The 72,089-nt window shown below is 39.2% G+C and overlaps 1 long non-coding RNA gene and 1 other non-coding gene across 2 annotated transcripts; both read right to left on the bottom strand.

Moving 5' to 3' along the window:
* Positions 1–8,587: 8,587 nt before the first annotated feature.
* On the bottom strand, positions 8,588–10,134 carry LOC145656060 (uncharacterized). Its single transcript, XR_014121845.1, has 3 exons — positions 9,971–10,134; positions 9,156–9,239; positions 8,588–8,776 (listed from the first exon to the last, which is right to left on the bottom strand). It is a non-coding gene; the product is annotated as an uncharacterized LOC145656060 (long non-coding RNA).
* Positions 10,135–37,742: 27,608 nt separating this feature from the next.
* On the bottom strand, positions 37,743–37,814 carry trnae-uuc (transfer RNA glutamic acid (anticodon UUC)). The gene has a single exon. It is a non-coding gene; the product is annotated as a tRNA-Glu (tRNA).
* Between the last annotated feature and the right edge of the window lie 34,275 nt (positions 37,815–72,089).

Raw genomic sequence — 72,089 nt, 5'->3', positions numbered from 1 at the left:
AGTCAGGCTTTTTGCTGTTTGTTTTCAAAAAAATGTCCTTGACAGAACACAAGATGTGACTGAATGAGCAAAGTTACATTTATATAGAGCCTTTCAAAGAACATGCAATGCTTTCCAATGAACACACACAGCTTCTACATTCAGTCACATGCTGGATATTGTGTTAAATTGTTAGTCAGTGGCTTACTGCAGGGTGACTGTGTGTAAAATGGGGAAGAGTAACTCCACTCCAGCCTCCTCTATCTCACAGTCATGCAGAGTGAGCTGTGTGTGTGTGTGTGTGTGTGTGTGTGTGTGTGTGTGTATGTAGGTATGTATGTGTGAGCTCTCTGGATGACCATGGAGACGACTGTGCAGTCCTCGGTGCTCAGAGTCAGAGTGTGTGTCTGTGTGTTTGCTGTCAGGTCCAGAGCAGAGCTGCAGGAGAAGTCCAGTGTGCTGCAGAGCAGAGAGCAGATCTGCTGCTGCTGCCCCCTGCTGGAGGTCAGAGACACTGTAGCAGTGGAGCAGCCTCAGCAGCAGCCTGTCAACACTGAGAAAACAAAACACACACACACACACACACACACACACACACAAACACACACACAGTGGCAGGGCAGTTAATTTCAGATTAATATAAATATTTCACCCGAATTTACCAATTACCATGGACTGTAATATGTTGATTACCTGACACAGGAGTCTCAATAAAACCTAAACAATGCTGGCACAAAATGACATCTTGGAAACTTTCCAAAACACACATAAATGAATATATAAGTGTATGTAAATGTATATAAGTTTTTATAACACGCCCAGTTTCCTGCTTATTTTCAGCCACTTTTTGGTAACTGCATTTATATTATGTCAAATGAGATTTTAATGCTTTAATTTTTGTGTATTAAGAAATGGTACTTGATCAATTTATGTTATTTATCCTCATATGGAAAGATTTGCTTCCATATTTTCCATATTTCAAATTTTGTGGGAAAAAGATGTCTGGAGATTTTACAGTCTCTTATAGCCTGCAAGTTATAGGACAGTGCCAGACCTGTGAAACAGTGCCACTTCATCCAGTGTTTAGATGACGTTTGATGCTTAGACCTCATTAGTCATATGCTAATAGTAACTTTGATACAATCTTCAATACAGTGTTGAATCAATGTGCTTTGCAATAGTGAGCTTTGATGCCTCAGTATCTAACATCCCATCACTACACTGGAGTTCTACCATATGTATTCTTTCTCTGCCTGTTCGTTTTCCATATTGTTCTCCGTTCCCGTGTTCTTAATATCTGTGTTATCTTACTTTTACCTCTATGTTTTCTTCTTCCTGGTTAGCCTCACTTTGTTTTTTGTTTATCATGTATTCTGGTAACCTGCTCTTGGATAATGTTTCTGCTCCTCCTAATAAACAAAGTTCGACAACACGCTTGTGTCTTGCCCTGCCTGTCTCAGCATTACAGCTAATCTAAAGGTCAAAGCATAAACTTCACTGGCAGATACACCTATATTTAAACATTACCACGTATGTACACAGTTTTCTAATTACATTAACATATTAACAAATAAGCAGACATCTAGTTTCTGGACATCTGAATATTTTCAAAAATTTGATTCTTTAAAAGGTGGGTTTAAATGATACAGCACTACAAAAAGCACGCCAACCATAGGCAACAAGCAATCCTTGAATTAGAATAAATTAATATTTCTGTATGTGGGCAAAATAATAATATGATTCTTAGTCCACGTAATATTTAGGCTCCATGCATGTAAATATATCTTTTATTTAAAAATGAACACATTGTCTATTTTCACCATTAGTTGCTTTGAAACCATTTAAGCCCACTACACTCCATTTAAGATGACCTTAGAGTGTTTTAATGAGGAGTTCCTTCAAGTACAAACTTGCATCAGTTTTCACTGTACTGGCTGCAAGTAAGAAATTATGACATGCAAAATAAATGCTGTTTGATGGAATAAATGAATGACAAATATGAAGTTACGATGTGATCATAAAATGGCTTAGGCTAATGTGTCCATGTGTTCTTACAATCCTGGCAGGTCATGTGTGACTGGGGTTGGAGCTTTACTGAAACAGATGTTTTACATCTTGTTCTGGATTATAATCTGGCTAGTGGAATTGAGAGCCCTTTCCCCAATGGGAGAAAATGATTTTATTGTTTTATGTGAGATCATCCTGAGCAGACCATTCACAAATCAGAACAGTTTCCTGTGGCTACAGTGAGGACCTCAGCTGATACTGGAATATTCACCCACTGCTTTGATATGCTTATCTCACAGATTTCACAACAAAACCCCAGAATATCTACAATGTAGATGAGACAGGATTTGTCACTGGTCCATGACAAATCCTGTAAGATTATGTAGCAGACTACAGGTGGAAGTGGGAGGGAACAGATAACCGTCCACATCACTGGGAATGTTGTTGGGCAGATTCATCATCTACAAAGGGAAACGGTTGTACAATTCTTGGTGTCAAGGAGGTCCAGACCGCAACCCCATTTTTGTGACAGAACATGGACGGTTGGACAAATCTCTTCCTTAAACTATTCACTCAGATCTCAGACTGATCATTTCTCAGGGTTTTAATATTTGATGGTTAAGCCTCGCATGTGACTCTGGGACTGGGGGACTAGGGGGCTTCTTAACATTTTTTCTACTCCTGAACCTCTTACTGAATAAATGTTGAGCTGTTAATCCTTTCAAAACTTTACATTTTTAATATTTTGTCAATAAATCATGACATGATCTTACTTGGAACTTAAATGGACTTAAATGATGCAACTGTACCTATTAAGATGATGCCAGACTTTGCACCTATTTAAGAAAATATCTTTATTTACATTATAAAACAGACATGAACTAATAAGCACATTTTGAAATGAGAAGTTAGACATTCATATTATAAATCAATTAAATATCTATGAAAAATGCCTGGAAAATTATTTTGGCAGGCTTATTGCATGCAGTAAAGGAGTAAAGTTATGTTAATATGGAAAGGACATGAAATTCTATACCATACAGCTATTTTTGAAAGAAAGACTTAATTCCTTTAAATCCTTTCCATACAATCCTAATTCGAAATCTCTTCTTCTCACATGTTCTTGCTTCCGAGGCTCCATTCGCTTCTTTCGATGTCTGCTCTATGTCTTTTTGATGACGTTTCAGTTTCTTCTTCTCATGTGTCTTTTTCTCCTTGAACTGTTTCTCCTGTGCATTTGGTGCTGGCCTCACATCTGAGTGAGGCAGTAGTGGACGGCAAGGCCTGTAGGGTCTGGATGATGGGGCTTCTTGGAACCAGTGGGGCTCACCAGGTGCAAATCTGGTAGGCTGTCTGAGGGAGAGTGAGGGAAACCTGTTGTCTCGTGGTTTGGGAGACTCCAGGGGGAAACTGGGCCTTGGGCTTTCCAACTGTGAAAAAGCATTTAATTTAGCATCACTATTAAATACATGCATGTGCACACACTTTGATATACTATCAAAAATATAATGTAAGTGATATTGTAGTGCCATAGGCAAACCATTTGTTGATATGCCCTAACACATTTATGCTCACTATTTACCTGGACTTTAATTATAGTTGCTTATTTCAATCTAAAACCATCTGCTGTGTATAGCAGAACATTGCTTCATTGGATGTGCACTGCAGTGTAACTAAGTGTTTCTCTTTTCCTACTTTCTCAAGCTGTGCTCTCAGCCTTCTCAGTTCAGCTTTGATCTCCACATTCTCCCTCTGCAGTTCTCGCACTGCTAGCTCGAGGTCTAGACCTCCAAGACACCGCCCCACACGTGCAGCCTTCCGTCGGTTGTCCTCCCATGTCTTTCTCCGACATTCACCCAGGGTCTCTTTGCTCAACTCCTCCTCCACCTTATGGATTCCCATTTGGAACATACAGAGACATATGACCCAGCAATGTGTATTCGGTCCCTAGAGATCTTCAGCCGACAAAGAGTCTATATATATATATATATAGTTATTCTGTTCTTCTCTGCGTTCTTTCTTTCTTTTTCAATCTGAGATGTTGCAGAGCCTCATTCTAATCCCTAAAAGGCAATCTCTATCTAAAAAGGGCTCATATCAAAATTTAAAGTGGTGTGTTAGTTGTAACAGTCGCCAGCTGTGTTGATAACTCACTCTACGATGCGCTGACACGGTGGAATCTTCCAGCTGCTTACCGTCCTCCTACAAAACAGAAACCTGCTTAACACACTGATATCCAGCTCAACAGGAGGATGTCTTACAATGTAGGTCGGCTCTAAAGTGGGAGAATTGCTGCAACTAACTTCAAAAGGATGAACGCTGTTCTGCCAAAAATGCATCTCACTTTTGTAATCGTATCTTTTTTAAATGTTTCTACTACTGTTTGTCTTGTTTATTCTGACTAGCAGTTGCTATCACACCACGCGACTAGAATGTTATACGTATGACGCCGCATGGTTACAGAATTCAAAAGATTACAGCTCGGACGATATTGAACGCGCGTTAAAATACGCTCATGAATGAGTTTAACAGACACCTGTTCATTTCAACACAATGGGAGAAATTACTGTGCTCACAGAGCTTAGTAACGCCTTAGAGGAAAATTCGCTGCTGCACTTTAAAACACTGAGCGTTTTTCTTAAAACACATAAAAGGTGCAAGATCACGCGTTGTCGTGTGAGCACCTCAGTCGTAAAAAGGGCTGAGTTGTCATGAATACGTTATGATCAGGAGTAGTCGGCCGTACTGCTGCGGCATCCGGTCAAATCAACCGTCCTCTAAGAATCAGCGCAGTACTAGTTTTGGTAATAGCAGCATCTATGGACATAAACGGCGGCGAAACGGATGGTTTCTTTCTCGTCAACTTTATAGTCCATCACACCTGCTCCTATAGATCGGGATAAAATCTCCATACCAAAACCTCTGTGCATTGGCATGATGAAAATTTAGAGCACGCAAATCCTTCACTTCTGAAACAGCAGAAATTATGTAATTTTACGCAGATTAAAAAAACCCTCAACGCTAAAGACTGCTGTTGACGGAGTTTTAATGTAAATATAGCAGGTTGGGGAAGTGTAACGATGAGCGGTAAGGAGGCGGACGCATTGTGTGGAAAAGAGTGAGATTTATTAGGGGCAAATCCAAAGTCCAGGGTCAAATTATTAACATGGAGAGTCCGAGAATTCACGATAAACTAAAGTAAAGAAAAGTGCACGAAGACAAACCAGGGATGCAGGCTATAACATTGGGGCGAGGATAAACATTCAGGCTTATATTCACATGCACGGAAGCCTCGATTAACAAACAGCAGCTGGACTTACAATAAATAGCAACAAGACTAAACTAAAACAGGGCTTAAAAACATGGTCACATGAGCATTAAACCAGACACAAATGCAAATTTGAAAACGAAACGAAGGAATGGAACCACAACAAGGGAGTAAATCAAAATAAAGACACTAGACAGGGAAACCGTGGAGTCATGAACGCTAGGAGGGTGGTCAGTGGTGACAGGAAGCTTGTTTCAGTCATGGATGTCTTTGGCAAAATGAATGCAACTAAAATGCTTTCCTCATGTGTCCTAATAACCAAATAATAACCAAGTTCTTCTTTATTTCTAAATAATATGCCTTTCGGAAATTGTATAACTGCTTGTGTTATATTACTTTCTTTTATTCAGAAACACAGGAGACTCAGGTGAAAAGTGTGATGGAAATTATACACTTATTATTATATCCTAAAACTTGTCTCACCTAATCGTAGTCATCAGTTTATTAGATAAATGCATACCTATTTTTCTGTTTGTGTTTCACATGTTCCATCCCTTTTCTTTTCTTTGAAAGAAAAATTCCTTAACTTAATCAAAGACTAGGATTAAAAAAATAAAATAAAATAAAATCATAGACAGGTCAGCTGAGCCCACTCCCTTGTCGTAATGTCCCCATATTGACAGTTAAATACCACATATTAAATACAATAGAGACTGGAGTGTCTTGTTTTTCTCTGAACATTCCACAGTGCATCTAGAATTTTAATAGTTGTTTATTTCTGCTCAGTTTTTCTGCTCTTATTTGAATTTGTTTTTGTCTTAAGGAGAAAAAAAAGGCGTCAAACGAGACCTGTGACCCCAGGGGGAAATCATGGATCAGATGCCTCACACCAAGTCACTGTGTAAACAACACCAGGTTCATGTTTTAGTGTGAGGAATGAGTGCAGGAGTGTTTTGAAAGAGCAAATACAAACACTAACAAGAAGAGAACAAAGAAAACAGGAAGGAGAAGCTCCTATCCTTTTTGAGTTACTTACTGAGTTCATTCTCATAGCAAGTTCATTACACCTTGTGTACTTGTTGTAGTGCAGTTAGCTGTTTCTATATTGGCTGAGAGAAGGAGCAGACCTGTTCAAGTCACAGAACCATTTACATTTAAACAACAGAATCTGGTCAGTGGAGGATGTACTTTCTCAAACCTTTTTAACTGGTATCTCACCTCTGTGTCTCTCTGTGTTCGCAGGACAGGGACCACTGCACACCTCGCACCAGGACACCTTTCCAGTGATGACTCCCCTCGTGTGGAATTAGTTCACAGCTGTTTAGTCTTATACTTATCCACAACTAGGATTAGTCCATTTACTATTTCTTAGAAGTGGGGATCAAGAACATTGGAAGACGTGAGTAGTTTTTTGGAGCAATAAAGATCAATACATAAAAACAGGCAAATGACCTGGTTATACCCAAATACATCAATAAACACATCAAACAAGGTAATGCTTAGGTATGAATTTTCTTGACTTCGTGACTTATTATGAAGCTTAACTTGTTATGAACTGACACATGTGATAATGTTCACACATTTAGCTGCAATTCTTTGTTTAACTTCAGAGGGTTAAATGGAGCTCACTCAGATGATGGTGTTGACTGCTTCAAGGATTTTCACTAGAAGTTATATAACTGCAAGTTATATTACCGATGTCTAAGTGTATGCAGCGCAGAATTCTTTCTTCGTAATGTAATACATGTCCTATTTAATTCTACAAGATAAACAGGTTGGAAAATATTTGTGTAAAATAGATTATGATTATTTTTGGAACATAAAGCCATGCAAACATTGTAAGTGGACATCAAGGAAAAATATAAAATAAAAGAATAGTATAGCATACAGTTACAGGGTATTCCTGTTTTCATTGATTACTAGGGAAGCTCTTTGTCTCCCTCTTGTGGCCATTGTTGTCTGAGCCAACAACCATATCAACATAAGTGACATGAAGTTACAGAAATTAATTAAAACTAAAACGTATTTTTATAAACACGATTTGACAGTGTGTTTTACATATTCTGGTTGAATATGACATTTATGTGTACAAGATTATAAAAAACACAATCATACATTTACCTGATACTTATATCCAAAGTGACTTACGAGTGAGTATATCTTGAGCAATTGAGGGTTAAGGGCCTTGCTCCGCAAACCAACAGTGGCAACTTGGCAGCAGTAGGGCTGGAACCGGTAAGCTTCTGACTACATGTCAAGTATATTAACCACTGAGCTACCACTGATCACTGCTGGGGGTAACCATAAATGTTAGAATTTAAAATGTTGGATACTAAACTATTTAAAAAACATTTTGGAACATTTATTTATTTCATTTCCCCTAACCTTTGACAGCACGGCTAGTCCAGACCTCTGTATATGCATCTTCTTACCCCTTCTCTCTGCACACAAAAAATAAAATGCATTGAGAAGAGACTAATTGCCCAAAGGATAAAAAATAAAATGACATATATAATGATAAAAGGAAAAGGTAAATAGATAACAGTAGATGTGTTAATATAAAATCAAAAGTCATCTAAACAGAACTCAATGCAATAAGTGTGTTTTGAGATGTTTTTGTTTTGCTGTTGGTTTGTTTTTTTTTTCTGTTTTTTTGCTTTCAAGTGCTAATGCCATTATGAGTTGCTAGACCATGAAGACATTTAAAGCATAATAAAATAATCTGATTTTGCTGTAAAAGACAGATGTCATGTTCACACTGCACAACTTCACTGCTTAATGTGATCTCCTGTTTACATCTGGCAGACACGCTTATCTATAGCAACTTACAGTTTCAACTATATTACAGAGCTAGGTCCATATAGCGGTAGGAGTTTGACTCAGTTCAGTTCAGCTCACTCAGGCTTTCATTTCTGTTTTCTTGTCTTCAGGTTTTGTTTCATTGTCCCTAATAAGTCCAACTTGTGCTTGTCTACTCATGTCTCACTGTCCTCCTTTGCTTGATGTCACAACTTCATTGATACCTAAAGTGAATGTTGGAAATATCACATGTTCTTTGAGTAGGAATCAAACATCATTGCTCTAATACACTGGACTGATAGTGGACTCTGCCGAGGTACACCTACCCCTGATGTCGTGATGTTACTGAGCCTCATCCTGTCTCAGATGCCTTGACTACTCCCATCATCCCCTGATGTCCCCTGTTGTAGCCCACACCACCTCCACCCCAACCAGCTACTCTCTTTTGCCCTTAATGGACGTTCTCTTGCGACTTGGGTCTCGGACACATGCACACAAGTCTAGAAGCTCCAGAAAGTTGGACTAAACATTAAATGCTTATTTCATTTTTTTATTTATGTCTCTCTTTAAACAGCCAGAGGAGGATGGGACCCCCTTTGAGTCTTGGTTCCTCTCGACGTTTCTTCCTCATGCTCTAGGGAGCTTTTCCTTGCCACTGTCACCCTTGGCTTGCTTACTGGGGGCTTGGACTTGGACATTTGAAAAGCTGCTTTGTAATAGCACCTGTTGTAAATAAAATAAAATAAAATACAATTTTAAAAAGTACTTTATAAATAAATTTTGAGTATTTGATTTTTATATGTAATCTTAAAATGTATAAGATAACTAAAATTTGTTTTTTAATCATTACATTTTTTCACTTAAAACAAAAATATAATTTGGATAGTCCCAATAATCTAGAAAAATCAAATCTCATCATTACAGTGCCAACAACACATCAGCATCACCAGACTTCAAAGCACTTGTCTGAGAGGAAGATTTGTATGCCTGTAATTCTGTTGTTGAAGAGCCTATAAAATCAAAATAGGCTTTTAAATTTGAAATTTTAAACTCAAATAAATACAGCCTTATTTTACATGCCTTAACACACACACACAGTTACCTCACAGTGTGAATATTGTTGTTGGTGGAGAAAGTATCATAGATCCTCTTTGCTGACACATCAGTGATGTCATTGTGACTGAGGCTGAAATAAGATGGATTATAATTACCACATTGTTCAGGATTCCCAAACACACCTCCCTCTACTAAATCACCGCATAGTAGTACAAACACCTGTAGATTTATATATCAATGAATTAAATTAATGAACGAATGAATGAATAAACGAATGACTGAATTAGCAAATGAATGAATAAGCAAAGAAATAAATAGTATATTTGTGTCAGTGGACCTGAGTCATTAATGGCCAGATAATTATGCATTCTGACATTTTAAACAAAATATCATTTATTTCAGTTCTTGTACACATGACTTGTTATCTATCAGGCATGAAACTGTAAATCATAAAGAGTCTGTTATGCCTTATTTCTCTTTTTAATGAGAACATGTGTTTCTACAAGCAGTCTGGATATTTTGTAGACCACAGAGGTCCATCTTGCCAAGTACAGGCAGTGATCAGTGAACCAGTCAGCCAGTGAGAGAGGTCGTCATTTCCAAATAAAATCACCAAGAAAATCAAGCTTTTTGTTGTTTGCTTTTGAAAAAAATAAGTCCTTGAAGGAACAAAGGATATGACTGAATGAGCAAAGTTACATTTATATAGAGCCTTTCAAGGAACATACAATGCTTTACAATGAACACACACAGCTTCTATATTCAGTCACATGCCGGATTTTGTGTTAAATTGTGAGAAAAAGAGTAAAATGTGTTATATCTATGTTAGTGTTCACTGTGCACTCAACAATCAAGACTCACTACACATTCCTCCTCCCGCTTGTCCACTCACTCCAGGATGTGGGCTTTGTGCTGGTGTGGGAACAGCAGCTGCAGGCAGTGGTCAGTGAGCTGACAGTGGCTAAGGTCCAGTTCTGACAGCCCTTCAGAATGTTCCAGAAACAGCGCCAGTGACCTACAGGCCATATCAGTCCCCACACAGAGAAGAGACAGGAACTGGAGCAGCCTGGCTTTATTGCAGCTGAACACACTCAACATTCACCAACATGTAGAGTCACAAAACACTAACACACTCACATAACTACTAACATTAATGCTATTTACACACATTTTGTTTCAAATGATAAAATTCTTTTCCCTTTTCCAGAATGTTTCCCTAGTTTGTGTGGTGTTGAGTCATTGGCTTACTGAAGGGTGACTGTGTGTAAAATGGGGAAGAGTTGCCCTCACAGCCGTGTAGAGTGAGCTGTGTGTGTGTGTGTGTGAGAGAGCTCACTCTCTGGATGACCATGGAGACAACTTTGCAGTCCTCAGTGCTCAGAGTCAGTGTGTGTGTGTGTCTGTGTGTCTCCTGTCAACACGGAGAAAATAAAACACACACAGACAGTGGCTGGGCAGTTAATTTCGGATTAATATAAATATTTCACTTAAATTTACCAATTTCCTCCAGAAAGTCATTTTATTCTAGGTAAATATCCATGGATATTGCTGATTACTTGACAGGAGTCTCAATAAAACCTAAATGATGCTGGCACAAAATGACTTTTGAGGAAACTCGTGAAAAACACATAAACGTACATAAACATTTATATAACACTCCCTAAACAGACCAGTTCTGTGTTAAAATTCTGATTGTGAGAAAAGTTCAAGCCTGAGATGGGAGACGTGTTAGAGCAGTGGCTCAATGCTCTCCAACTCCGCCTTTGGTATGGAGGTGAAAAGCAGGCTGAGAGAGACTGCTGTGCAGTGCTGGAGGGTGAAGCGCAGGGCAGCACAGTGGACAGAGTCCAGCTCTCTGCTGTTCAGGTTGATGCAGTTCTCTGCTGAACTCAACAAGCTGGACACACAGTGAGCAGAGCCAGTCTGATAGATCTCTCTGATGATGGACAGTACAAAGCTGGAGCTCAGCCTGGGGAGAAGACACACACACACACACATACACACATTTCCAGGTCTCATGCTGTACAGTATAATTAAAGTGTTTGGACTGTTACTAACTGTGTGAACAATCTGAGCCACACAACACATGACTGTATTCTCTCACCTTCTGATCTGAAGTCTGGCCAGTACAGGCAGAAGGTCTCTGGGATTTTGTTACTTAATGTTGGGGATGTGTAGTGGTCCCATGAGCTGGTGGAAGCTCGTCTACTTTGCCGTAACGTCACCCTTTCGCCTTGCTGTCTGGATGCGTACTGTCTGTCAGACTAGCAATTCATCTACACTTCTCACAGATAAAACTGCCACTAATGACGAAGAATAAACATGCTGCATTCAGTGCTCTGAAGCAGAACATAAGTCATGATGAAAAAGCAAAATGTTAACATTACTTATGTTTGTGGTAGTTCCTTAGATATAGTTTGTGATGATAAAATAGTTTTCCATGGAAGTTGCCAGTTTCCAGGTAGAAAGTAGTTAAATCCAACAAAACATTTGTTAAACAGATAGAGAGCAGTAAAAGCTAGTATGCTGAAACTACCTGTTTCAAAAACAGGAAGCTTCCTTATGAAGGAAAGAGGTTCTTATGAACCTCAGCATTTTGACAGCAAGTATTAACCATGGCTATAAAACCATGTGAATAATTCAGTTATGGGATTAATCCACAAAATAGAACATCAAATCTAATTATTTGGCCAGTACAGGGTTATGCAATATTCCTTCATCTCAGCAAAATGGAATAGCTTGACTTCCTTAACTGATTAATAATTTAAAAATATCTTTCTTGACTATAAGAATATAGCTTACCCATTAGAAAGATTAAACATCCAGTCAGTTTGTATCCTGGCATGTTAATGTAAAAGGCAGCTCCTACTGGATTTGGGGAAAGATTAGTAAAAGATTTCAAGTATCTGCAAAGCAGAAAACTGCCTATTCAACAGGCATGAATGATCTGCTACCGAAGTAGTTGTGTTATTTGCATAGCCTAATTAATATCATTAGATCATGTTCTATATTACCTATATAGTTATATTAAAATTTTGCTATTGCTTTTTTGCTTCACAATTGTTACACATAATTGCTGCACCTGATACAAGGATAGGAATTTCAATTTATTCATACTGGATATAAGAATCATTAATGGCTGCTGAGTGAAGCACTTTCATTGAAAATTCATCCACCAATTTTTTTTTTTTTTTTTTTTTTGGAACTAGAAACAGGGCACATCAACCAGGAATACATTCCAGGTCTGTTTTAGAACACTGGCTGTGATTCATTACATTTTGGCAATTGTGAAAAGAAACTGGATGATACTTCTAAAAGTAATTGTGTTTGCAGTTTATTTGCACAGTTACATGAACAACACTGGTAGCATAGTCAACAGGTTTGATGGTTTTCCAGTGCACGACACTGTGATACCAGGGCTGGCCCAAGCCTGTTTGGGGCCCTATGCAGAAATCTGAGCTGCCACTGACATAACATAGGTAAAAAACAAATAGAAATAAATACATGGTCTTTGGCACCCTCTTGGCGGCCTTAGCAGGCTCTCATTTTGCTTATACGGCGGGACAATTGTTCTGCTGTTATCCTAGCTATTGAGCAGTCCTACCTAGATTTAATGTACTTATGTACATTACCCTTAGTCCAGGTTTCTGGTGTTTATTTTAGATGGATTTTTGGTTGTATATATTATAATTAGGCTACTGTGGACAATTGTATATCGTATAGCTACAGCACCTGTACTTCACACACATGTAGTAATCGGAACTAGAAAGTTGCCAACCCTATTAAAATATTAGGTTTATAGTATAATATTTGAATTAAACAGACAAAGCATTAATCACAATCATTTGCATGATGATTAAATCTTGAACCAAAAATGTATCAGAGAGCTGTAGTGTTTTTTACAGTCACACACCCAATAAAACTGTGCTTGACCATTTCTTGCCCTCTATATCATTCTCTGCAGTTTACTGAGAAAGACCTGACACTGGGTAATGCCATTGTCTATTCGAAGGCCAAAACAACAACAATCTTGGTTATCAAAGACTCACTCCACCCTGACCACAGCCTCTTCTTTTAGAAGCCATGAGAAGACCACCATCGCAGCTTGAGAGCACAAATCTAGCCTCTTAAGAGGTGTTATGTTCCACAGGCAGATCGATATCTCAATGCGGTCCACATGAAAGCAATTTTCTTTCCATGAGTGCAAATTGCACTTTTAATGCCTGATATTTCAGCCACTCATTTCTCTCACTACATGACAAAACTCTCGAAACTTTTCTCCAAAAGCACTGAATGTTATTCTAACCATTTATGGCCTTTCTCCAATCATGTACACAAAGTCCAGTATGATTCCAAATGTCATCAAAAGATATATCTGTTTGTAGCTGAACAACTTATACAATACGATCTTTCTTCTTTGTGTCAAATGAAATTAACAATTGAAAGATCCAAAACTGGCTGTGTTTCTTGCCAACATACTGGTGTTTGGACATGTGGGATTACTTGCATGTCGCTTTCAATAACTCAGTTGGTAGAGTAGAAGTTAAAACTGTCATCCTTAGGCTGTCGGCTCAACTCCAACTCACACAAACTTTATGTTTTAATGCAGAATCTGTCATTTTATATGAGCATAAGAAAAGGCTTTTTCCTGACCGGGAATCGAACCCGGGCTGCAGCGGTGAAAGCTCCGAATCCTAACCAGACAACCAGGGACAAAGCTACTGAGTTTATATGACAAGACCATTTTTCAAAGTCTGCACTCCTACTATTCTGACAATGTTTGGATGCATACTGGACTTGGTATGCATGAGTGGAAAAAGGCCATAAAGCGAGTTATTTATCTTTCTCTTTGTTCTACAAAAAAATGAAGTTTGCAAGAGTCAGGGCTCTTTTTTACCATCTGGGAAAAGAGGGAACGCTGGTATCACTAACACATGGAAAGAGCTGTTATAGTATTCCCCATTTGTCTCCTTAATGTTTCTGACATTTTAGCCACTCATTTCTCTCTCTACATGAAAACACTCTAGAAAACTTTCTCCAAAAAATACGGAATGTTATTCTAACTACTCAGAAAATAGTATTTTCCTCCCCCTTCTGACGCGTGAACTTATAGACGCCCTTGATTGCACGGTGTCTCTGTAATTGACAGGGGAGAGAGCGTATGCCACTCCCTCTCTCCCTAAGAGTACAGCCAATTATGCTCTTCTAGACTCTTGGCCACAAATGGCTGTGACACCATCAGTTTCAAAGTTAAACACAACTCCTATAGTACTAATAAAAGCTTCACACTCAGCTCAGCTGGGGCATGGCAGACACTGAAGGAAACTCCTCACTTCACTCTCTTCATCTGACCAGTCATTAAGCTCCACTGGTTTCTTCACTGTTTGGAGTTTCAGCACTTCTAGCACTTGTAATATTAGAATAGAATCCCTTTATTTACTAAAGGTACACAGAAATGTACACCGGTACACAGAAACTTACTGTATGTAAGAGTGCAATAGTTCAAAGCTGTATTAGTGCAGATAAATACAACTACAGTGCCATTGCAGCTTTTAATGCTGTTTCAGTATCAGGGTCTTCAGGAAGGCTCCACCTGGCAACCCTGAAGTGCCTTGCTATGCTTAAAACTACACACACACACACACACACACACACACACACAAACACAAACACTTAACAAGGTGAGTTCTGCTTATTTGTTATTGGAGATTTGTTAAGAAGGCTGATCGCCATTTAAAATTAGATTTCACAAACTGTAATTGTTACACTGGTGAGTTTGAGGTAGAGATGCACTTTCATTAATACTGCTTGCACTGTGTTTCTTTACAACATGCATGGACGTGTTAAAGCATCTCATATGCATGGAACACTAATACTCAGAGCATTGGAAGGTTGAAAACAGAAGCTATCTGGCTCACACAATGTTTTAAATGTGCCAAGGGAAATTCCAAGTGTGGCCATCCTTGAGTGGAGTGGAAGATAAATATGTTTTTTTTGTATTTCAAAGCGGCTGTAAGAGTATAACAGGCAGTTTAGAACATGTCAGTCCCTCCATGTAATTTCAGAGAAAATATCCTATGAAGATTGGACCAAGATTCCTGCAGAGTATTTTCAGCACATAGTGGAAACTATGCCAGAAAGAATTGCTGCAGTTCTGGAGGCCAAAGAAGGTCCAACATGCTATTAAATGGGTGTACTTAAGCCCACTGTGTCCTATTATAGGATATTGCTGGAATGTATGTGGATGTTGTTGGAATGGCCGCAGAGTTGCGGCAGCAGTACAGGTAGTCTGTAATCCTTTCCCCCATCTGAGTGAGTTTGCCCTATTGCACGGGGTCGAGTTATGATGTGAATGTTTAATTACACAGGATGGATTGTGGGCGACAGAACCGAACAGCCTTCAGGATTCAAGTAGAGAAAGGGGAAACTTCTCCAGCCTTTGAGTTAATCACAGGACTATTGCATAGCAATTAGGGATAACAGAACAGCTTTCGGGGGGGTTTGGGTGGGTTGCCTTATCCGCTCCTTTAACAGAGTAGTCACAATTCAAATTTCCCTTGTTCCATTGTTTACAAGGCATTATACATGTGGTTTATTTATAGTGCACGGAGTAATATGCAGCAAGTCTGGTCTGTCTGCTTTGGAAGAGAAACATTTGGCCAAAAGAGCAAGACACAGCCAGGAGGATGATTGGTAAGAGCACATCATAATATGCACCTTAAAGCTGTGCTCTACAGCTAGGTCCTGTTCCATGACTGCATATATAAATTAACTATTGACATTGCTATTTATATCTGGCCATTTACAGTGCACTCTTGCTCAGTGCAGCACTTGAAGCTGATTTTCCATTGTGTAGTTATTATGTTCAAGAGATGTTTGACCCGGTCAGGGTGACACACTTTAGTGAGGGCAGCAGTATCCTAGAGGACACTACAGACAGTGACGGAGACATCTCAGAGCGCGAGGTGAGAGTTTGAGTTTTTTGTTACTCTCTCTACGACATACTTTTCATGCCAGGTACTATTGTCCAGTTCAGCCAAATTTAATTTACTGCCTTGTATTATCATATATAAATTGCTGAACATCTTTTCACTCAGTTTCAAACAACCCCTCAGCTGTATTAAGCCATTTCAGGTTATTCAGAAGTACTGCTAAATGGATGTGGTGGGAAAATGAGAGCACATCAAACACAGACAGCTTTATGCATTGAGTAGTAAAGAGTAAAAGTTTATTGAGTTCTGTCCCCTGTATAACAGAGTAAAAGGACTGACGCGCAGTACGGTCCCCCTCCCCTTATACAGAGAACAGAAGAAAGAGAAAAAAAAGAAAAACGACTCCTACAGAGTATCTGCTAATTCATGTTTTGGTTAGCCTGAGCGCTGAAGGCTTCTTCTATCTCTATGGTTAGAATGGTATGTGAGCAGCTGGTGTACCTGACTCACATGCTTATCTGCAGACTGTTATGCTGTGACTATAGAAACATAAAGCAAAGTAAAATAAAGCAAAGTAAATTTCCACAAAATGAAGTAAGGCAAATTTCCACAACATTTCCCCCCTATATCACACATTATCACACATTTATTCAGCAAATAGCACTACGATGTCTTCATGTGGATCACCAGCACCGCCCATCTTGGGGAGCAGAATGTCTTCACTGAGCTGCGGTTGGTCATTGGCATGGCCGCTGAGCGCTGGCATGGTGAACACACTAGAAAGACGTCTGACACGCAATGACAAAAAAGGAGGTAAACACAGAAGAAGAAGAAAAAGAAGAAGAATGAGTAGCAGAATGGGCAACGCTACAGCCGCTACTGGAACTGTAGGCTGCGGAGTGAAGGCAGATCACAAATGATTCATATAATCAGTAATATTAGCGCTGAGATCTGGAATGTAAAAACAGCAGGAAGTGTTAATCATTTTGCACACTCCTCCTTCCTTCATGGTTAGGAGATTTAATACCATTCTATGTTGAAGCACTGCTGCCCTTATCACTTGTTGTTCTATCTTTAAGGCACCTATTGCTGCTAAGGTGTCATTAACTACTTGCAGTAACTGATAAGCTAAGCCATTGATCTTTTGCAGGGCTGCTACTGTGCCACCGCCCAGGAAAAGGGACCAACCAATGGTTTCACCCGGAGTGGTCCATGGGTCCCTCAGAATTCTACCACAATAGTCTGTGCTGGTTATGTCTCTCCTCACCCTGTGCTGCTTGGCATGGGGAAGTGTATACACCTGCGTCCTTGGGCGCACTACAGCTGGATAACAACAACCAGTCCAGTTCTGTGGCAATTCACCATAGGCCACCGAACCACCGACCCACATTACATTCCAATACCCCTGCAGGGTTGTCATGGAGCAATTCCACAGGGAACTGCTATTGGAGTCACTGCAAGTGCCATTGCTGTGCACCTGCACATAATCGATGCATCTGGACCAGACTTCCGGCACCTGCTGCTTCATCTGCTATACAAATATCTCACCCTTACTAGCTGCCACATGCAGCATCATTTTCGGTGGTGCGGGGTTAGTGGGACTGGGACAGTTTGAGGTCTGGTTAATAACCTGGCACATAGAGATTGTCATATTCACTTCTCCTACGTCTGCGTTTTTCAGAGGGATTACAGTCCTTGGAACACTGGTGTGCTGGCACACCAGATACTCTTGCTCGATATGTTGGGCATGCACAATGGCTGACATACACGCTGTATTTTGTTGGCATTTAGCTGCTAATCATTCTGCTTCAGTCGCGTTGGGACCCTGAAATGGTAACAAGTCTTCTCATAAGTCATGGGATTCTTCATCCATATTAATATTCAGTCTATGTTCTGACTGTGTTAGCTGTGCCTGATTTTCTCTACCGTCTCTTGACGGTTCCGAGTGTCGAAAGGGTAGGCCTTGCCTTTAACACCCTACTCAACACAGTTCCGACCTAGTCTGTTTGGGTGCTGCTGCTTGGAGTTGGGGCTGGCGTCGGAGCCTTCTTACAGTGTGTGTGATGTACCCAGGTTCCTCGTCCTTCTATTTTGACAGCAGTGTGGGTTGTTAACAGGAGGTTCTAGTTGTCTCCACCTGGTGCCTTCAGTGGCGGTAGCCCCTGACTGAATTTCCCGTAATGTGGCCTGCGGGGTAGCAGCGGTTTCCTGTATTTCTTGCACAGCGGTTTTAGTTGCAGCTGCCTTTGCTACTCTATCTGCAAAAGTATTCCCCTTGCTGATTTGGTCTTCTGTAGTCCTGTGAGCTGCACACTTAACAACTGCAATTGTCTTTGGCAGCGAAATGGCTTCTAGCAAGATGGTGATGTCTAATATATTTACCCGAGCTTGTCAGGAATTGCCTATGTTTCCATATGGCTCCAAAATCATTAACAGTTTTGTCTGCAGCTAGTTTGCATGCTTCCGTCAGTGCTACTAGTTCAGCAGCCTGCGCTGAATAGGAGGATGGTAATACTTCTGTTTTAAGTATTTCATGATCTGTTACTACCACGTATGCTTCCCTATTGACCCCTGTGTCGTCCCTGCATGCTGACCCATCCACATAGAGGCATAGGTCTGGGTTACTTATGGCTTCTTCAAAGAGATCAACCCGCGGTATATATACTTCAGCTAAGACTGCTGTGCAGTCTTGTGGATCTCCATCCTCCTCCGTAGGAAGGAGTGTAGCTGGGTTCAGTGTTATACACCTTTTGACAGTTATATTAGGCATATCTAAGAGGGTGGTGTGGTATCTCAGCTACCACTGGGCTGATAAGTGTGACACTCTTTGGTCCTGCAGTATTCGGTGTAATGCGTGTGGGACTAAAACAGTAAGAGGGGAGTATGCCACTATGGTTTAGGTAGCGAAATTATGGCTTGTGGTCGGTTTTGAGACAGCTTGTGTGTATTTCCCCCTTTAATGATATGCCCCAAGAACGTCACTTCCTCCTTACAATTCTGTAATTTTGCTCTACTAGGTCAGTTACATGTATGTTACATCTGAAATATTTCCATGAGCTTTTATGCAACATACTAAACAAAGGTTAGGAACAGGCTAAGTCAAATCAGGCTAACTCTCAGCAGGTCAAAAGTACTTCAGACTGCAAACTATGATCTAGTATTTTATCAAATTTTATCATAATTGTAACACAGGGAGGCTTGGCAGGATACAAAAGAGGAGCAATGATGCATACAACGATGTTTATTTAGAGACATGGAAGACAACGTAGCACTAAGGCTATCGTGGGATCAAACACTGACAACGTTAACGTTGACACAAAGGACTTATATACGCAAACAATAACAACACAATGAAGGGCAGCCATGAAACACAAGGGAGCATGGCCACACGGATGAACACACACACACACACACAAGCAAACACACACGGGGAGACGTTTGGGGGGGGGGGGCGTACCGTGACAAGAATATGTTCACACATGCTCGCTCGCTCGCTCTCTCTCTCTCTCACTCTATCTCTCCCCATCCTTTCAGCCTTTGGGTTTCAATAATACCCCCAGGGCAGACAGAGCCACTATTCAAGCAATGTAATATTCTTTAATATTCTACTCTGGCTCCTCCTACCTCTGCAATGACATCCTCAGCTTTTATTTCAGTGGGTGGCGTGTGATGTCATAATGCAGCCGCATCAATTAAGCGATTATGATGTAGTCAAAGAACAGATTTTTCAAATGAACAATTTCTGTGACCCATTTTTAGACTACAGATCACAGATAACGGGTACACTAAATTTATTATGGGTCAGTGCGGTAGTTACAATTGCAATCCAAGACGCAAGGAACATGTTCCTTCTGAGAAGCACGGGATATTTGGTAAATATGGGAAAAAGAAAAACGAAAAAACACGAGCCCAGAACCCTTCCAGAATAGAGGATGACTTCTTGGATGAACTGTGTGTGTGTGTGTGTCTGTCTGAGAGAGAGAGATCTACGTAGCAGTGTTCTAAGTATCTATACAACGCTAATAAGACATTTTCTGTTACTTTTTAAACAGATACTAGACCAAAGCGTTTAATGAAGAAGGACTTCACTACTCAGAGAACTCAATCAGCCATAGTAAGTAAAGTAGAACCAAGACAAATGATTTAAAGCCATACTGTGGCAATGGACAAAAGCCACAAAAAATGGAAAAACAGCTATGGTGAACAGTGATGCTAATTGAATGCTTGTACTTAAGTACACTGAAATGTCTCTGAATATAAATTACAAATGCATTTCAACAAATGTTCGAGAAATTAATTAAAAACACTAATGTAAATTATTTAGAATATATTTAGGACACATACATTTAGCATATGCAATCTTTGTCAGTTACAGGAAAAAAAAATACTGTTGGTGGGTTTTTTGTTTGTTTGTTTTACATTCTCCTTACTATAGAATTAACAGTCGACTGTTCGGTGACTTTGCATGCTGAGTTGTAACACTGATTATTAGTATAATTGTGGCGAGAATCAAAATCAACACTAGCTAAAATGACTGAATGCATTGGAATTTATTATTCCAATAGCACAATTTGAATGGGTCTACGGTACCTTAGTGTGTCAGGTCCTGTTATTTCTGTTGAACATTTGATGTTTGAGGGCACATTTTTACATCATTAGGCCTGCAGGCTATGTGATTACGGCTATGCGATAAAAATTGTATTTGTTTCCTTTCCAGTCCAATTCAAATTATAAATTACAAATGTATCAAAATGTAATTAAAGTCATATTTCAATTAAATGTATTTAAATACTGTTCAACAATATTTCTACTCATATCTACAGGTGGAACCTAAAGATATGAATGTCAACGAGAGGGATAAGTGTATTGAGGACCTGGAAGCCGTGTTTGCTAAAGTGAGAAAGTCTGCAGTGGAGCAGAGCAATCCTAACGCTTGTTTTCCATAAATTCTCACAATGCTATGAACTATGCATTTCAAGTAGATGTAATTAAATATTGCTTAACACTGTTTCTCTTCATAGTTGGAGGTGAAACTGAATTCTTTTATAAAGATGGAATATGGTTCCTGTGAATATGATATGGGCCAACTGATTGAGGAGATGGAATCCACAGTTGCTAGAGTGAGAAAGTCTGCAATGGAGCAGAGCAATCCTAACACTTGTTTTCCATAAATACTAACAATGCAATTAAATATGCATTTCAAGTAGATGTAATTAAATATTGCTCAACACTTTATTTGTGTCTGCAGGCGGCCAAACTGTTAGGATTAGAAGCCGTACTTGCTCGGGAGGATATGGCTGCATAACCTCTGATGACAGCAATAAAGAACATTAAAAATACTCTGACATTTTTCAGTCTAATCCCTGCCTATGTTGTCTGCAACACAGTCAATTATACCATGGATAGTAATTATATCTTTTTTTTTTTTTTTGTCTCACAAACATTCTGAATGTAACATTTCCTACAGCTTTAAAAATACAATCACCATACTTGGCACCCACACTATTTTTTCCCTTCATGTCCACTTACATCTATGTGACTTAACAATCACAATTCATTTTTAGACAACCAATTTCCAACCTCTATATATATATCGCTCGGAATTCAACAGACACCTGACTCAAGTATTTTTATTTTAATTTCCTCCATGTTGTTTATAATAGGCCTACAGTAAGAAATCCTTTTAAAGGTGATCACCATTTCTACCACTGTATACTGTTGAAGCATACAAGTTTTTATTCAGTGAGAGATATGTCATTTATGGGGATTAGGTACAGCGTGTTTTGTTCAGGACATTCACGACGATATATGTTCTAAATGGGATTGTTAAATAACTAGCTAGCTAGCCATGTATTTAGACAGAACCTGAATTGTGTTACATGGGGATTTTTATCCTATGTTTTTAAGGCTGCATTATGTACAGCCTAGCATAAATAAATACGCAAGAATGCAGAGCACAAATAGTCCATAGTTTATTTTCCCTTCTATATAAGCCCGCAGGTTCATAGGTGACTAGCTTTTATAATGTCATGTGTAATTTGAGCATAATGGTGGAAACTTCAAAGAACAATATGGAAAAAAAGGAGGGTTGTTTACATAATTGCCCTTGAAAAAGTTTATAAGAATTAAACTCTTGTGTACCCCTCAGACATTCTCCAGAGGGTCCCTCAAAAGCATGTTTATATTTAAGTTGCAATAAAGGACAGGACCAGCTATTCTCTTCAACTAATTCTGATATCAAGTGGAAACAAGTTGTCAGGTTCTGGTCCGCACCGAACCAGGAACGCAGACACAGACACGTACACACATATCCGCACAAATCACCTACCACAACCACTGCTCGGTTCACAATCACACACTTATCAACCATCACGATCACCTGCTTCTAATTAACTCTCTCCCTATTTAAACCCCTCATGTACCATCCTCCAGTGTTTCCCATTTAGCATACTGTGGACTAAAGCTGAGCCTGTCTTCATGAGCTTCCCCACATCTGTGTTTTTAAAACTTTTTGGCAGTGACTAATATCCTGCCTTTTTATCCCTCACCCATGTCTTGCTCAGGTGTCAATATGTCACATAACTAAATTAGTGTTCTATTATTTTCTTAGTTTGTACAAGAAGTACAAATATGTAGCTATCTAACATTTATAATGTGTATTGTTTCTTATTTTGTTAACATTAAAATGTAAAACCAAGTGAAAACATTTAAATGTAAAAACAGGTTTGACACTGCTTTGGATCTAGTGAAAATACTAGAAGCTGTCAACACCATGACCTGAGCAGTCTGCATTTAACACATAGAGAGAGAGACAGAGACGATGTACGACAACAACCAAAGGTATTCAGATCTTAAGGGAATCCTTTCACTTAGTCTTCAATTATGCACTCCATAGATGTCATGAGGGACAGCCTCACAAGAAAGGAGGCCTGGTGCATGGCATGCAGTGGTGCCTATCATGCGAACACAGAGAGAGATAGAGACAAGGTAGCAGACAACAACCAAACGTGTTCAACTGCTGTCAGGTCTTTCTCAGTAAACTTCAGAGAATGAAGTACAGGGCAAGCACTTGAACATGCACATGTTCTTCCCTGGATACAGACACTTTGCCTCAAAGACAGTTGCCTCACAGGTTTGTTCCAAAATGACTTCTGTGGTGGAAATTCAGCAAACAAGGAGTCAGATGTGGATAAGAAGATTTTATTGAGTTATTAGTTTCAAAAAATGAGCGTGCCTATTTGCTTCGCTCCCCTTTGGGTGATTTCCCTCCCCTTATATACTAGCCGTAGCGTTCGAGAGAACGAGGGAGGGTTTGCTTCTGCTGAGACCAGATAACTCCTTGGAAGGAGTGTATTTCTTCAAGGACGTTCTCTAGGGAACGTCCTGTTCTTCTAATCTTATGCTAAGCTTTCTCACGCTTTACAATGATAGAGAAAGAAACACAACAATATTTCCTTCACACTTCCCCCCTTTGATTCTTTGTCAATCATCAACATCATCTAGACTTTAATTTTCAATGAATAGTGCCTGGAGGTCATTAAATTCCTCAGAATCCTCATCCACCCCCTCTGGCAGTTCTTGCAACAGTTGATACTGTACACGAGTAAGATTAGTCACCCAGGTGACACAACAATTCATAATACATGGCAGGAAACACATAACCATCAATACGACAATGAGCACAGGAAAAAGCACCGTCATTGCCCAGTGTCCCCACGGGCCCAGGGCCGAGGTGAACCATGAGAACCATGAATTGTCTGCTGGGGACGGCTCCTGGATGTCCTGTTTCATATGTGTAATCAGGTCTGTTATATTATCATAATAATCTGGGATGTGAAAACAACATGATACATTTATCTTCTTACACACCCCACCTTCCTCGGCTAGGAGCAAATCTAAGGCCATTCTATTCTGCAGGACTACTTGGCGAATCTGGTGCAATTCTTGGTTTAGGAGTGTAAAAATCGTCTCAGTCCTATTGGCCAGAGTTAGGACTTGCCACGCTAAACCATTAATCTTATTCAAGGCTGCAGTGGTTGCCGTCACCAATGCCATTGCACAAGCGATATTGCCTTTGCATCTGTCCTCTGGCAGGAGTTGTCGTCCCGCGATCGGGGCGAGAGTAGTGAGTAGGATAGTGACAAACAGAGAATTCATCATGAGTCCTCAGGTCGTTCTGGCGCCTTCTTGCAATGAGTGTGGTGTATCCACGTTGCTCGTCCGTCGGTTTTGACGGCGGTGTTAGTCGTCAGCAGCACTTGGAATGGTCCTCTCCACCTGGGCTGGTTCCACCGCTTCCTTCTGAAGTCCTTTATCAGCACCCAATCACCTGGTTGGTGGGTGTGGAGTGGAGTATCCGTCACCTCGGGAAGAACTGCCTTCACCTGCTTAGACACATGGGAGAGAGATTTGTGCAGAGACACACAATACTGCAAAAGTGATTCATTGATCAGGTTAGTATCCCAGTCGGGCGGTCCTAGCCCCGTGTTGGGAGGCCGTCCAAACACTCTCAAAAGTTGATAAGCCTGTTCGTGCCTGCGGTCTGGTTCGGCATTGCCACAGGACGAGGGGAAGGCATTTTACCCAATTCATGCCTGTTTCCTGCGTTAATTTAGCTAGACCTCCTTTAATGGTGCCGTTTGTCCGTTCTACTGCCCCTGCACTAGCAGGGTGATAGCTGCAGTGTTTTCTCATATCTACCCCTAGGTATTTAGTCAGAGCTTTTAGTCCTTCGTGTACGAAGGGTGTCCCATTGTCACTGGACACTCGTTGTGGTAACCCCCACCGGGGAATAATTTCTCTCAGTAGCGCTTTTGCTACTGCATCAGTATCTTGTTTTCCCATTGGGAAGGCCTCCACCCACTTACTAAACATGCACACACACACAAGCATGTACCTCTTTCCTTCAGCTGGTGTTAGTTCTACAAAATCTATTTGCCAATGTTGAAATGGCTCACTAGGCGGCGGGTGTCCGGCGGGTGCGTGTTTGGTATGATTGTCCCCGTGTGGTGTGTTTTGTGCACATACCAAGCATCGGGAACAAAATTTACTGGTGTGTGTGTTTATTCCTGGTGCATACCAATATTTTGTTATACTTTCCACTATCCCCCCTTTGCTCATGTGACTCCTCCCATGAGCAATCTCAATTAGTCCTTTCATGTAAGCCGTGGGGAGACAGGGTTTGTTTATCTCTGGGTGTACCCATATCCCGCCTATTTGTTTGCACCCCCCTTTTTTCCATTTCACATAATCTTGTGGAGTAGCTTGTTTTTGGATATCTTTGGTTGTTATCCTGGTTCCATTATCTATTTGTGCCATTTGTGTATGGACTGGTTGTGTGGCTGTGAGTTGAGCTACTTTGTCTGCATAAGCGTTTCCTCTCGACACAGGGTCCCCTGCTTTTGTGTGTGCTGCACATTTTATGATGGCCACTTTCTTTGGTAGTTGGATTGCTTCCAACAGTTCTGCTACTAGGCAATGGTTCTTTATCTTTGCTCCTGAGCTCGTAAGGAAGTTACGATGTCTCCAAATAGCCCCAAAGTCATGTGCCACTCCCCACGCGTACCGGGAATCGGTCCAGACGTTCACGGTCTTATCTTGTGCTAGTTTACACGCCTGTATGAGTGCAGCAAGTTCAGCTGCCTGCGCTGAGTAATTAGATGGGAGTGGTTCTGCTTTCACCACTTCTGTGTGTGACACAACAGCATATGCTGCTCGATTAGTGCCTTGAGAGTCACGTTTAGCTGAACCGTCCACAAACAATTCCAGGTCCGCATTAAGTATTGGTTCCTCCTTTAAATCTATTCTGGGAGATGTTGCAATTTCTAACACCTGTTGGCAGTCATGGGGCTCTCCTTCCTCCTCTGTAGGCAATAGAGTGGAGGGGTTTAGAGTTGTGCATCGTTTCACAGTAACATTTGGCATGTCTAATAAGGCAGTGTGGTACCTAAGCCATCGCTGAGTGGACAAATGTGCCACTTTTTGATCTTGCAGTATTCTTGACACTGCATGAGGCACATGTAGGGTAAGCTTGGCGTAGCCTACTATGTCTCTGGAAGCCACTAGTGCCTTCTCGGCGGCTGCCACAGCTCTTACACATAAAGGTAGGCCTGCTGCGACTGTATCTAATTTTCCTGAGAAGTAGGCCACCGGCCTTTGTTTGTCCCCATGTTTTTGTGTCAATACACTTGTCATATATTGCCCTTTAACATCCACTGTCTGTTCAAATGGTTTGTTTGGGTCGGGAATGCCTAACGCTGGCATGACTTGTAACAGCTGTTTCAGTGTTGTGAAGGCCGCCTCAGCTTCCGGTGTCCATTCCGGCTGTGAGGAATTTGACCCTTTGGTCGGTATTATATCTCTGAGTGGTCCCTCATGTTCTGCATAGGATGGTATGAATGTCCTACAATAGGAACACATTCCTAAAAAGGACAACAGTTGTTTTTTCGTCATGGGCTTTGGTATAGTCAAAATGGCATTCACTCGGTCTTTAGTCAGCATGCGCGTTTGTTCAGTGATGTCATGTCCTAAAAAATGCACTTGCTGCTTACAAAACTGTAATTTGGATTTGGATGCCTTGTGGCCTTCCCCTGCTAAATGATGTAGCAGTGCCACCGTGGCTTGTTTACACGCTTCTCGTGTTCTCCCACAAATCAAAAGATCATCAACATATTGCAGCAAGGCTATTCCCTTAGGGAGTTCTAAAGCCTCTAGGCTTCGGTGTAAGGCGGCATTGTAAATGGTTGGTGATTCACAATACCCTTGACACAATCTCGTGAATGTGTATGGCTTTCCTTCAAAAGTGAAAGCAAACCAAAATTGGCTATCCTTGTGCACAGGTACGCTAAAGAAAGCGTTGGCCAAATCAACTACACTGAACCACTTACTGTCTGGTGGGATCTGAGAGAGAATGGTGTGCGGGTTTGGAACTTCTGGGGCTCTAGGGTGTACTGCCGTGTTGACAGCCTGCAAATCCTGCACAAATCTCCATTCATCTCTCCCTGGCTTTTTAACTGGGAAAATTGGAGTACGTACTGGTGAGTCTGGGCATGGTACGATAACTCCTGCTTGTTTTAATGATTGGAACACAGGCCTGATACCCTCCACTGCCTCTGGTTTTAGAGGGTATTGGTGCTGGTGTGGTCTGTAATCAGATTTTGGGGTGATGTGGACAGGCTCACATCCTTTTATTAAGCCCACATCATTTTTTCCCTGTGCCCATAATCCTGCAGGAACTGTTTTCAATTCATCCTCCTCTTCCTCTGAGAGGGTAACAGAGGCTGCCATAATTACTATATTAGGACTTACAAGCTCAACCCCCCTTTTACAATTTAGCCTATACGGGGTTGGCATTTTCCACACATCTATGCTTGGGCTGTACATGACTTTACACTGGGGTCCTTTTATCCAATCAGTTGTGCTCAACATGCGTTTTGTCCACAACCCTACTCTCTGCCAGTCTGGGTCAACATGTGCGCTAGCCAGCGACACATGAGGTGCTGCATGTGAGATTGAATATAAAGATTTCTGTTTAGCTGAGAGCTGCACCACTCCCGCAGCCCACTCGCAGTCCCACGCTATAGCTGTGATAATCAGACTGTCACTGCCCCCTAAGTCAAATTTTTGTTCAAAATCAACATCAGATCCCTCATGGACCTTCATTGTACAGTGAATAGAATCACTTTGTTTAACTGTCAGCTCACCAGGTAGCGTGTTAGTAACTTCAGTCATAAAATGTGTTAGTACTTCCCCAGCAGTGCACTGCAATTCATACACGTACAAAGGGACTCCTGCCTCTAGCTGGACTCCCTGTGTAGGTGTTTCCCACATAACAAATAACCCCTCTGGGTTGCTGCTAATTGTGCACCCGAGTTTACACATTAAATCTCTAGCTAACAAATTAATTGGACAGGTTTCTGACACCAAAAAGCTGTGTTTGAATTGGCTGCTTCCTAAACTACATTGGAGAGGCTCGGACATCCTTTCATCAATGGGATGACCCCCTACTCCAATTACTGTTATCCCATATCCTGTTCTCATTTTACATTCTATTAAACCTTCTTTTAACACTGAGTGGGTGGCACCACTGTCAACCAAAAACCTAACATTTTTTCCCTCTACTTTCACAGTTACCTCGGGGAGGCCTCTTGGCCCTTTACTAATCTGCTGTAATAGTTGGTAATTTAAATTTGTTACTTCCCTTTTGCCATCTTCACTCAGTGGTCCGCTGCTGTCCTGCCTCTCCACCGCCCGTCATTCGTGGATAGTGGGATCCAGGTCTGTGCCCCCGTCATATGAGTTATCCTCCTCCGGACAGTTTCTGGCAAAATGTCCAAGCTTTCCACAGTTGTAGCATTCCTGCTCTTTCATCCACTCGTTTTTCCCTCCTTTTCCTCTTCCTCTGCTTCTTCCGCATCATCAACAACCGTCTCAGTTCAGCCTGTGTTGGTCTGCAGGACTGCACGAATGCCATCAGTTCTTGTCCGAAGCGTCGTCCGCCGATGTCACCTGGCTTGCTCAGGCCGTCGGCCGCTTTCATGATGTCGTCTGTAGTCCAGTGACGGTGGACCATAATCACTCCCTCAGGTCCTGACACTTCCACCATCGGGAACTGTGGGGCATAGCCTCTGTCAGGCCCTGCGGATGGCTTTATAGTGGCGTGACTTCGAGTGTGATGAGCCACTGGTGAGGTTATTGTCTCCAGTTGCCGTCTTGGTTCGTCATATGGAGACGGCTTTGATGTTAGCGATGAAGTCCCTGGTTCGGGATAAGGAGGTGGGTTTCCTGATGCTTGTGGTTGTTGAATCAGCTGGGGGCTCTCGGCGGGGCGGCATCGAGGTCAGGATCAGCTAAGGAAACACACTGAGACACTTCATTATTACATTTCTTTTGCCCTTCCTGTTTCTTCTGCCTTTTCTCAGCTTCTTCTAACCACATTTTTGCCTTTTCTAGCATATCCTCACTGTTTTTGTCAAATATTTCCGTGCTTTCTTATCAGCTTCTCTAGGTTTGACCTCGACTCTCTTAATTAATTTTAACAGGTATGCAACACTCAGCGTCCCTGAGGTATTAAACCCATAATGTTTAATCCAAAACGGGACATGTTTGTTTACATGTTCCCCATAATCTTTACTCATTTGAAAGAATAGGCTACTGGAGAGCTTGTCCTTACCGAACTCATACTCCTTACTATTGCCCGCACCCATTTTTTTTTTTTTTTTTTTACTTTTGGATTCAGGCAACAAACGAACAAAGGAAACTTACCTACTCTCTACAATTTTCCTATTTTTTATCTTATTATCCACACCATCTACCCCCGATATGGATTAGTTCCGCTCCAGCAAATCGTGCTAGTATACTGAGTCCACTCCTTTCCCTGCGGGGTGTTCTGTCGGCCCGGGCCTATTTCTTACACTAGTACGTCTACTCAGTGTGCCTATTCTCTTAGGCTGGCGGAGTCCCAGACTCCGGAGTCCTCTAGACCCTATTTTTAAGCCCTAGTATCTCATATACTATGCTACTTTACAGACCCACCCCAGGGTAGACTCAGGCGGATCACTATGTCACTTTCTTCTAGGATTAAATTACTGAACTTCACCACTTACTTTCTGTTCGTTAGATCAGGCGGAGCACACCACCGGAGTCAAGCGGGACATCACTCCCTGGTTAGGTACTTTCCCGTATTCTTGTGGGTTTCCCTCTTCCTCCAGCTCAGTTTTCTCTCTGAGGAGCGTCCTCGAAGTTTAGTCACCGCCGCGCCGCATGGTGCCTCTCGCTGATCCTGCCGACTACGCCAAATTCTGTGGTGGAAATTCAGCAAACAAGGAGTCAGATGTGGATAAGAAGATTTTATTGAGTTATTAGTTTCAAAAAATGAGCGTGCCTATTTGCTTCGCTCCCCTTTGGGTGATTTCCCTCCCCTTATATACTAGCTGTAGCGTTCGAGAGAACGAGGGAGGGTTTGCTTCTGCTGAGACCAGATAACTCCTTGGAAGGAGTGTATTTCTTCAAGGACGTTCTCTAGGGAACGTCCTGTTCTTCTAATCTTATGCTAAGCTTTCTCACGCTTTACAATGATAGAGAAAGAAACACAACAATATTTCCTTCACACTTCCCTTGTCCCTTATTCCCTTATGCAACAGGAATTGAAAAGAAAGGTGTGAGCAAGTATACCCTCCACTGACAAGCTCCTGTTGTTTAAGTTTGAATGGATTCTGTGACTTGAACAAGTCTGCTCCTTCTCTCATCCAATATAGAAATTGCTCACCGAACTACAATGAGTGAACAAGGTCTAATGAACTTGCTGTGAGAATGATCTCAGTAATTAACTCAAAAAGGATAGGCTCAGAAGTGATTTTTTTTTTTTTAAGTAGGAAGGATTTTGATATTTCAAGCTTGCCAGCAGAACTAGCTAGCCTAACCTGGGATGACAGCCAATGCACAGCATCACAGCTGGGGGAAACGGATGTGAAATGTCAGTTTAATCGGCAAGGCTCAAGGCAACAGGGTCCTGTCCCTTGACTTAGGTTGATCTAGAGGTATTTCAAGAAACTTATCAAGCGCACTTTAGTGGCAAAGAACAATATTTTCACTTGAACAGGGACCACAGATTAAAAGTCTGATGCTCTACTGACTGAGCTATTCAGGAGAGAAGCAATATCAGAAACATTACAAGTGCAATGTACATGTATGCAAAGAAAATTCATGTGTATCGCATTAAGATGTCAATCTGCCTATGGAACATAACACCTCTTACGAGGCTCGATTTTTGCTCTCAAGCTGCGATGGTTTTGTCATGTTGTCTAAGAGAAGAGGCTTTGGTCGGTGGAGTGAGTCTTTGATAACTAAGATTGTAACTAAGATTGAAACTGCTCACCGCACTACATCGAGTACACAAGGTGTAATGAACTTGTTATGAGAATGATCTCAGTAAGTAACTCAAAAAGGATAGGCTCATCATGATGCATTAGCTAACAATCGGCACTCATACACAAGTGTGAATGTTCAACATTCATTCAAGCATCTCGAGGTCACAGTCTGTAGTGTGTACAAAAGGAATCTAAAGAAAAGGTTTGAGCAAGTGCATCCTCCACTGATAAGAGATATAACTTTAGACTCCAATTGTAACATTAGAAAAAAGATGTACATACAGTCCATTTGTTTAAAATGTTCTTTGATGTGAAGCTCATATTATTTTGCCCCCACTTACGCAGAACTTGATTGTTGGAAGAATACAACAGGGGAACTTTCAGTTGTACTTCACATGACTGACACTGTGTAGACTTTAACTAATGTCCAGTTGTGTAGCTTTAGAGTTGTGTACAATTGGAGCAATTGACCTAAGCAACATGTATTGCATACACAGTTTGCCTTAACAAACCTATCACTTCATCATGGTCAGAATATGTGTTATAGATACATGTAATGCTTCAGCATTGCTACTAGTTCTAATACACTCAAACTAGTGCACCAGAGTGGGTGATGGTAATGGTACTGTTAGAAGCAAACCTATATGACTGGGGTTGGGCTTCCACACACTGTCCCTTTCTCCCAATTCACAGAGCGGAAACGACTCGTTTTCAGCCTGTTTTTTTTTTTTTTTTACACAACCAATTTCCAACCTCTATAGATATCGCTTGGAATTCAACAGGCACCTGTTGCTACTGCACCTTTAAGACGGATGTAAGATAAATGAGCTCCTTTATGATTGGCTGCCCTGTATTGTGCTTCATTCAAAAGGTACTCAGAGCTGAAATGCCTGAGAAAGGCAATTTAAGTGGGTGTGCTAAACCTCTATAGGCTGAATAGGCAGAGATAGGTCAATAAAGTGTTCTTGTGACATTAGAAATACAAATTTCAAAAGGGGCATTTTTGGCAGCTTAACTGACATAGTTAAGTATTTTAACATTTAAAATATATATATATTAAAAGGAGAATGTTACTTATTTCACTCTGACTGTAAAACAGTGCATATTTTGTTAAATGGGATTTCCATACCATGTTTTTTAAGGCTGCCTTATGTATAAATAAATATGCAAGAATGCAGAGCATGAATAGGTCAGTCTTCCATTCTGTATCACATACCTACCCTTGATAACACCGTGGTAACTGGAAAAAAAACAACCCTTTTTACTCAGTTGTCACTACTTCCAATAGACTTCACGCTAATCTCATAGAAGTCCACCCCTTTCCATGTCCTCCGGAAACTGCACTTCCGTTGTGTTGTGACAGGATTTGTTCCTGAAGTTGTATGCGTTTTCTAAATTTGCACCGCATTTCTAAAGTGTGTTACCACTTTGATGAATATGCTTTGTGTATTTGCAGCACGATGGGTTTTCCAGGACACCGTAATTTATGCATGTTTAATTCCATCTTTTATTCACGTACTAAGCCCAACTCTATAGGCTAATATTTATAAAACCGAGATAACCATAGAAACGTCTTCATCTGTGCTTGATACTTTCACGGAAATACGGAACTGCTGCTTGTCAAGCTTGTTTCATCAGGTTTTATATCATCGTCATGACGTGTTTGAATTGATCCCAGGCATATGCAGTCCTCATCAAAATCCATGCATGTCCTAGGCTGTGAGTAAGGTATGTTCTCTCTCTGGTCACAGTTGGCAAATAAATTATGCATATAGATTGTGGGGAAAACACTTTAGCACGTGTTCTCCAAAGAAGTGTCTTAATATGAGCTATCTAGCTAGTTCCAATGTCAACTGTAGTCATAACACTGGGTTTCTCTCTGTGCTCAGGTGTCTTATTCGCATGCCAGTAACATGTTAGCGATATTGCAGTAGTGTGAATTTTTATGTTGCCCGTGATGAAAGGTGACAGGAAATAAAAATCCAAACATTTTTTTTGTTCAGGTCTTTTTAACGGTCATAACCGACACATATTTATCTAACAAAAAAATCAGGTTCCTCTAAATGTGTGGAAGAACTGTTGTGTATATTTTTGTTTCCAGTGGCCTGAGTACCTAAAATATGTCATCATTTTAGGAAGCAGGAAAGCAGGGCTGCTTACAAACATGACATTAGTATATTATTTTTGGGATATTTTCATTTATGATTTTCCCCTTTTTGTTGTTTGTTTGCTTTTTTACTTTCATTTTTTGTAGGGACTGTGATATATATTTTGTTATTTGAATGCATAATATAGCTTTGGGGCTCCCACAGACACTTGTGTATATAAACATATTAGGGGAGATTTTTTCATTGATTTGTATATGTTTGTGAAGGAATGCACATAGTTCTCATGTTTGACCCACTTTAAAGATATTTTTTGACTTGTATCAGAAAGGAATACAAGCATTTATTCATATCAACATTTTCCTTGCAGAGTCATTTCAAAGATGATGCAACAGAATAGTTTTGCTTATCTATTCTGTACTTTGTTTATTGACAGGTAATTCCACCCTCAACTTTTTAGGGTGCCTCCCCATAATTGCTCAGCTCTTCTGTGTAATAAAAGCAGGATTGGTTTGTATATCACATTGGTGTAGGTCATTTTCACCTGTTATATAAAGAACATTCTAATGGCTTTGGGGGAGACAAACCAAATTAGTCCTTTATAATTGTAATTATATATTACTTTGCTTCATTAGAAGTTTGTGATTATTCCTGTTATTCATCAACTTAGGTACCGTGATTTACTGGGGTAGGTCAAATTAAAAGATAATTGCCTGCTTATATTAGGTAAAGAAAGTTTTTTATGTCATAGTTTTCACTTACTATGATTGGGACAATACATCTTTTACATGAGGATGGATTTTATCAAAGCTTATAGGGATCTGTATGCCATGCATAGGACGCTTATGCTTTATTTAGTTCACTAAATACAAGCAGTTCATTTTTGTTTTAAATGTTGATGTTCCACCTGCTCCATCAGACCCTCTGCTTTGACACTATGTCCACCTGGTGTACATCAGTAAGCACAGCCTATAACAAGGTATGTCTTAGCCACTTGTAATCTTCTAAGCATTAACTTTCACAACATTTTTATGACAATGTTAGTCTTTATAGTTTCCATAATTAGGTGCTTAACTGAAATCAGCTCCAGTGTTTCATGTTGATGTCTTTCATTTTTCATACATAGTCATGTATATATTTGTGACATGCTACATTTGTTACTGTTTTCACTTGAACAAGGAAAATCATACTCAAAACAGATATATAAGTGGACAGTCAGGGTGAAATAAGTAACATTCTCCTTTTAATGTTATATTTTAAAAAAATATTAAAGGTCTTAAGTATGTCAGTGTTTTCGTTAGTCTTTTGGCCAATGTTTTTTTTAAAAAGAGATAAGGAGATACCAGAACAAAATAGAAAAGCAAATAATAGAGGAAGATGGCATGGGATGGAGGGATGGAGGGATGATAAAAGACAGGGGTAGTAACGGATAATTTATTCTATTCTCTCAGCTATTCTCTTTAACTAATTCTGAAGTCTGCATCTTTATTTTCTATTTGAATGTTAACTTTACGACTAGCTGATTGGGGATTTAGGAACGACACTAGCGTTGATTTTGATTCTAGCCACAGTTCTAGTAATAAGCAGTGTTACAACTCTGCATGCAAAGTCACTGAACAGTTGACTGTTAATTCTGTAGTAAGCATAATGCAAAAAATACAACAACATATTTTGTTGTGATTGAAAAAATTACGTCCTAAATACATGCGTTGTAAATACATTGACATTAGTATTTTTAATTAATTTCTAACATTCAGAGACATTCAGAGGTGTTTCTATTAAGCCCAGAGTCAGCTAGGTCTCCACTCTCTAATTACTCAATGAACCTCAATGGTTTCCCAATCACATCTTCTCTAACAGTTAAAGATCTTGGAGTTATGGATCCCAGTCTCTCGTTCGAAGCTCACGTAAATAAATAATGTTTCTAGGACCCCCTTTCTCCACCTTAGAAACATTTCAAAGATTAGGAGCATGCTCTCCACACATAATACAGAAAAGGTAGTCCATGCATTTATTGCTTCAATATTGGACTACTGTAATCCCTTACTATCTAGCTGTGCTATTAAGTGCCTAAAGTGCCTAGCGAGTTCAAAATGCAGCAGCCATAGTTTTTAATAGAGCTAGAAAATTTGATCACATCAATCATATCTTAGCTACTTTACTTTGGCTCCCAGTAAAATTTCGTATTGATTATAAACTACTTTTAATAATTCCAAATGTGCATTAGACTTTACAGTAACCTAAGACAACCCTTTTGCATGAAGGGAACTGGTAACTATGCTCACCCTCCATAATGTGCAAAAGATATTTAAAGTGTAGGACAGTCGAAGCATTATGCGTGCGCGTGTGTGATGTTATTAACATGACAGTAAAAGCTTATCATTTTTAAACGGGGGCTGATCGACTTTCCACTTATGCAAGACTTATGTCAAGAGTACATGTCAAAAATTAGAGACGAAATGAGGTGCTAAATGCCGCAATTAGGCATACAGCAGTCAAAGGCAATTTGGAAACACACTTAGAAAACAAAGATCATGATCTTTGATCATGATCAAACTTTCAAAAAGCTTATCAACGTGACGAGAATGTGAAGTTTAGGTTCATCTATAGTGTTACAGTATCAATGTGAAATATGGATATCGAGGTCAGCAGCACGTAAGAATGTATATGTGTGAAACATCTTCGTCGCCATAAATGTTGTGTTGTTACATAATTAAGCAGTCCATCCAGTTTCAGTTACTTGATTTATGAGCAACCTGTGTCCACTGTCTAACTCAAGTATTTTTATTTTAATTTCCTCCATGTTGTTTATAATAGGCCTACAGTAAGAAATCCTTTTAACTGATTAATAATTAAAAAATATCTTTCTTGACTATAAGAATATAGCTTAACCATTAGAAAGATTAAACATCCAGTGAGTGTGTATCCTGGCATGTTAATGTAAAAGGCAGCTCCTACTGGATTTGGGGAAAGATTAGTAAAAGATTTCAAGTATCTGCAAAGCAGAAAACTGCCTATTCAACAGGCAGAAATTATGTGCTACCGAAGTAGTTGTGCTATTTGCATAGCCTAATTAATATCATTAGATCAAGTTCTATATTACCTATATTGTTATATTACAATTTTGCTTTTGCTTTTTTGCTTCACAATTGTTACACATAATTGCTGCACCTGATACAAGGATAGGAATTTAAATTTATTCATACTGGATATAAGAATCATTAATGGCTGCTGAGTGAAGCACTTTCATTGAAAATTCATCCACCAATTTTTTTTTTTTTTTTTTGGAACCAGAAACAGGGCGCATCAACCAGGAGTACATTCCAGCTCTGTTTTAGAACACTGGCTGTGATTCATTACATTTTGGCAATTGTGAAAACAAACTGGATGATACTTCTAAAAGTAATTGTGTTTGCAGTTTATTTGCACAGTTACATCAACAACACTGGTAGCATAGTCAACAGGCTTGATGGTTTTCCAGTGCACGACACCGTGATACCAGGGCTGGCCCAAGCCTGTGTGGGGCCCTATGCAGAAATCTGAGCTGCCACTGACATAACATCGGTAAAAAACAAATAGAAATAAATACATGGTCTTTGGCACCCTCTTGGCGGCCTTAGCAGGCTCTCATTTTGCTTATATGGTGGGACAATTGTTCTGCTGTTATCCTACCTATTGAGCAGTCCTACCTAGATTTAATGCACTTATGTACATCACCCTTAGTCCAGGTTTCTGGTGTTTATTTTAGATGCATTTTTTGTTGTATATATTATAATTAGGCTACTGTGGACAATTGTATACCGTATAGCTACAGCACCTGTACTTCACACACATGTAGTAATCGGATCTAGAAAGTTGCCAACCCTATTAAAATATTAGGTTTATAGTATAATATTTGAATTAAACAGACAAAGCATTAATCACAATCATTTGCATGATGATTAAATCTTGAACCAAAAATGTATCAGAGAGCTGTAGTGTTTTTTACAGACACACACCCAATAAAACTTTGCTTGACCATTTCTTGCCCTCTATATCATTCTCTGCAGTTTACTGAGAAAGACCTGACACTGGGTAATGCCATTGTCTATTCGAAGGCCAAAACAACAACAATCTTGGTTATCAAAGACTCACTCCACCCTGACCACAGCCTCTTCTTTTAGAAGCCATGAGAAAACCACCATCGCAGCTTGAGAGCACAAATCTAGCCTCTTAAGAGGTGTTATGTTCCACAGGCAGATCGATATCTCAATGCGGTCCACATGAAAGCAATTTTCTTTCCATGAGTGCAAATTGCACTTTTAATGCCTGATATTTCAGCCACTCATTTCTCTCACTACATGACAAAACTCTCGAAACTTTTCTCCAAAAGCACTGAATGTTATTCTAACCATTTATGGCCTTTCTCCATTCATGTACACAAAGTCCAGTATGATTCCAAATGTCATCAAAAGATATATCTGTTTGTAGCTGAACAACTTATACAATGCGATCTTTCTTCTTTGTGTCAAATGAACTTAACAATTGAAACATCCAAAACTGGCTGTGTTTCTTGCCAACATACTGGTGTTTGGACATGTGGGATTACTTGCATGTCGCTTTCAATAACTCAGTTGGTAGAGTAGAAGTTAAAACTGTCATCCTTAGGCTGTCGGCTCAACTCCAACTCACACAAACTTTATGTTTTAATGCAGAATCTGTCGTTTTATATGAGCATAAAAAGAGGTTTTTCCCTGATCGGGAATCGAACCCGGGCCGCGGCGGTGAAAGCGCCGAATCCTAACCACTAGACAACCAGGGACAAAGCTGCTGAGTTTACATGACAAGACCATTTTTCAAAGTCTGCACTCCTACTATTCTGACAATGTTTGGATGCATACTGGACTTGGTATGCATGAGTGGAAAAAGGCCATAAAGCGAGTTATTTATCTTTCTCTTTGTTCTACAAAAAAATGAAGTTTGCAAGAGTCAGGGCTCTTTTTTACCATCTGGGAAAAGAGGGAACGCTGGTGTCACTAACACATGGAAAGAGCTGTTATAGTATTCCCCATTTGTCTCCTTAATGTTTCTGACATTTTAGCCACTCATTTCTCTCTCTACATGAAAACACTCTAGAAAACTTTCTCCAAAAAATACGGAATGTTATTCTAAGTACTCAGAAAATAGTCTTTTCCTCCCCCTTCTGACGCATGAACTTATAGACGCCCTTGATTGCACGGTGTCTCTGTAATTGACAGGGGAGAGAGCGTATGCCACTCCCTCTCTCCCTAAGAGTACAGCCAATTATGCTCTTCTAGACTCTCGGCCACAAATGGCTGTGACACCATCAGTTTCAAAGTTAAACACAACTCCTATAGTACTAATAAAAGCTTCACACTCAGCTCAGCTGGGGCATGGCAGACACTGAAGGAAACTCCTCACTTCACTCTCTTCATCTGACCAGTCATTAAGCTCCACTGGTTTCTTCACTGTTTGGAGTTTCAGCACTTCTAACACTTGTAATATTAGAATAGAATCCCTTTATTTACTAAAGGTACACAGAAATGTACACCGGTACACAGAAACTTACTGTATGTAAGAGTGCAATAGTTCAAAGCTGTATTAGTGCAGATAAATACAACTACAGTGCCATTGCAGCTTTTAATGCTGTTTCAGTATCAGGGTCTTCAGGAAGGCTCCACCTGGCAACCCTGAAGGGCCTTGCTATGCTTAAAACTACACACACACACACACACACACACACACACACACACACAAACACTTAACAAGGTGAGTTCTGCTTATTTGTTATTGGAGATTTGTTAAGAAGGCTGATCGCCATTTAAAATTAGATTTCACAAACTGTAATTGTTACACTGGTGAGTTTGAGGTAGAGATGCACTTTCATTAATACTGCTTACACTGTGTTTCTTTACAACACGCATGGACGTGTTGAAGCATCTCATATGCATGGAACACTAATACTCAGAGCATTGGAAGGTTGAAAACAGAAGCTATCTGGCTCACACAATGTTTTAAATGTGCCAAGGGAAATTCCAAGTGTGGCCATCCTTGAGTGGAGTGGAAGATAAATATGTTTTTTTTTGTATTTCAAAGCGGCTGTAAGAGTATAACAGGCAGTTTAGAACATGTCAGTCCCTCCATGTAATTTGAGAGAAAATATCCTATGAAGATTGGACCAAAATTCCTGCAGAGTATTTTCAGCACATAGTGGAAACTATGCCAGAAAGAATTGCTGCAGTTCTGGAGGCCAAAGAAGGTCCAAGATGCTATTAAATGGGTGTACTTAAGCCCACTTTGTCCTATAATAGGATGTTGCTGGAATGTATGTGGATGTTGTTGGAATGGCCGCAGAGTTGCGTCAGCAGTACAGGTAGTCTGTAATCCTTTCCCCCATCCGAGTGAGTTTGCCCTATTGCACGGGGTCGAGTTATGATGTGAATGTTTAATTACACAGGATGGATTGTGGGCGACAGAACCGAACAGCCTTCAGGATTCAAGTAGAGAAAGGTGAAACTTCTCCAGCCTTTGAGTTAATCACAGGACTATTGCATAGCAATTAGAGATAACAGAACAGCTTTCGGGGGGGTTTGGGTGGGTTGCCTTATCCGCCCCTTTAACAGAGTAGTCACAATTCAAATTTCCCTTGTTCCATTGTTTACAAGGCATTATACATGTGGTTTGTTTATAGTGCACGGAGTAATATGCAGCAAGTCTGGTCTGTCTGCTTTGGAAGAGAAACATTTGGCCAAAAGAGCAAGACACAGCCAGGAGGATGATTGGTAAGAGCACATCATAATATGCACCTTAAAGCTGTGCTCTACAGATAGGACCTGTTCCATGACTGCATATATAAATTTACTACTGACATTGCCATTTATATCTGGCCATTTACAGTGCACTCTTGCTCAGTGCAGCACTTGAAGCTGATTTTCCATTATGTTCAAGAGATGTTTGACCCGCTCAGGGTGACACACTTTAGTGAGGGCAGCAGTATCCTAGAGGACACTACAGACAGTGACGGAGACATTTCAGAGCGCGAGGTGAGAGGTTGAGTTTTTTGTTACTCTCTCTACGACATACTTTTCATGCCAGCTACTGTTGTGCAGTTCAGCCAAATTTAATTTCCTGCCTTGTATTATGATATATAAATTGCTGAACATCTTATCACTCAGTTTCAAATATCCCCTCAGCTGTTTTAAGCCATTTCGGTTATTCAGAAGTACTGCTAAATGGATGTGGTGGGAAAATGAGAGCACATCAAACACAGACAGCTTTATGCATTGTGTAGTAAAGAGTAAAATTTTATTGAGTTCTGTCCCCTGTATAACAGAGTAAAAGGACTGACGCGCAGTACGGTCCCCCTCCCCTTATACAGAGAACAGAAGAAAGAGAAAAAAAAGAAAAACAACTCCTACAGAGTATCGGCTAATTCATGTTTTGGTTAGCCTGAGCGCTGAAGGCTTCTTCTATGTCTATGGTTAGAACGGTATGTGAGCAGCTGGTGTACCTGACTCACATGCTTATCTGCAGACTGTTATGCTGTGACTATAGAAACATAAAGCAAAGTAAAATAAAGCAAAGTAAATTTCCACAAAATGAAGTAAGGTAAATTCCCACAACATTTCCCCCCTTTATTCTATATCACACATTATCACACATTTATTCAGCAAATAGCACTACGATGTCTTCATGTGGATCACCAGCACCGCCCATCTTGGGGAGCAGAATGTCTTCACTGAGCTGGGGTTGGTCATTGGCATGGCCGCTGAGCGCTGGCATGGTGAACACACTAGAAAGACGTCTGACACGCAATGACAAAAAAGGAGGTAAACACAGAAGAAGAAGAAAAAGAAGAAGAATGAGTAGCAGAATGGGCAACGCTACAGCCGCTACTGGAACTGTAGGCTGCGGAGTGAAGGCAGATCACATATGATTCATATAATCAGTGATATTAGCGCTGAGATCTGGAATGTAAAAACAGCAGGAAGTGTTAATCATTTTGCACACTCCTCCTTCCTTCATGGTTAGGAGATTTAATACCATTCTATGTTGAAGCACTGCTGCCCTTATCACTTGTTGTTCTATCTTTAAGGCACCTATTGCTGCTAAGGTGTCATTAACTACTTGCAGTAACTGATAAGCTAAACCATTGATCTTTTGCAGGGCTGCTACTGTGCCACCGCCCAGGAAAAGGGACCAACCAATGGTTTCACCCGGAGTGGTCCATGGGTCCCTCAGAATTCTACCACAATAGTCTGTGCTGGTTATGTCTCTCCTCACCCTGTGCTGCTTGGCATGGGGAAGTGTATACACCTGCGTCCTTGGGCGCACTACAGCTGGATAACAACAACCAGTCCAGTTCTGTGGCAATTCACCATAGGCCACCGAACCACCGACCCACATTACATTCCAATACCCCTGCAGGGTTGTCATGGAGCAATTCCACAGGGAACTGCTATTGGAGTCACTGCAAGTGCCATTGCTGTGCACCTGCACATAATCGATGCATCTGGACCAGACTTCCGGCACCTGCTGCTTCATCTGCTATACAAATATCTCACCCTTACTAGCTGCCACATGCAGCATCATTTTCGGTGGTGCGGGGTTAGTGGGACTGGGACAGTTTGAGGTCTGGTTAATAACCTGGCACATAGAGATTGTCATATTCACTTCTCCTACGTCTGCGTTTTTCAGAGGGATTACAGTCCTTGGAACACTGGTGTGCTGGCACACCAGGTACTCTTGCTCGATATGTTGGGCATGCACAATGGCTGACATACACGCTGTATTTTGTTGGCATTTAGCTGCTAATCATTCTGCTTCAGTGGCGTTGGGACCCTGAAATGGTAACAAGTCTTCTCATAAGTCATGGGATTCTTCATCCATATTAATATTCAGTCTATGTTCTGACTGTGTTAGCTGTGTCTGATTTTCTCTACCGTCTCTTGACGGTTCCGAGTGTCGAAAGGGTAGGCCTTGCCTTTAACACCCTACTCAACACAGTTCTGACCTAGTCTGTTTGGGTTCTGCTGCTTGGAGTTGGGGCTGGTGTCGGAGCCTTCTTACGGTGTGTGTGATGTACCCAGGTTCCTCGTCCTTCTATTTTGACAGCAGCGTGGGTTGTTAACAGGAGGTTCTAGTTGTCTCCACCTGGTGCCTTCAGTGGCGGTAGCCCCTGACTGAATTTCCCATAATGTGGCCTGCGGGGTAGCAGCGGTTTCCTGTATTGCTTGCACAGCGGTTTTAGTTGCAGCTGCCTTTGCTACTCTATCTGCAAAAGTATTCCCCTTGCTGATTTGGTCTTCTGTAGTCCTGTGAGCTGCACACTTAACAACTGCAATTGTCTTTGGCAGCGAAATGGCTTCTAGCAAGATGGTGATGTCTAATATATTTACCCGAGCTTGTCAGGAATTGCCTATGTTTCCATATGGCTCCAAAATCATTAACAGTTTTGTCTGCAGCTAGTTTGCATGCTTCCGTCAGTGCTACTAGTTCAGCAGCCTGCGCTGAATAGGAGGATGGTAATACTTCTGTTTTAAGTATTTCATGATCTGTTACTACCGCGTATGCTTCCCTATTGACCCCTGTGTCGTCCCTGCATGCTGACCCATCCACATAGAGGCATAGGTCTGGGTTACTTATGGCTTCTTCAAAGAGATCAACCCGCGGTATATATACTTCAGCTAAGACTGCTGTGCAGTCTTGTGGATCTCCATCCTCCTCCCTAGGAAGGAGTGTAGCTGGGTTCAGTGTTATACACCTTTTGACAGTTATATTAGGCATATCTAAGAGGGTGGTGTGGTATCTCAGCTACCACTGGGCTGATAAGTGTGACACTCTTTGGTCCTGCAGTATTCGATGTAATGCGTGTGGGACTAAAACAGTAAGAGGGGAGTATGCCACTATGGTTTAGGTAGCGAAATTATGGCTTGTGGTCGGTTTTGAGACAGCTTGTGTGTATTTCCCCCTTTAATGATATGCCCCAAGAACGTCACTTCCTCCTTACAATTCTGTAATTTTGCTCTACTAGGTCAGTTACATGTATATTACATCTGAAATATTTCCATGAGCTTTTATGCAACATACTAAACAAAGGTTAGGAACAGGCTAAGTCAAATCAGGCTAACTCTCAGCAGGTCAAAAGTACTTCAGACTGCAATCTATGATCTAGTATTTTATCCAATTTTATCATAATTGTAACACAGGGAGGCTTGGCAGGATACAAAAGAGGAGCAATGATGCATATAACGATGTTTATTTAGAGACATGGAAGACAACGTAGCACTAAGGCTATCGTGGGATCAAACACTGACAACGTTAACGTTTACACAAAGGACTTATATACGCAAACAATAACAACACAATGAAGGGCAGCCGTGAAACACAAGGGAGCATGGCCACACGGATGAACACACACACACACACACAAGCAAACACACACGGGGAGACGTTTGGGGGGGGGGGGGGCGTACCGTGACAAGAATATGTTCACACATGCTCGCTCGCTCGCTCTCTCTCTCTCTCTCTCCCCATCCTTTCAGCCTTTGGGTTCCATAATACCCCCAGGGCAGACAGAGCCACTATTCAAGCAATGTAATATTCTGTAATATTCTACTCTGGCTCCTCCTACCTCTGCAATGACATCCTCAGCTTTTATTTCAGTGGGTGGCGTGTGATGTCATAATGCAGCCGCATCAATTAAGCGAATATGATGTAGTCAAAGAACAGATTTTTCAAATGAACAATTTCTGTGACCCATTTTTAGACTACAGATCACAGATAACGGGTACACTAAATTTATTATGGGTCAGTGCGGTAGTTACAATTGCAATCCAAGACGCAAGGAACATGTTCCTTCTGAGAAATATGAAAAGGAAAAGCACGGGATATTTGGTAAATATGGGAAAAAGAAAAACGAAAAAACACGAGCCCAGAACCCTTCCAGAATAGAGGATGACTTCTTGGATGAACTGTGTGTGTGTGTGTGTCTGTCTGAGAGAGAGAGATCTACGTAGCAGTGTTCTAAGTATCTATACAACGCTAATAAGACATTTTCTGTTACTTTTTAAACAGATACTAGACCAAAGCGTTTAATGAAGAAGGACTTCACTACTCAGAGAACTCAATCAGCCATAGTAAGTAAAGTAGAACCAAGACAAATGATTTAAAGCCATACTGTGGCAATGGACAAAAGCCACAAAAAATGGAAAAACAGCTATGGTGAACAGTGATGCTAATTGAATGCTTGTACTTAAGTACACTGAATGTCTCTGAATATAAATTACAAATGCATTTCAACAAATGTTCGAGAAATTAATTAAAAACACTAATGTAAATGTATTTAGAATATATTTAGGACACATACATTTAGCATATGCAATCTTTGTCAGTTACAGGAAAAAAAAAATACTGTTGGTGGGTTTTTTGTTTGTTTGTTTTACATTCTCCTTACTATAGAATTAACAGTCGACTGTTCGGTGACTTTGCATGCTGAGTTGTAACACTGATTATTAGTATAATTGTGGCGAGAATCAAAATCAACACTAGCTAAAATGACTGAATGCATTGGAATTTATTATTCCAATAGCACAATTTGAATGGGTCTACGGTACCTTAGTGTGTCAGGTCCTGTTATTTCTGCTGAACATTTGATGTTTGGGGGCACATTTTTACATCATTAGGCCTGCAGGCTATGTGATTATGGCTATGCGATAAAAATTGTATTTGTTTCCTTTCCAGTCCAATACAAATTATAAATTACAAATGTATCAAAATGTAATTAAAGTCATATTTCAATTAAATGTATTTAAATACTGTTCAACAATATTTCTACTCATATCTACAGGTGGAACCTAAAGATTTGAATATCAATGAGAGGGATAAGTGTATTGAGGACCTGGAAGCCGTGTTTGCTAAAGTGAGAAAGTCTGCAGTGGAGCAGAGCAATCCTAACGCTTGTTTTCCATAAATTCTCACAATGCTATGAACTATGCATTTCAAGTAGATGTAATTAAATATTGCTTAACACTGTTTCTCTTCATAGTTGGAGGTGAAACTGAATTCTTTTATAAAGATGGAATATGGTTCCTGTGAATATGATATGGGCCAACTGATTGAGGAGATGGAATCCACAGTTGCTAGAGTGAGAAAGTCTGCAATGGAGCAGAGCAATCCTAACACTTGTTTTCCATAAATACTAACAATGCAATTAAATATGCATTTCAAGTAGATGTAATTAAATATTGCTCAACACTTTATTTGTGTCTGCAGGCGGCCAAACTGTTAGGATTAGAAGCCGTACTTGCTCGGGAGGATATGGCTGCATAACCTCTGATGACAGCAATAAAGAGCATTAAAAATACTCTGACATTTTTCAGTCTAATCCCTGCCTATGTTGTCTGCAACACAGTCAATTATACCATGGATAGTAATTATATCTTTTTTTTTTTTTTTTGTCTCACAAACATTCTGAATGTAACATTTCCTACAGCTTTAAAAATACAATCACCATACTTGGCACCCACACTATTTTTTCCCTTCATGTCCACTTACATCTATGTGACTTAACAATCACAATTCATTTTTAGACAACCAATTTCCAACCTCTATATATATATCGCTCGGAATTCAACAGACACCTGACTCAAGTATTTTTATTTTAATTTCCTCCATGTTGTTTATAATAGGCCTACAGTAAGAAATCCTTTTAAAGGTGATCACCATTTCTACCACTGTATACTGTTGAAGCATACAAGTTTTTATTCAGTGAGAGATATGTCATTTATGGGGATTAGGTACAGCGTGTTTTGTTCAGGACATTCACGACGATATATGTTCTAAATGGGATTGTAAAATAACTAGCTAGCTAGCCATGTATTTAGACAGAACCTGAATTGTGTTACATGGGGATTTTTATCCTATGTTTTTAAGGCTGCATTATGTACAGCCTAGCATAAATAAATACGCAAGAATGCAGAGCACAAATAGTCCATAGTTTATTTTCCCTTCTATATAAGCCCGCAGGTTCATAGGTGACTAGCTTTTATAATGTCATGTGTAATTTGAGCATAATGGTGGAAACTTCAAAGAACAATATGGAAAAAAAGGAGGGTTGTTTACATAATTGCCCTTGAAAAAGTTTATAAGAATTAAACTCTTGTGTACCCCTCAGACATTCTCCAGAGGGTCCCTCAAAAGCATGTTTATATTTAAGTTGCAATAAAGGACAGGACCAGCTATTCTCTTCAACTAATTCTGATATCAAGTGGAAACAAGTTGTCAGGTTCTGGTCCGCACCCAACCAGGAACGCAGACACAGACACGTACACACATATCCGCACAAATCACCTACCACGACCACTGCTCGGTTCACAATCACACACTTATCAACCATCACGATCACCTGCTTCTAATTAACTCTCTCCCTATTTAAACCCCTCATGTACCATCCTCCAGTGTTTCCCATTTAGCATACTGTGGACTAAAGCTGAGCCTGTCTTCATGAGCTTCCCCACATCTGTGTTTTTAAAACTTTTTGGCAATGCTTTGTGTGACTAATATCCTGCCTTTTTATCCCTCACCCATGTCTTGCTCAGGTGTCAATATGTCACATAACTAAATTAGTGTTCTATTATTTTCTTAGTTTGTACAAGAAGTACAAATATGTAGCTATCTAACATTTATAATGTGTATTGTTTCTTATTTTGTTAACATTAAAATGTAAAACCAAGTGAAAACATTTAAATGTAAAAACAGGTTTGACACTGCTTTGGATCTAGTGAAAATACTAGAAGCTGTCAACACCATGACCTGAGCAGTCTGCATTTAACACATAGAGAGAGAGACAGAGACGATGTACGACAACAACCAAAGGTATTCAGATCTTAAGGGAATCCTTTCACTTAGTCTTCAATTATGCACTCCATAGATGTCATGAGGGACAGCCTCACAAGAAAGGAGGCCTGGTGCATGGCATGCAGTGGTGCCTATCATGCGAACACAGAGAGAGACAGAGACAAGGTAGCAGACAACAACCAAACGTGTTCAACTGCTGTCAGGTCTTTCTCAGTAAACTTCAGAGAATGAAGTACAGGGCAAGCACTTGAACATGCACATGTTGTTCCCTGGATACAGACACTTTGCCTCAAAGACAGTTGCCTCACAGGTTTGTTCCAAAATGACTTCCCTTGTCCCTTATTCCCTTATGCAACAGGAATTGAAAAGAAAGGTGTGAGCAAGTATACCCTCCACTGACAAGCTCCTGTTGTTTAAGTGTGAATGGATTCTGTGACTTGAACAAGTCTGCTCCTTCTCTCATCCAATATAGAAATTGCTCACCGAACTACAATGAGTGAACAAGGTCTAATGAACTTGCTGTGAGAATGATCTCAGTAATTAACTCAAAAAGGATAGGCTCAGAAGTGATTTTTTTTTTTTTAAGTAGGAGGATTTTGATATTTCAAGCTTGCCAGCAGAACTAGCTAGCCTAACCTGGGATGACAGCCAATGCACAGCATCACAGCTGGGGGAAACGGATGTGAAATGTCAGTTTAATCGCCAAGGCTCAAGGCAACAGGGTCCTGTCCCTTGACTTAGGTTGATCTAGAGGTATTTCAAGAAACTTCTCAAGCGCACTTTAGTGGCAAAGAACAATATTTTCACTTGAACAGGGACCACGGATTAAAAGTCTGATGCTCTACTGACTGAGCTATTCAGGAGAGAAGCAATATCAGAAACATTACAAGTGCAATGTACATGTATGCAAAGAAAATTGAGTTCATGTGTATCGCATTAAGATGTCAATCTGCCTATGGAACATAACACCTCTTACGAGGCTCGATTTTTGCTCTCAAGCTGCGATGGTTTTGTCATGTTGTCTAAGAGAAGAGGCTTTGGTCGGTGGAGTGAGTCTTTGATAACTAAGATTGTAACTAAGATTGAAACTGCTCACCGCACTACATCGAGTACACAAGGTGTAATGAACTTGTTATGAGAATGATCTCAGTAAGTAACTCAAAAAGGATAGGCTCATCATGATGCATTAGCTAACAATCGGCACTCATACACAAGTGTGAATGTTCAACATTCATTCAAGCATCTCGAGGTCACAGTCTGTAGTGTGTACAAAAGGAATCTAAAGAAAAGGTTTGAGCAAGTGCATCCTCCACTGATAAGAGATATAACTTTAGACTCCAATTGTAACATTAGAAAAAAGATGTACATACAGTCCATTTGTTTAAAATGTTCTTTGATGTGAAGGTCATATTATTTTGCCCCCACTTACGCAGAACTTGATTGTTGGAAGAATACAACAGGGGAACTTTCAGTTGTACTTCACATGACTGACACTGTGTAGACTTTAACTAATGTACAGTTGTGTAGCTTTAGAGTTGTGTACAATTGGAGCAAGTGACCTAAGCAACATGTATTGCATACACAGTTTGCCTTAACAAACCTATCACTTCATCATGGTCAGAATATGTGTTATAGATACATGTAATGCTTCAGCATTGCTACTAGTTCTAATACACTCAAACTAGTGCACCAGAGTGGGTGATGGTAATGGTACTGTTAGAAGCAAACCTATATGACTGGGGTTGGGCTTCCACACACTGTCCCTTTCTCCCAATTCACAGAGCGGAAACGACTCGTTTTCAGCCTGTTTTTTTTTTTTTTTTACACAACCAATTTCCAACCTCTATAGATATCGCTTGGAATTCAACAGGCACCTGTTGCTACTGCACCTTTGAGACGGATGTAAGATAAATGAGCTCCTTTATGATTGGCTGCCCTGTATTGTGCTTCATTCAAAAGGTACTCAGAGCTGAAATGCCTGAGAAAGGCAATTTAAGTGGGTGTGCTAAACCTCTATAGGCTGAATAGGCAGAGATAGGTCAATAAAGTGTTCTTGTGACATTAGAAATACAAATTTCAAAAGGGGCATTTTTGGCAGCTTAACTGACATAGTTAAGAATTTTAACATTTAAAATATATATATTAAAAGGAGAATGTTACTTATTTCACTCTGACTGTAAAACAGTGCATATTTTGTTAAATGGGATTTCCATCCCATGTTTTTTAAGGCTGCCTTATGTATAAATAAATATGCAAGAATGCAGAGCATGAATAGGTCAGTCTTCCATTCTGTATCACATACCTACCCTTGATAACACCGTGGTAACTGGAAAAAAAACAACCCTTTTTACTCAGTTGTCACCACTTCCAATAGACTTCACGCTAATCTCATAGAAGTCCACCCCTTTCCGTGTCCTCCGGAAACTGCACTTCCGTTGTGTTGTGACAGGATTTGTTCCTGGAGTTGTATGCGTTTTCTAAATTTGCACCGCATTTCTAAAGTGTGTTACCACTTTGATGAATATGCTTTGTGTATTTGCAGCACGATGGGTTTTCCAGGACAACGTAATTTATGCATGTTTAATTCCATCTTTTATTCACGTACTAAGCCCAACTCTATAGGCTAATATTTATAAAACCGAGATAACCATAGAAACGTCTTCATCTGTGCTTGATAGTTTCACGGAAAAACGGAACTGCTGCTTGTCAAGCTTGTTTCATCAGGTTTTATATCATCGTCATGACGTGTTTGAATTGATCCCAGGCATATGCAGTCCTCATCAAAATCCATGCATGTCCTAGGCTGTGAGTAAGGTATGTTCTCTCTCTGGTCACAGTTGGCAAATAAATTATGCATATAGATTGTGGGGAAAACACTTTAGCACGTGTTCTCCAAAGAAGTGTCTTAATATGAGCTATCTAGCTAGTTCCAATGTCAACTGTAGTCATAACACTGGGTTTCTCTCTGTGCTCAGGTGTCTTATTCGCATGCCAGTAACATGTTAGCGATATTGCAGTAGTGTGAATTTTTATGTTGCCCGTGATGAAAGGTGACAGGAAATAAAAATCCAAACATTTTTTTTGTTCAGGTCTTTTTAACGGTCATAACCGACACATATTTATCTAACAAAAAAATCAGGTTCCTCTAAATGTGTGGAAGAACTGCTGTGTATATTTTTGTTTCCAGTGGCCTGAGTACCTAAAATATGTCACCATTTTAGGAAGCAGGAAAGCAGGGCTGCTTACAAACATGGCATTAGTAAATTATTTTTGGGATATTTTCATTTATGATTTTCCCCTTTTTGTTGTTTGTTTGCTTTTTTACTTTCATTTTTTGTAGGGACTGTGATATATATTTTGTTATTTGAATGCATAATATAGCTTTGGGGCTCCCATAGACACTTGTATATATAAACATATTAGGGGAGATTTTTTCATTGATTTGTATATGTTTGTGAAGTAATGCACATAGTTCTCATGTTTGAGACACTTTAAAGATATTTTCCTTACCGAGTCATTTCAAAGATGATGCAACAGAATAGTTTTGCTTATCTATTCTGTACTTTGTTTATTGACAGGTAATTCCACCCTCAACTTTTTAGGGTGCCTCCCCATAATTGCTCAGCTCTTCTGTGTAATAAAAGCAGGATTGGTTTGTATATCACATTGGTGTAGGTCGTTTTCACCTGTTATATAAAGAACATTCTAATGGCTTTGGGGGAGACGAACCAAATTAGTCCTTTATAATTGTAATTATATATTACTTTGCTTCATTAGAAGTTTGTGATTATTCCTGTTATTCATCAAGTTAGGTACTGTGATTTACTGGGGTAGGTCAAATTAAAAGATAATTGACTGCTTATATTAGGTAAGCAAAGTTTTTTATGTCATAGTTTTCACTTACTATGATTGGGACAATACATCTTTTACATGAGGATGGATTTTATCAAATCTTATATGGATCTGTATGCCATGCATAGGACGCTTATGCTTTATTTAGTTCACTAAATACAAGCAGTTCATTTTTGTTTTAAATGTTGATGTTCCACCTGCTCCATCAGACCCTCTGCTTTGACACTATGTCCACCTGGTGTACATCAGTAAGCACAGCCTATAACAAGGTATGTCTTAGCCACTTGTAATCTTCTAAGCATTAACATTCACAACATTTTTATGACAAAGTTAGTCTTTATAGTTTCCATAACTAGGTGCTTAACTGAAATCAGCTCCAATGTTTCATGCTGATGTCTTTCATTTTTCATACATAGTCATGTATATATTTGTGACATACTACATTTGTTACTGTTTTCACTTGAACAAGGAAAATCATACTCAAAACAGATATATAAGTGGACAGTCAGGGTGAAATAAGTAACATTCTCCTTTTAATGTTATATTTTAAAAAAATATTAAAGGTCTTAAGTATGTCAGTGTTTTCGTTAGTCTTTTGGCCAATGTTTTTTTTAAAAAGAGATAAGGAGATACCAGAACAAAATAGAAAAGCAAATAATAGAGGAAGATGGCATGGGATGGAGGGATGATAAAAGACAGGGGTAGTAACGGATAATTTATTCTATTCTCTCAGCTATTCTCTTTAACTAATTCTGAAGTCTGCATCTTTATTTTCTATTTGAATGTTAACTTTACGACTAGCTGATTGGGGATTTAGGAACGACACTAGCGTTGATTTTGATTCTAGCCACAGTTCTAGTAATAAGCAGTGTTACAACTCTGCATGCAAAGTCACTGAACAGTTGACTGTTAATTCTGTAGTAAGCATAATGCAAAAAATACAACAACATATTTTGTTGTGATTGAAAAAATTACATGTCCTAAATGCATGCGTTGTAAATACATTGACATTAGTATTTTTAATTAATTTCTAACATTCAGAGACATTCAGAGGTGTTTCTATTAAGCCCAGAGTCAGCTAGGTCTCCACTCTCTAATTACTCAATGAACCTCAATGGTCTCCCAATCACATCTTCTCTAACAGTTAAAGATCTTGGAGTTATGGATCCCAGTCTCTCGTTCGAAGCTCACGTAAATAAATAATGTTTCTAGGACCCCCTTTCTCCACCTTAGAAACATTTCAAAGATTAGGAACATGCTCTCCACGCATAATGCAGAAAAGGTAGTCCATGCATTTATTACTTCTTGACTTCTTGACTTATGTCAAGAGTACATGTCAAAAATTAGAGACGAAATGAGGTGCTAAATGCCACAATTAGGCATACAGCAGTCAAAGGCAATTTGGAAACACACTTAGAAAACAAAGATTATGATCTTTGATCATGATTAAACTTTCAAAAAGCTTATCAACGTGACGAGAATGTGAGGTTTAGGTTCATCTATAGTGTTACAGTATCAATGTGAAATATGAATATTGAGGTCAGCATCACGTAAGAATGTATATGTGTGAAACATCTTCGTCGCCATAAATGTTGTGTTGTTACATAATTAAGCAGTCCATCCAGTTTCATTTACTTGATTTATTAGCAACCTGTGTCCACTGTCTAACTCAAGTATTTTTATTTTTATTTCCTCCATGTTGTTTACAATAGGCCTACAGTAAGAAATCCTTTTAACTGATTAATAATTAAAATATATCTTTCTTGACTTTAAGAATATAGCTTAACCATTAGAAAGATTAAACATCCAGTGAGTGTGTATCCTGGCATGTTAATGTAAAAGGCAGCTCCTACTGGATTTGGGGAAAGATTAGTAAAAGATTTCAAGTATCTGCAAAGCAGAAAACTGCCTATTCAACAGGCATGAATGATGTGCTACCGAAGTAGTTGTTTTATTTGCATAGGCTAATTAATATCATTAGATCAATTTCTATATTACCTATATTGTTATATTAAAATTTTGCTTTTGCTTTTTTGCTTCACAATTGTTACACATAATTGCTGCACCTGATACAAGGATAGGAATTTCAATTTATTCATACTGGATATAAGAATCATTAATGGCTGCTGAGTGAAGAACTTTCATTGAAAATTCATCCACCAATTTTTTTTTTTATTATTTATTTTTTTGTAACCAGAAACAGGGCACATCAGCCAGGAATACATTCCAGCTCTGTTTTAGAACACTGGCTGTGATTCATTACATTTTGGCAATTGTGAAAACAAACTGGATGATACTTCTAAAAGTAATTGTGTTTGCAGTTTATTTGCACAGTTACATGAACAACACTGGTAGCATAGTCAACAGGCTTGATGGTTTTCCAGTGCACGACACCGTGATACCAGGGCTGGCCCAAGCCTGTGTGGGCCCCTATGCAGAAATCTGAGCTGCCACTGACATAACATTGGTAAAAAACAAATAGAAATAAATACATGGTCTTTGGCACCCTCTTGGCGGCCTTAGCAGGCTCTCATTTTGCTTATATGGTGGGACAATTGTTCTGCTGTTATCCTACCTATTGAGCAGTCCTACCTAGATTTAATGTACTTATGTACATTACCCTTAGTCCAGGTTTCTGGTGTTTATTTTAGATGGATTTTTGGTTGTATATATTATAATTAGGCTACTGTGGACAATTGTATACCGTATAGCTACAGCACCTGTACTTCACACACATGTAGTAATCGGATCTAGAAAGTTGCCAACCCTATTAAAATATTAGGTTTATAGTATAATATTTGAATTAAACAGACAAAACATTAATCACAATCATTTGCATGATGATTAAATCTTGAACCAAAAATGTATCAGAGAGCTGTAGTGTTTTTCACAGACACACACCCAATTAAACTGTGCTTGACCATTTCTTGCCCTCTATATCATTCTCTGCAGTTTACTGAGAAAGACCTGACACTGGGTAATGCCATTGTCTATTCGAAGGCCAAAACAACAACAATCTTGGTTATCAAAGATTCACTCCACCCTGACCACAGCCTGTTCTTTTAGAAGCTATGCAAAAACCACCATCGCAGCTTGTGAGTACAAATCTAGCCTCTTAAAAACACTCGCCTGGAATTAAACCTAGTAGAGTTTCACAACGAGGTGCAATTTGTAAAATGACGTCTTTTTCTCTCAGAGTTAGAAATCTGCAGAAATAAATACATCAGTTAAATGTTTAAATATGTAGGTTAGAAATCCAAGTATAAAGAGCAGATATATTATCTGTGCTAATTAATGAATGTATTTAAAGTATACATTTAGTAGGCCAAAAAATAGAACTCGTATGTAAATCATATCTAAATATTTTTATTTAGAGTAAATTACATGCGACATTTTGAAGATTTTGATTTTTTGGCCTGCTACCACCACACCGCCTCATCAGGAACTGTTACACTTTATTTTTATTTATAACTTAAAAATAATCACCTGGAATGTAAACCTAGCCGAGGTCCACAACGAGGTGCAATTTGTAAAAGGACGTTTTTTTTCTCTCAGAGTTAGAAATCTGAAGAAATAAATATATGAATTTATTACCCCCCATCAGTGGACCTTTAGAGCTTTATTATTAAAAATAAGACAGACAGATGAACAGACAAACGCAAAATGTATATATAATATTTTTAAGTATTCGCCATCTGCACCATTACAGGAATGATGTGTGTGTGTGTGTGTGTGTGTGTGTGTGTGTGTGTGTGTGTGTGTGTGTGTGTGTGTATGTATGTATGTATGTATCTATGTATATGGTTATGTGTGAGTACATGTATGTTGGATTGTATATGTACACGTATTAGAGTGTGATATTTAGCGTTTATGGATTGGCTCTGTATGGATTTTATCAAAGGTGTCCAGTCTGGATTATTGGTTCTGTTATTGATTAATTCTGAGAATTATTCGATTGATATATATACTCTATCAATAGATTTTTCTATTGGGTGACACTAATATTATTTTTTGTTTTCCAGTTCATGAATATGTTTTTTTGTTTGTTGTTTTTTTGCAAGAATATTTTTATTATATCAATATAATAATGTTATACATAGTATCCTGTCATATTGGTTGATGATATGTCTCCTAGGAGACATAAAGATGGTGTTGGATGGATATGGTTATTTAAAGCATGGGATATGTTGGTGATGCACTATATTGGACTGTTTGCACTTGTGTAGCATGTTGTCTGTTGCACTGTTGTTTTTATGTTGCACCATGGCCCTGGAGGAACGTTGTCTCGTTTTTGTTGTGTACTTGTGTATATATACCTGAAATGACAATAAAACCACTTGAACTTGAACTCGAACTTGATGACGACTTGCCAAAATTGCTTGATAGGTGTGCTCTGCCACGTGGCGTGAATGTAATCGTCAACTGTGATTTGAGTAAAGTATGTACAGATTGCTGAGCTTGTGAAACCAATTTTAAACATCCAATGTGTAGTATAATGTACTCTGTATTATTTTGTACTGAATGCATTGTAGGTTAGTGTTGCTGTCATGTGGTAATTATTATTACACATTTTAATCCAAACTGCAGCGTCGGGGGCATAGTAATAAATGTTCCTCCTATTGTCTCGATGGGAGAGTAACTGTGAGATTTGATTTCACTATTATTTTGTATATCTTAGATAATAGGTTTTTTGTATTAAGAATGCTTGTTTATAAATTCTGATATGGATGTAGGTATCGGAATTGATTTTTGAACACATAGGTGATCTTAGCTGATGGTATTGTAGGAACTGGGGGCTTTCTATAGCATATTTTGGGGCTAGTTGTGGGCGTGACATGAAACAAGTCTTAGGATAAATATGTTTAAGGTTTGTAATGCCTTTTTCTATCCAAGATGTAAAGTTTAATATTTTTGTTCATGGTAAAGCCTGGATTGTTCCAAATGGGAGAATGAATAGTTCGTGTGAGTGTGGAGTTTGATATCTTGTGGAATTTCCACCAAACTGTTAGTGTCATGGCCACCTTCAAACTGTTGAAACATGGATATTTTTGAATATGAGTCTGGGCACATTTGAAACACCTGCCGCAAACATTACTGACATTATATCTTGTTTATGTGATTGGCTGTGCTTCTCTAGCCACAAGTACTTTTTGATTTATTTATTTTTTAATTTGGTAATTTTATATATAACAGCAACAAATGACATCTTAAGTTTTATGACAAAATGTGCAAACAAGCTGGTCTGAGAGGTATGTAGCGGGATATGACTCAGTGCATCTCTGGTGCTGCTTTTGATGAGTACAGTGTCATAAGTGTGTCTGTCCAGCAGCGCAAAGAGGGGATACAGCTTCTTCTCCCAGAGGTTTCCGATAAATATGTAGATATGTTAGTATGTAATAGAAAGACAGCTGTCCATCCTCATAGTCTAGGTACATGCCCACATTCCTGGGCAATTGTGTCAGGGGCAGAGGGGTCTCAGGCATGGTGCAGGTGTACGACTTCTGGGTGCTCCTCCAGAGCACCCAGAAACCCTCACAGTGGGTTTCTCAACTTGCTCAGACTCAAATCTCAATATCGGCATCCGAACCGTCTTAGAGAGGAACAAAAAACACAACTCATTTGATTAAATTGTTCCAGTATAAATATGGTTATCAAACATGCTTTTAAAAATATACTTCCATGGAGATGGTGCCCTACAGGGTAGTGTTGGAACAGTGTGTACAGGCTTAGTGTCATGTTGTGGCCCCGCCCCCTCCTCAAACATCTTGGTGTGTGTGTGTTCGTCTGTGTTGCCACACCCTCTCGTGCCGTTCACCTGTTCTCTGTTATGTGTAATCGGCTTGGGTGTATATATGTCTCGTGTGTCATAGTACGTGTGTTGGTGTTTGAGATGTGCATAGTGTTTGAGCTTTGTTGTATGTTTTGCATGTTTGCAAAAATAAAAGTGCGTTTCATCGTGCCTCGTCCCCGCATCCTGCTTATCCTCGCAACGTCACAACTAGACCACTTTAGATGTAACTTAGAACCTCCAGTGACCTCTGTATGTGTTTCTTTAGTTGTATGAGCTCCACTGGAGGACTCTGAATAGTTGACAATGGAAGAGGGGTATATCAGATTCACCCCTTCTGCCTCGGTGTGACAGATTAACACACTGCATTAACGTTTAGAAATAAAAACATATGGTAAACACAGTCTAGAAAATATTACCTTGTAACAATTCATTCAGTATATGAACTGTTTTCTGTGTCCTTATGTCTATAAATTAAAAGTAATAAAACATTTAAATGATAAATAAATTACAATGAATGTATAAATGTTCACAAATAAGAAACTACATTGGTCTGCACTTTTCTCCACAGATTCAAGGAACTCATGAAAGTTGGAAGCTATAAAAACACATAATACAGAATTATAGACTGACTGATGTGTGAGCAGAAAGATCACTGTGATGTTCTCATATCTAAAGCACTCAAAGCATTGATGTTGTGTAAATGAACTGTGATCTGATTGGTTTAAGGAAATAGATTCACCTACTTTGAAGTTCAAGTTTTTGTCAAAAGGTTAGAACTGGTTGACTATACTTTGTCTGTCCTGCAACAGGAAATTTAAACATTTATATCCAAAGTATTACGCGATAGAAATCAATTCAAGACTACCCGTTATTGACCGCTAGATGGCGGAAGATACGAAGAAATAAATGAGTCCAGATCCTCCTGCCCGACTTTACGGTGAGACTCTGCTTTTACGTCATTAAAACGCTAAAGAAAAAAGGCCGCCATATTTGTAGTTCCACAACGTGAAAAGGCGTCATTTTGTATGCCGAAGAATGAATAAACACCATGCCATGCCTTGAAGACGACGAAATTGCAATTTATTTAGCTAGCCATAAGAATAAGAATAGCTGTTTAATTTACATAATCACAAATATATTGCATGTACATACAGCTACATTTCAGTCGATCAAAATGTTTCACGTATTTATAACCGCAACTTCATGTTACAGTGGTCATATCAGAGATTTACCAATATAAAACGCAACAGGTGTCGTGTTCTGTAATAGAACATTTTAACATTTATATCCATATTACACATAACCAAGGTGTAATATAACCATATGTACTGAACAGACATGAACAGCCTGTGTATTGTGAAAATACATGTATGTGTCTTCTACAGCAATTACTGTGCCCTGCACACTTTAAGTTTGGCATGAAGTGTTTGCTTTTTCCAAAGCAAGTAATATTAAATTATTCTCATAGAATACATTTCACAAAGACATGGACATGTTTTTTTGTATTTAATTTATTTAATGCGAATCGTATGTAGGTTACCACTGCTAAGCTTCACCAATGTCAAGGTAAGACCTCGAAAGGACGCAGAAAATTATTTTAATAACAGCTTCTGCTGATTTATTCAATAACTGTATGACACCGTTTGAGTGTACGTAAACAAACTCAAATTATTAGAGACACTCTTACTGCGTCTCCACATTGAAACATATCAGTTAGTTAGCTGGGCTGGCTAACTAGCTTAGCTTTATTAGCTAGCTAAGCTAATGGCGAAGAGGATTACGTTAAAGAACCCCCGGTCTACAGTTGTGCACATACAGGAAAATTAATGAATAGCATGGTAATACACGCATTTATTGGAACAGTTATGTAGCTAATATGCATTTGTAGTATGTGCGCCTGGCGTAGAAATGAGTCTTTGTTAGCCCATTAAGGCTATCTTAGCTAGGCTAGTCCGAGCAAGCTAAGTGCTGGTTGCTATGACAACGGGCTTGGTGTATTTTGCGAGCTTGTCGGCTACATAAGACAAGTGTTTATTGCTTTACTGCTGCGGTGAACTGTTATTATTGTAACACTCTGCTAATGCCAGATGTGTAGAATAACTCACTAGTTATGTTTACTTCGAGACTTTGGCAGTTTTAAGATGGCTAGAAAGCGAATGAGCCAGCTAGCTGTCCTAGCTAACATGCAACCTTCTGTACATCCCGGGTACTCCCAGCCCTTATCAGGACCCCACAGTTCCCTTTGAGAACTCCCTGGTATCACGATCATAACTTTGGACAACCAGTTGTCATTCTCAACTCATGTTTCAGATTTCCCCTTTGTAACATACGAAGGATTTGGCCCTTTCTTTCGCAGGAAGCTACCCAGGTGTTTGTGCGGTCTCTTGTGATCTCAAAGCTAAACTACTGCAACTTACTACTTGCTGGTCTAGTAGTACTCTAGTACTTATTGTTTATTGCACTTATCAATGTTTAAGGTAGACCTTATGTATTTTGTACTTCTTGTTAGGAACTGGTTCAAAGTGACAAGTCCTTCAGGTTCAATCTCCTCCGAGTTACCCTCTGCCCTCCGTCCTCTGTAGCCGGATCCGGGGAAGTCAAGAGATACTGACACCAAGGTAGTGAATCAAGAGAGTTCAACTTTATTGAGGAAAGCACAGAGTATATATGTGTCCTATATCTACTATCTAAATCTACAGGATGATGGGGAAAAGTGAGGCATGTTCTAAGGGTCTACGTAGAAAGGAAAGGGACAAGGTTATTAAAGATTAGATGTTCTCTGCATGAACGAGCCACGAGCTGTTCCCTTGCCCGCCATTAGCCACTCCTGTGCTTAAAGAGAGACGGAGAGAGAGAAAGGGAGGGGTAAAGGAGACAAGAAGAGGGAGCGGATGACCTCGGGCGACCAGCTTGTGGTCAAGCCGCCATGTCATGGCTGATAGGCAGAGACCTTGCGTTGGGTGCCTGAATAGAGAAAGGCTCCAGTATCTAACACTTCTAGGCATCAGCAGTAATCCCTGTATTTCTACAGTATTCTAGATCATTGCTATATTGGACTCTAACCTATTGGACTGGCTAGGATGTATTCTATGAATAAATAACAAAGCACTTTTGTAAGTCGCTCTGGATAAGAGTGTCTGCTAAATGCAGTAAATGTAAATGTCCAAGGAAAGCCGACACTAGCAGGCAAACCGAGCATTGCACAGGCCATATTTGAAATTCCCACAATGCTTTTCTCACCGAGCGTATGTCCGGGCAATAACGTCAGTTGGTCCTACCAGACAATTATCAGCATGACGAGAGTCTTTCATATCAATAAATTCTGACAACACTTTGAAAGTGATAAGCAGTGGTTAGCTCGAAAGTTATTCATAAACAAGCACGTTGAAAATTACGAAACAAGAGACTTAGATCAGCTGTTGTCTCTATCGATGGTGTGGGTGACCCATGTGTTCTTAGGATGCAGGTAGGGTCTAACGCCTTCTGTGCTGAGTTGCTGTTTCCATATTTTAAAAATAGAACATTGTTAAACGGCATCTGTAATAGTTAAGGAAAATGTGTTATAAGTATAAAGTGTTACAGTAAGTGTTTTGGCCCCTGACTGCCATTAGGACAAGCCAAGACAACCGCACACTACGTTATCTTATCTACTTGTTAAATCAGCCTGAAATTAAGATACAGATAAAAGTGTTGATTTTTATACTAACATTTTAACAACTTCAGCCAAAGTATTCAGAATGTAAATGTTTGGTCTAGCAGATATGGCCCACAACTGATGCAGAGAGTGCATGACATGGCAGAGGGGATTCATGTTGGCAAAATGCCCTCCTACGAATTAGTCCCAAATACTGAAGCAAAAAAGAGGCCGAATTCATCTGATGGAAGTAAGTCTAAAAGGGCTTCTTGATGATGTTACCCTGGTGACTTGCATTCTTTCCAGATGCTCAACAACCATTAAAAGTAGTGCATTGCTAAAAACTACTACTTGTTGTGCTGGAGGTGTTGAAAATATGGTTTCCTTGTCATTGTCAGTCTGATTTTATAAGGTTCTACGTGGGTATCGATAGGAGCTGAAACTGCATGTGTTGCCCCTCTGAGGAGATGAGCCAATGAGGAAGATGCCCGTGTTCAAATTTGGCTCTAGACCACGCTTTGAGCTGGTGCACTTTGTCAGCGGTTGAAGTTGCAGCAGCATTGGCGGAGTGGGACGCAATGGTGAGAAGGAGAACGAGAAGGATCTCAGCAGTGAGAAGCTGAACAGCAGCAAGCAGCGGGAGGCCGGAGACAAAGCCTCTCCTCTCCCTTCTCTGACACAAACACAGTCACGTGTTATATACTCACATAATCCAAAATCTAGCATCTTTTATTTGCTGTTAGCTGGCGAAGAGTAATCAGTATAGTCAGATTCCTTTAATGTAAACACTTGGCAAAATTCCTGCCATGATACCACTTTGGACACAGGGAAGATCTGATAGTAAATATTCTGGCAGGGACAGGCCATGACGGCTTAGGAAAGTTTATAATGAAGGTTAATTACACAATTCCATAAAATATAGATTCAGTTAAAATGATCAAACTTTTAAGTCATTCACTTTTATTTTTATGTAGCTAACCCTTTCTTACCAACTTAGTACAATGACAGGAGTTAATCAGAAATGCTCTCATTGGCATTTCTGCTTGAATTGGCTTGACTTGGAAATGGTTGGCTGGAAAATTCCTGCCATGAGATCACTTTGGACACAGGGAAGATCTGATAGTAAATATTATGACAGGGTGAGGTCATGACTGCTTAGAAAAGTTTATAATGAAGGTCATGAAAGGTCAGTTTTGACTAATTGCAAAAAACGCCATGTAAACATTAGAATGGGAAAGTCAAGCGGTCTGAGCAAAGCGAACTGCGAACGAGGCATGGAACAGACTAGCCAGGACCAATATTTTGAAAGGGATCAGAAGAGGATGACATCAAGAATCATTCTGATGATCAAGTGGCGCACGGTCAAGCAAATTGCAGCCAGATACAATGCTGTTGCTCCAACTAACATGTCTGAAGGCACACCATGGGTCCTCTGAAATCAGTAGATGTTTGAACAGAAGGGCTTACCTATGTATTGTGACCAAGTGCATCCCTTCATGCAGCTGCTTAAACTATGGCAGAAGGACACTAAACAAGACAAGAAACCCTGCCGCAAGGGTTGTATAATCACGGATTTGTTCCAGTATCAAGACAGCAAATTTTCAATGTTTCCCTGGCCTTCACATTCCCCAGATCTTAATCCTATAGAACATCCCTGGGTAAAGGTATAACAGGCAGTTTAGAACATGTCAGTCCCTCCATGTAATTTGAGAGAAAATATCCTATGAAGATTGGACCAAAAGGAAAAGCACATTTGGTAAATATGGGAAAAAGAAAAACGAAAAGACGAGCCCAGATCCCTGCAAGAATATTCACGCAGCTTGTGCTATTGTTCACTTGCTGCTGTCGGAAGGGTGTTAAGAGAAGGAACACGACCTCAGAGGATGACTTCTTTAAGGGTAAGTTCTGACCACAGCCACCACTTGGATGAACTGTCTGTGTGTGTGTGTGTGTGTGTGTGTGTGTGTGTGTGTGTGTGTCTGAGAGAGAGAGATCTACGTAGAAGTGTTCTAAGTATCTATACAACGCTAATAAGACATTTTCTGTTACTTTTTAAACAGATACTAGAACAAAGTATTTAATGAAGAATTACTTGACTACTGAGGGAACTGAATCAGCCATAGTAAGTAAAGTAGAACCAAGACAAATGATTTAAAGCCAAACTGAGGCAGGGGACAAAAGCCACAAAAAATGGAAAAACAGCTATGGTGAACAGTGATGCTAATTGAATGCTTGTACTTAAGTACACTGAATGTCTCTGAATATAAATTACAAATGCATTTCAACAAATGTTCGAGAAATTAATTAAAAACACTAATGTAAATGTATTTAGAATATATTTACGACACATACATTTAGCATATGCAATCTTTGTCAGTTACAGGAAAAAAAATACTGTTGGTGGGTTTTTTGTTTGTTTGTTTTACATTCTCCTTACTATAGAATTAACAGTCGACTGTTCGGTGACTTTGCATGCTGAGTTGTAACACTGATTATTAGTATAATTGTGGCGAGAATCAAAATCAACACTAGCTAAAATAACTGAATGCATTGGAATTTATTATTCCAATAGCACAATTTGAATGGGTCTACGGTACCTTAGTGTGTCAGGTCCTGTTATTTCTGTAGAACATTTGATGCTTGGGGGCACATTTTTACATCATTAGGCTTGCAGGCTATGTGATAACGGTTATGCGATAAAAATTGTATTTGTTTCCTTTCCAGTCCAATTCAAATTATAAATTACAAATGTATCAAAATGTAATTAAAGTCATATTTCAATTAAATGTATTTAAATACTGTTCAACAATATTTCTACTCATATCTACAGGTGGAACCTAAAGATATGAATTTCAATGAGAGGGATAAATGTATTGAGGACCTGGAAGCCATGTTTGCTAAAGTGAGAAAGTCTGCAGTGGAGCAGAGCAATCCTAACGCTTGTTTTCCATAAATTCTCACAATGCTATGAACTATGCATTTCAAGTAGATGTAATTAAATATTGCTTAACACTGTTTCTCTTCATAGTTGGAGGCGAAACTGAATTCTTTCATAAAGATGCAGTATGATACCTGTGAACATAATATGGGCCAACTGATTGAGGAGATGGAATCCACAGTTGCTAGAGTGAGAAAGTCTGCAATGCAGCAGAGCAATCCTAACACTTGTTTTCCATAAATACTAACAATGCAATTAAATATGCATTTCAAGTAGATGTAATTAAATATTGCTCAACACGGTATTTGTGTCTGCAGGCGGCCAAACTGTTAGGATTCGACGCCATACTTGCTAGGGAGAATATGGCTGCATAACCTCTGACAACAGCAATAAACAGCATTAAAAATACTCTGACATTTTTCAGTCTAATCCCTGCCTATGTTGTCTGCAACACAGTCAATTAAACCATGGATAGTAATTATATCTTATTTTTTTGTCTCACAAACATTCTGAATGTAACATTTCCTACAGCTTTAAAGATACAATCACCATACTTGGCACCCACACTATTTTTTTCCTTGATGTCCACTTACCTCTATGTGGCTTAACAATCACAATTCATTTTTACACAATCAATTTCCAACCTCTATATATATCGTTCGGAATTCAACAGACACCTGACTCAAGTATTTTTATTTTAATTTCCTCCATGTTGTTTATAATAGGCCTACAGTAAGAAATCCTTTTAAAGGTGATCGCCATTTCTACCACTGTATACTGTTGAAGCATACAAGTTTTTATTCAGTGACAGATATGTAATTTTTGGGGATTAGGTACAGCGCATTTTGTTCAGGACATTCACGACGATATATGTTCTAAATGGGATTATAAAATAACTAGCTAGCTAGCCATGCATTTAAACAGAACCTGAATTGTGTTAAATGGGGATTTTTATCCCATGTTTTTAAGGTTGCATTATGTACAGCCTAGCATAAATAAATACGCAAGAATGCAGAGCACAAATAGTCCATAGTTTATTTTCCCTTCTATATAAGCCCGCAGGTTCATAGGTGACTAGCTTTTATAATGTCATGTGTAATTTGAGCATAATGGTGGAAACTTCAAAGAACAATATGGAAAAAAAGGAGGGTTGTTTACATAATTGCCCTTGAAAAAGTTTATAAGAATTAAACTCTTGTGTACCCCTCAGACATTCTCCAGAGGGTCCCTCAAAAGCATGTTTATATTTAAGTTGCAATAAAGGACAGGACCAGCTATTCTCTTCAACTAATTCTGATATCAAGTGGAAACAAGTTGTCAGGTTCTGGTCCGCACCCAACCAGGAACGCACACACAGACACGTACACACATATCCGCACAAATCACCTACCACGACCACTGCTCGGTTCACAATCACACACTTATCGACCATCACGATCACCTGCTACTAATTAAGTCTCTCCCTATTTAAACCCCTCACGTACCATCCTCCAGTGTTTCCCATTTAGCATACTGTGGACTAAAGCTGAGCCTGTCTTCATGAGCTTCTCCACATCTGTGTTTTTAAAACTTTTTGGCAGTGACTAATATCCTGCCTTTTTATCCCTCACCCATGTCTTGCTCAGGTGTCAATATGTCACATAACTAAATTAGTGTTCTATTATTTTCTTAGTTTGTACAAGAAGTACAAATATGTAGCTATCTAACATTTATAATGTGTATTGTTTCTTATTTTGTTAACATTAAAATGTAAAACCAAGTGAAAACATTTAAATGTAAAAACATGGTTTGACACTGCTTTGAATCTAGTGAAAATACTAGAAGCTGTCAACACCATGACCTGAGCAGTCTGCATTTAACACATAGAGAGAGAGCCAGAGACGATGTACGACAACAACCAAAGGTATTCAGATCTTAAGGGAATCCTTTTACTTAGTCTTCAATTATGCACTCCATAGATGTCATGAGGGACAGCCTCACAAGAAAGGAGGCCTGGTGCATGGCATGCAGTGGTGCCTATCATGTGAACACAGAGAGACAGAGACAAGGTAGGAGACAACAACCAAAGGTGTTCAACTGCTGTCAGGTCTTTCTCAGTAAACTTCAGAGAATGAAGTACAGGGCAAGCACTTGAACATGCACATGTTCTTCCCTGGATACAGACACTTTGCCTCAAAGACAGTTGCCTCACAGGTTTGTTCCAAAATGACTTCCCTTGTCCCTTATTCCCTTATGCAACAGGAATTGAAAAGAAAGGTGTGAGCAAGTATACCCTCCACTGACAAGCTCCTGTTGTTTAAGTTTGAATGGATTCTGTGACTTGAACAAGTCTGCTCCTTCTCTCATCCAATATAGAAATTGCTCACCGAACTACAATGAGTGAACAAGGTCTAATGAACTTGCTGTGAGAATGATCTCAGTAATTAACTCAAAAAGGATAGGCTCAGAAGTGATTTTTTTTTTTTTAAGTAGGAAGGATTTTGATATTTCAAGCTTGCCAGCAGAACTAGCTAGCCTAACCTGGGATGACAGCCAATGCACAGCATCACAGCTGGGGGAAACGGATGTGAAATGTCAGTTTAATCGGCAAGGCTCAAGGCAACAGGGTCCTGTCCCTTGACTTAGGTTGATCTAGAGGTATTTCAAGAAACTTATCAAGCGCACTTTAGTGGCAAAGAACAATATTTTCACTTGAACAGGGACCACAGATTAAAAGTCTGATGCTCTACTGACTGAGCTATTCAGGAGAGAAGCAATATCAGAAACATTACAAGTGCAATGTACATGTATGCAAAGAAAATTCATGTGTATCGCATTAAGATGTCAATCTGCCTATGGAACATAACACCTCTTACGAGGCTCGATTTTTGCTCTCAAGCTGCGATGGTTTTGTCATGTTGTCTAAGAGAAGAGGCTTTGGTCGGTGGAGTGAGTCTTTGATAACTAAGATTGTAACTAAGATTGAAACTGCTCACCGCACTACATCGAGTACACAAGGTGTAATGAACTTGCTATGAGAATGATCTCAGTAAGTAACTCAAAAAGGATAGGCTCATCATGATGCATTAGCTAACAATCGGCACTCATACACAAGTGTGAATGTTCAACATTCATTCAAGCATCTCGAGGTCACAGTCTGTAGTGTGTACAAAAGGAATCTAAAGGAAAGGTTTGACCAAGTGCTATAGAGCAAGAGATATAACTTTAGACTCCATTTGTAACATTAGAAAAAAGATGTACATACAGTCCATTTGTTTAAAATGTTCTTTGATGTGAAGGTCATATTATTTTGCCCCCACTTACGCAGAACTTGATTGTTGGAAGAATACAACAGGGGAACTTTCAGTTGTACTTCACATGACTGACACTGTGTAGACTTTAACTAATGTACAGTTGTGTAGCTTTAGAGTTGTGTACAATTGGAGCAAGTGACCTAAGCAACATGTATTGCATACACAGTTTGCCTTAACAAACCTATCACTTCATCATGGTCAGAATATGTGTTATAGATACATGTAATGCTTCAGCATTGCTACTAGTTCTAATACACTCAAACTAGTGCACCAGAGTGGGTGATGGTAATGGTACTGTTAGAAGCAAACCTATATGACTGGGGTTGGGCTTCCACACACTGTCCCTTTCTCCCAATTCACAGAGCGGAAACGACTCGTTTTCAGCCTGTTTTTTTTTTTTTTTACACAACCAATTTCCAACCTCTATAGATATCGCTTGGAATTCAACAGGCACCTGTTGCTACTGCACCTTTGAGACGGATGTAAGATAAATGAGCTCCTTTATGATTGGCTGCCCTGTATTGTGCTTCATTCAAAAGGTACTCAGAGCTGAAATGCCTGAGAAAGGCAATTTAAGTGGGTGTGCTAAACCTCTATAGGCTGAATAGGCAGAGATAGGTCAATAAAGTGTTCTTGTGACATTAGAAATACAAATTTCAAAAGGGGCATTTTTGGCAGCTTAACTGACATAGTTAAGAATTTTAACATTTAAAATATATATATTAAAAGGAGAATGTTACTTATTTCACTCTGACTGTAAAACAGTGCATATTTTGTTAAATGGGATTTCCATCCCATGTTTTTTAAGGCTGCCTTATGTATAAATAAATATGCAAGAATGCAGAGCATGAATAGGTCAGTCTTCCATTCTGTATCACATACCTACCCTTGATAACACCGTGGTAACTGGAAAAAAAACAACCCTTTTTACTCAGTTGTCACTACTTCCAATAGACTTCACGCTAATCTCATAGAAGTCCACCCCTTTCCGTGTCCTCCGGAAACTGCACTTCCGTTGTGTTGTGACAGGATTTGTTCCTGAAGTTGTATGCGTTTTCTAAATTTGCACCGCATTTCTAAAGTGTGTTACCACTTTGATGAATATGCTTTGTGTATTTGCAGCACGATGGGTTTTCCAGGACACCGTAATTTATGCATGTTTAATTCCATCTTTTATTCACGTACTAAGCCCAACTCTATAGGCTAATATTTATAAAACCGAGATAACCATAGAAACGTCTTCATCTGTGCTTGATACTTTCACGGAAATACGGAACTGCTGCTTGTCAAGCTTGTTTCATCAGGTTTTATATCATCGTCATGACGTGTTTGAATTGATCCCAGGCATATGCAGTCCTCATCAAAATCCATGCATGTCCTAGGCTGTGAGTAAGGTATGTTCTCTCTCTGGTCACAGTTGGCAAATAAATTATGCATATAGATTGTGGGGAAAACACTTTAGCACGTGTTCTCCAAAGAAGTGTCTTAATATGAGCTATCTAGCTAGTTCCAATGTAAACTGTACTCATAACACTGGGTTTCTCTCTGTGCTCAGGTGTCTTATTCGCATGCCAGTAACATGTTAGCGATATTGCAGTAGTGTGAATTTTTATGTTGCCCGTGATGAAAGGTGACAGGAAATAAAAATCCAAACATTTTTTTTGTTCAGGTCTTTTTAACGGTCATAACCGACACATATTTATCTAACAAAAAAATCAGGTTCCTCTAAATGTGTGGAAGAACTGTTGTGTATATTTTTGTTTCCAGTGGCCTGAGTACCTAAAATATGTCATCATTTTAGGAAGCAGGAAAGCAGGGCTGCTTACAAACATGACATTAGTATATTATTTTTGGGATATTTTTATTTATGATTTTCCCCTTTTTGTTGTTTGTTTGCTTTTTTACTTTCATTTTTTGTAGGGACTGTGATATATATTTTGTTATTTGAATGCATAATATAGCTTTGGGGCTCCCACAGACACTTGTGTATATAAACATATTAGGGGAGATTTTTTCATTGATTTGTATATGTTTGTGAAGGAATGCACATAGTTCTCATGTTTGACCCACTTTAAAGATATTTTTTGACTTGTATCAGAAAGGAATACAAGCATTTATTCATATCAACATTTTCCTTGCAGAGTCATTTCAAAGATGATGCAACAGAATAGTTTTGCTTATCTATTCTGTACTTTGTTTATTGACAGGTAATTCCACCCTCAACTTTTTAGGGTGCCTCCCCATAATTGCTCAGCTCTTCTGTGTAATAAAAGCAGGATTGGTTTGTATATCACATTGGTGTAGGTCATTTTCACCTGTTATATAAAGAACATTCTAATGGCTTTGGGGGAGACAAACCAAATTAGTCCTTTATAATTGTAATTATATATTACTTTGCTTCATTAGAAGTTTGTGATTATTCCTGTTATTCATCAACTTAAGTACCGTGATTTACTGGGGTAGGTCAAATTAAAAGATAATTGCCTGCTTATATTAGGTAAAGAAAGTTTTTTATGTCATAGTTTTCACTTACTATGATTGGGACAATACATCTTTTACATGAGGATGGATTTTATCAAAGCTTATAGGGATCTGTATGCCATGCATAGGACGCTTATGCTTTATTTAGTTCACTAAATACAAGCAGTTCATTTTTGTTTTAAATGTTGATGTTCCACCTGCTCCATCAGACCCTCTGCTTTGACACTATGTCCACCTGGTGTACATCAGTAAGCACAGCCTATAACAAGGTATGTCTTAGCCACTTGTAATCTTCTAAGCATTAACTTTCACAACATTTTTATGACAATGTTAGTCTTTATAGTTTCCATAATTAGGTGCTTAACTGAAATCAGCTCCAGTGTTTCATGTTGATGTCTTTCATTTTTCATACATAGTCATGTATATATTTGTGACATGCTACATTTGTTACTGTTTTCACTTGAACAAGGAAAATCATACTCAAAACAGATATATAAGTGGACAGTCAGGGTGAAATAAGTAACATTCTCCTTTTAATGTTATATTTTAAAAAAATATTAAAGGTCTTAAGTATGTCAGTGTTTTCGTTAGTTTTTTGGCCAATGTTTTTTTTAAAAAGAGATAAGGAGATACCAGAACAAAATAGAAAAGCAAATAATAGAGGAAGATGGCATGGGATGGAGGGATGGAGGGATGATAAAAGACAGGGGTAGTAACGGATAATTTATTCTATTCTCTCAGCTATTCTCTTTAACTAATTCTGAAGTCTGCATCTTTATTTTCTATTTGAATGTTAACTTTACGACTAGCTGATTGGGGATTTAGGAACGACACTAGCGTTGATTTTGATTCTAGCCACAGTTCTAGTAATAAGCAGTGTTACAACTCTGCATGCAAAGTCACTGAACAGTTGACTGTTAATTCTGTAGTAAGCATAATGCAAAAAATACAACAACATATTTTGTTGTGATTGAAAAAATTACGTCCTAAATACATGCGTTGTAAATACATTGACATTAGTATTTTTAATTAATTTCTAACATTCAGAGACATTCAGAGGTGTTTCTATTAAGCCCAGAGTCAGCTAGGTCTCCACTCTCTAATTACTCAATGAACCTCAATGGTTTCCCAATCACATCTTCTCTAACAGTTAAAGATCTTGGAGTTATGGATCCCAGTCTCTCGTTCGAAGCTCACGTAAATAAATAATGTTTCTAGGACCCCCTTTCTCCACCTTAGAAACATTTCAAAGATTAGGAGCATGCTCTCCACACATAATACAGAAAAGGTAGTCCATGCATTTATTGCTTCAATATTGGACTACTGTAATCCCTTACTATCTAGCTGTGCTATTAAGTGCCTAAAGTGCCTAGCGAGTTCAAAATGCAGCAGCCATAGTTTTTAATAGAGCTAGAAAATTTGATCACATCAATCATATCTTAGCTACTTTACTTTGGCTCCCAGTAAAATTTCGTATTGATTATAAACTACTTTTAATAATTCCAAATGTGCATTAGACTTTACAGTAACCTAAGACAACCCTTTTGCATGAAGGGAACTGGTAACTATGCTCACCCTCCATAATGTGCAAAAGATATTTAAAGTGTAGGACAGTCGAAGCATTATGCATGCGTGTGCGTGGTTATTAACATGACAGTAAAAGCTTATCATTTTTAAACGGGGGCTGATCGACTTTCCACTTATGCAAGATTTATGTCAAGAGTACATGTCAAAAATTAGAGATGAAATGAGGTGCTAAATGCCGCAATTAGGCATACAGCAGTCAAAGGCAATTTGGAAACACACTTAGAAAACAAAGATCATGATCTTTGATCATGATCAAACTTTCAAAAAGCTTATCAACGTGACGAGAATGTGAAGTTTAGGTTCATCTATAGTGTTACAGTATCAATGTGAAATATGGATATCGAGGTCAGCAGCACGTAAGAATGTATATGTGTGAAACATCTTCGTCGCCATAAATGTTGTGTTGTTACATAATTAAGCAGTCCATCCAGTTTCATTTACTTGATTTATGAGCAACCTGTGTCCACTGTCTAACTCAAGTATTTTTATTTTAATTTCCTCCATGTTGTTTATAATAGGCCTACAGTAAGAAATCCTTTTAACTGATTAATAATTAAAAAATATCTTTCTTGACTATCAGAATATAGCTTAACCATTAGAAAGATTAAACATCCAGTGAGTGTGTATCCTGGCATGTTAATGTAAAAGGCAGCTCCTACTGGATTTGGGGAAAGATTAGTAAAAGATTTCAAGTATCTGCAAAGCAGAAAACTGCCTATTCAACAGGCAGAAATTATGTGCTACCGAAGTTGTTGTGCTATTTGCATAGCCTAATTAATATCATTAGATCAAGTTCTATATTACCTATATTGTTATATTACAATTTTGCTTTTGCTTTTTTGCTTCACAATTGTTACACATAATTGCTGCACCTGATACAAGGATAGGAATTTAAATTTATTCATACTGGATATAAGAATCATTAATGGCTGCTGAGTGAAGCACTTTCATTGAAAATTCATCCACCAATTTTTTTTTTTTTTTTTTGTAACCAGAAACAGGGCGCATCAACCAGGAATACATTCCAGCTCTGTTTTAGAACACTGGCTGTGATTCATTACATTTTGGCAATTGTGAAAACAAACTGGATGATACTTCTAAAAGTAATTGTGTTTGCAGTTTATTTGCACAGTTACATGAACAACACATGTAGTAGAAAGTTGCCAACCCTATTAAAATATTAGATTTATAGTATAATATTTGAATTAAACAGACAAAGCATTAATCACAATCATTTGCATGATGATTAAATCTTGAACCAAAAATGTATCAGAGAGCTCCAGTGTTTTTCACAGACACACACCCAATTAAACTGTGCTTGACCATTTCTTGCCCTCTATATCATTCTCTGCAGTTTACTGAGAAAGACCTGACACTGGGTAATGCCATTGTCTATTCGAAGGCCAAAACAACAACAATCTTGGTTATCAAAGATTCACTCCACCCTGACCACAGCCTCTTCTTTTAGAAGCTATGAAAAAACCACCATCGCAGCTTGTGAGCACAAATCTAGCCTCTTAAAAATACTCGCCTGGAATTAAACCTAGTAGAGTTCCACAACGAGGTGCAATTTGTAAAAGGACGTCTTTTTCTCTCAGAGTTAGAAATCTGCAGAAATAAATACATCAGTTAAATTTTTAAAT

This window comes from Electrophorus electricus, unplaced genomic scaffold (genome assembly GCF_041902795.1).
Source record: "Electrophorus electricus isolate QZ-2024a unplaced genomic scaffold, ASM4190279v1 Scaffold44, whole genome shotgun sequence".
In the NCBI taxonomy this organism is placed as follows: Eukaryota; Metazoa; Chordata; class Actinopteri; order Gymnotiformes; family Gymnotidae; genus Electrophorus; species Electrophorus electricus.
The sequence above is the reverse complement of the archived record's forward strand: the minus strand, read 5'-3'. Positions and strand labels throughout refer to the sequence as shown.